The 72,089-nt window shown below is 44.9% G+C and overlaps 1 protein-coding gene across 1 annotated transcript; it reads left to right on the top strand.

Moving 5' to 3' along the window:
* Positions 1-29,043: 29,043 nt before the first annotated feature.
* Positions 29,044-69,250, top strand: SSTR2 (somatostatin receptor 2). The gene is made up of 2 exons (XM_073606901.1): positions 29,044-30,084; positions 61,301-69,250. Exon 2 carries the CDS (start codon positions 61,400-61,402, stop codon positions 62,510-62,512), a length of 1,113 nt encoding a protein of 370 aa, XP_073463002.1. The 5' UTR covers positions 29,044-30,084; positions 61,301-61,399; the 3' UTR covers positions 62,513-69,250.
* The last annotated feature ends 2,839 nt before the right edge of the window (positions 69,251-72,089 follow it).

Raw genomic sequence — 72,089 nt, 5'->3', positions numbered from 1 at the left:
TGTCTCTCCTGCTGCCATCTTCACTACAACTTCTTACTGACCTTTGGCTTGTTCTTTAAATATGCTGCCGCTTGATCCCAACATAGAATTACTTGTTACTGATCTTTGGCTTGTTTTCTGACTACACTTCTGCTTGATACCTACCTGTTATATTTGCTACTGGACCCCGGCTTGCTCACCTCCTGGTGGGGCGATCCTAAAGGACCGCAAGCTGGTACTAACACGCAACAAAACTCCTCCCCACCATCAGGAGCTCTGGTGAACACTGATTAGTGCTTAGACCCCGCACCTCTGGTAAGCCTGCATCATCTGCCAGGGTGACCTGCTTGTATACTTATCCTGTTGATCAGTGGGAGTCTCTATACTGCTATACTGTAGCTACTGGTCTCCCAGCCTGACCCCTGACCATGATAGAAGGACTTTAGTGTTGGCTTAACATGCTGCCTGGGGATAGTGAGGGGGTCCAGAGGTCTTTTGCCTCCCTGTCCTGCTGCCAGGGAAGGTTATATTTCCAGAGAGGTCCAGTTCATGCTGCTCAGTCCTGCTGCAAGAGGAAGGAAGCTTAAGGTGACATTGCTTAGGCAATTGCTGGACCCAGCTTTAGGGTGCACAATTACAAACTGACAGTTTGGGCTCAAAAGTCAACAACTAGCCTTTGGAGGAGACTGAAGATACTTATGGAAATCTGTCGGTCTGCATTACCCTGTGGCAGAGGTTAAAGATACCACAAAATACTACTGAGCCCTTTTTTGTGCATTCTGTACCCCCAACTCTGTGGACCAGTGGTCTCCAAACTGCGGCCCAGGGGCCATATGTGGCCCTTTGTTGGCCTTTATCTGGCCCTTGAGGCACTATTTTCATCCACGGATACAAACAATGGGATATATTTTCCCCACTAACACCAATGAAGGGGTAGAATTCCTCCCAATGACACCAAAGATGGGGCACGATTTCTCCCAATGACTCCAGAGATGAGGCACAATTCCTCCCAATGACACAAACAATGGGGCCCAAGGACACCAATGATGGGGGCACAATGCCTCCCAATGACACCAACAATGGAGCAAAATTCCTCCCAATGACACCAACAAAGTGGGCCCAATGTCACAAATGATAGGGCACAATTAATCCCAATGACACACACTATTGGGCCCAATGACAGCAATGATGGGGGACAATTTCTCCCATAACAATAACAAAGGGACCCAATGACACCAACAATGGGGCACAATTCATCCCACTGACACCAACAATGGGACGCTGTTCCTCCCACTGACACCAAAGATGGGGCATTGTTTAGTCTCACTGACATCAGGACCTTTTCAATTCCCATTAGCCACAATCCAGCCCCCCTTAAGTCTGAAGGACAGTAAACTGGCCCTTCACTTAGAAAGTTTGGAGACCCCTACCCTAGACATTTGATCCAATCAAATAAAATAGTAAAAAAGAATATAGATGGAGTAGAAGTCTGGTTGGCTGTTGCTGTTGGTGGGTTCCATGAGTGTCTGGGTGCAGCTACAGGCCAACTTACCAGTAGAAGTCCTGAGAGGGCCTATAGAATCCAGCAGTTCCTTAGGTAATTATTGCTAAATTTGCAAGCTTATTTGGATAGTTGTGGTCAGCAGTCACGAAATAAAAATATGAACAACCTCTCATCTCTGAATTGCAAAATGAACATTTGCCTCTACCCAGGTGATCTTTGCCCTGTTTACATCATAACATCGCAAAATTACATTTCTGGGATTTTCCAGCAATAGACAGACGACAGTAATGGGCATGAAGTTGGCGTGAATTTTCTGTTGCGTAACTTTCTCCTTCACACACATTGGGATGGTAATTTTCACCTCTGAGTCATGCATGAAGCACATCGCTGCACACTCTGACTGCTACAGCCACTCAGCAAATCCAGAAGTGGGTCAGCGAATGCGGTCATCTGATTAGGTGCCAGACGTAAAAAGCCTTCAATGATGGTCCAGAGGTTGCTATTTTTGCCCTGGAGGAGTCAATAGAAGATGCTCATACTAGCACAGTAGCATTTCTAAAGAGGAACTGCACCCCCCCATTTTGTAACCCCCTTACCTTGTTCTATGGGTTATCCCAGAAACAACATACTCACATACAGTACCTAGCAATTCCAGTGATGTTCTGAGGAGATCTGCTGCTACACTGCTGCTCACCTGGTCCCATGTCATCCCATGTCACCATCTTCTCCTCTGTAAGGGTTGGTCCATTATAATAGATGGTCATTTATAATGGATGGTCCATGATAAGGGATGATTCATTATAAGGGATGGTCCATGAGAAGGGATAGTCTATGATAAGGGATGATTAATTATAAGGGATGGTCCGTAAGAAGGGATGGTCCATTGTAAGTAATAGTCCATGATAAAGGATGGTCCATGATAAGGGACAGTCCATGATATGGTATGGTAAATGATAAGGGATGATTCATTATAAGGAATGGCCCATGAGAAGGGTTGGTCCTTTACAAGGGATGGTTCATGAGAAAGGAATGGTCCATTATAAGTAATAGTCTATGATAAGGGATGGTCCATTAAAAGGGATGGTTCATGAGAAGGGATGGTCCATTGTAAGTAATAGTCTATGATAAAGGAGGGTCCATTCTAAGTAATAGTCTATAATAAAGAATGGCCCATGATAAGGGATGATCATGGACCATAATAAGGGATGGTCCATTACAGGTGATGGTTCATGAGAAGGGATGGTCCATTACAAGGGATGGTTCATGAGAAGGGATAGTCTATTAGAAGTGATATTCCAATATAAGGGATGGGTAATGAGAAGGGATGGTTTATTATAAGGGATGGTCCATGAAAAGGGATAGTCCATGAGAAGGGATGATTTTGCTATAAGTGATGGTCTATAATAAAGGATGGTCCATCAGAAGGGATGGTCCACTATAAGGGATGATCCATTAAAATGGGAAACTCCATGATAAGGGATGGTCTGTAAGTATTAGTCTATTATAAGGGATGATCCATGAAAAGGAATACTCCATGATAAGGGATGGTCCATAAATATTAGTCTATGATAAGGCATGGTGCATGATAAGGGAAGGTCCGTGATAAGGGATGGTCCATGTTCGGGGATGGTCCATTATAAGTAATAGTGTATGATAAGGGATAGTACATGATAAGGGATGGTCCATTAAAGGGGATGTCCCATAAGGGATGGTCTATTATAAGCAATGTTTCATTATAAAGAAATGTCTATGAAAAAGGATGGTCCATGATAAGGGAATGGTCCATTATAAGTAATAGTGTATGATAAGGGATAGTCCATGAAAAGGGGTAGTCCATTATGGGGGATGGTTCATAAGGGATGGTTTATAATAAGGAATGTTTCCTTATATTGAATAATAAAATAAAGGGATGATCCATGATAAGGGATGGTCCAAAATAAGTGATGGTCCATTATAAGGGCTAGACCAGGTACCCAAACCATCCAGTAGTGTTAGATTCTGATAATATTTCAGCCATTGTTAGCTCTGCAGCAGAGCCCCGATTGGCGGCACGTTGGCGTGACAAGTATTAACCTTTAAGACTTTTTTAAACGTTTTCATCTATAGACAAGAGCTGCTCTGATGTTACTTGGACATGACAGGTCCCCTTTGACATGAAGTCGGGTCAGTTTATTATTGTCATCGTACTTTGAAAGTGGCAAATGTCAATAAGTCTTCTTTAATAGAAAGCAGAAAAGCGGCATAACCTTCCCATCTGTATAATCAAAGGAAAACCGAGATAAATTATACTTTTTTTTTTCCAACAAAGACCATTTAGTTGCCATCACAGCAGAGTGAGCTGGCTCCAGGGAGCTGCAGCCTCACCATTTCTGCTCACCATTTCTGCTATTTAGCCACCTCACATCTGCGCCTACTTTTTTTAAATTATAATCAACTTTAATTAAGTTAAAAAAAAAAATACACTTGTTAAAATCTGTTCTTTTTGCTAAATAAAAAGCTTTCTAGATCCGCCAAGACATTATAGGCCCTGGAGAATAAAATGGTGGTAGTTGCTATTTTATGTCACACAATAGGTCAGAGGGGGGACCTCCGACGGGGATAGTCCATTATAAGTGATGGTCCATAATAAGGGATGATCCATGATAGTGGATAGTCCATTATAAGGGATGGTCTATGATAAGGGATAGTCCATTATAAGGGATGGTCCATGATAAGGGATATTCCATGATAAGGGATTGTCAATTATAAGAGATGGTCCATGCTAGTAGATAGTCCATTATAAGGGATATTCCATAATAAGGGATGGTCAATTATAAGGGATGGTCCATGCTAGTAGATAGTCCATTATAAGGGATGGTCCATGATAAGGGATGGTCCATGCTAGTAGATAGTCCATTATAAGGGATGGTCCATCATAAGGGATGGCCCATACAAAGAGATGGTCCATGATAAAGGATTTTCCACTATAAGCGATGGTCTATGAGAAGGGATTGTCCACAATAAGCGATGGTTCATTGTAAGAGATGGTCCAGGCTAAGGGATGGTTAATTATAAGGGATTGTTAATTATAAGGGATGGTCCATGTTAAGGAATGGTCCATAGCAGTGGGTGGTACATGATAAGGGATGGTAAATGATATACAAGGGATGGTCTATGATAAGACATGGTCCATTATAAGGGATGGTCCATGATAAGGGAAGAGATAGTCAATTATAAGGGATGGCCCATGATAAGGGATGGTCCTTGATAAGAGATGGTCTATGATAGTGGATAGTCCATTACAAGGGATGGTCTATGATAAGACATGGTCCATTATAAGGGATGGTCCATTATAAGGGATGGTCCATGATAAGGGATAGTCCATTTTAAGGAATGGTCCATGATAAGGGATGGTCAATTATAAGTGATGGTCCACGATAAGGGATGGTCAACTATAAGGCTTATAATTAAAAGATAAAAATGAATATCCCAATAAGAGAAAACCAGCTTTTGCTGCAATATTCAACTTCAGACCAGATATTTCCCCCACAGTATGTATCCCCTTCCCCTAGATGTCCTCAGTATAAAGGCCAACATTATTTAACCCATGTCTTCTGAGTCCAGGCCATCCCGGACGAGCCCCCAACTTGTGACTGGACAGTGAATAGAGAAGAAGCACAGTGATGATCTCATCTGTCTGAACACTCCTATCAGCAAGCTTGCTGTGAGCACATGAACTCATTGGCTTTTCACACTGCTTCCTCCTCTCACACTCCAGCTCTGCTGTCCCAGAACTGAAACAGGATCAAATACAGGTACTTAAGCATTTAAATTATACATCTAATGATCTATTGCTAGATGGAAAAAGTCCACCCTGTATATATATGGTTATATATAAGGTTATTGGGTTAACATGCACCTGTCCTGCCATCTGTACTACCAATCCTGTACAGCTAAGCTGGCTGAAAAAATCTTGAGAACTGGAATTGTGTGTCATAATCCATGGTCTCCGGCTAAGCACTGTGGTCTCTCCTGCCAGCCCCTATGTCACCAGTGTGAGGGACGAGACCACATCGGGGGGACCAGGTCCCCAACCCAACCAGTACTGTTGGATTCTGAGGATGTTTCAGCTATTCTTAGCTCTGTAGCAGAGCAGAGATCAGCGGAACATTGGCGTGACAAATAAAATATTAACCTTTAAGCCTTTTTTTTCAAACGTTCTCATCTATAGACAAGAGCTGCTCTGATGTTAGTTGGACATGACAGGTCCCCTTTGACATGAAGTTGGGTCAGTTTATTATTGTCATCGTACTTTGAAGGTGACAAATGTCAATAAGTCTTCTTTAATAGAAAAGCAGAAAAGCGGCATAACCTTCCCATCTCTATAACCAGAGGAAAACCGAGATAAATTATACTTCTTTTTTTTTCCCCAACAAAGAGCATTTAATTGCCATTACGGCGGGGTTGGGTGGCTCCACGGAGCTGCAGCCTCACCATTTATGTGCTGTTATTTAACCGCCCCGCATCCAAAGCAATTTTTTTTTTTTTTATTATAACAAAATGGAATTACGTTTCCAAAAAATAAAAAACATACACATGTTAAAATCAGCATTTTTTGCTAGAAAATTACTTAGAACCCCTAAAACATTGTATAGAACCTGGAGAATAAAATTGTGATAGTTGCTATTTTTTATGTTGTTTTTAGGCAGCATATTATCAGAAAAAAACACACTACAATGAATTGTAGTGAAGACAAACACAATATAATATCCCAATTTGGCAAAATATATAAGATGGTGCTGTAATGAGTAAATAGATACCAAAAGATTGCATGTGGCCATGAAATGGTGAAAAACTACAGTGCTTAAAATTTTTCATAGAAGCCTTCACAGGTTAACGGTTTAGAGTTAACCATGAATTATGGCTCTTGATATACTACTCTCACTCCGATTCCCCTGGGGTGTCAGGAGCACAGGACACAGACATGATGTGAGTTGAGCTCTCATGTACAGCGGGGACTCTGATGTGACGGGGGACCTCTGATGTGACGGGAGACCTCTGATGTGATGGAAGGACCTTTGATGTGATGTTGGACCTCTGATGTGATGGGGGAACCTCTGATGAGATGGGGAGGACCTCTGATGTGATAAAGGACCTCTGATGTGATGAAGAGGACCTCTGATGTGATGGATGACCTCTGATGTGATGGGGGGGGGGCGCTGATCTGATGGAGGACCTCTGATGTGATGGGGAACCCCTGATGTGATGGGGGACCTCTGATGTGATCAGGGGACCTGTGATGTGATGGGGGTCTCTAATGTGATGGAGAGGACCTCTGATGTGATGGGGGGACCTCTGATGTGATGGAAGGACCTTTGATGTGATGTTGGACCTCTGATGTGATGGGGGAACCTCTGATGAGATGGGGAGGACCTCTAATGTGATGGGGAGGACCTCTGATGTGATAAAGGACCTCTGATGTGATGAAGAGAACCTCTGATGTGATGGATGACCTCTGATGTGATGGGGGGGGCCGCTGATCTGATGGAGGACCTCTGATGTGATGGGGAACCCCTGATGTGATGGGGGACCTCTGATGTGATAAGGGGACCTGTGATGTGATGGGGGGTCTCTAATGTGATGGAGAGGACCTCTGATGTGATGCGGGGACCTCTGATGTGATAAAGGACCTCTGATGTGATAGAGGACCTCTGATGTGATGGAGAGGACCTCTGATGTGATGGGGGGACCGCTGATCTGATGGAGGACCTCTGATGTGATGGGGAACTCCTGATGTGATGGGAGGACCTCTGATATAATGCGGGACCTCTGATGTGATAAGGGGACCTGTGATGTGATGGGGGGCGTCTGATGTGATGGGAAGGACCTCTGATGTGATGGAGGAACCTCTGATGTGATGGGGGAACCTCTAATGTGATGGGGAGGACCTCTGATGTGATGCGGGGACCTCTGATGTGATAAAGGACCTCTGATGTGATGGAGAGGACCTCTCATGTGATTGAGGACCTCTATGGATGACCTCTGATGTGATGGGGGGACCGCTGATCTGATGGAGGACCTATGATGTGATGGGGAGGACCTCTGATGTGATGGGGGAACCTCTGATGTGATGGGGGGACTTCTGATGTGATTGGGGGACCTCTGATGTAATGGGAGGACCTCTGATAAAATGGGGGGCTTTTGATGTGATGAGGGGACCTCTGATGTGATGAGGGGACCTCTGATATGATGGGGGGACCTCTGATGTGATAAGGGGACCTGTGATGTGACGGGGGGCTCTGATGTGTTGGGAAGGACTTCTGATGTGATGGGGGGAGGGGCACCTCTGATGTGATGGAGGACCTCTGATGTGATGGGGAGGACCTCTGTGATGGAGGACCTTTGATGTGATGGGGGGAACCTCTGATGTGATGGGGAGGACCTCTGATGTGATGGGGAGGACCTCTGATGTGATGGGAAGGACCTCTGATGTCATGGGGAGGACCTCTGATGTCATGGGGAGGACCTCTGATGTAATGGGAGGACCTCTGCTGTGATGAGGGACCTCTGATGTGATGGGGGGGACCTCTGATGTGATAAGGGGACCTTTGATGTGATGGGGGGCTCTGATGTGATGGGGAGGACCTCTGATGTGATGGTTGACCTCTGATGTGATGGGAGACCTCTGATGTGATGGGGGGAACCTCTGATGTGATGGGGAGGACCTCTAATGTGATGGTATGGACCTCTGGTATGATGGGGGACCTCTGATGTGATGGGGGGACCTCTGATGTGATGGGGAGGACCTCTGATGTGATGGGGGACCTCTGCTGTGGAGAGGTGACTGTGTGTTTGGGGGGGGGGGGGGGGCGAGTTCTGCGATCAGGGGAATCCTGAAGTGATGGCGGGCTGTCATGTTTGGGGGGACTCTGACATGAAGGAGGGACCTCTGGCGTGATGGGGACTTTGATGTAAATTTAATTTCTACAGGGCAGTTATGTTCATTGTCCCAGGCTCAGGTTTTTACCTTTTAGATTGGAGTGCCTCAAGTTTTTCATACTTTTAAAGAGTGCTTTGACTGAAAAAGGATTGAGAAATGCTGGATTAGAGAATTCTGACTCAGCAGTGGAGGTGTTGGACGTCTGCAGAGAGACCACTGCTTCCACACGGAGAGCAGCATGCATCCATTAAGTCACCTTCTAATGTCATCATGGCTGAGAGACTGGTGCATATTTAGAAGTAGAGCACTACACCAAATGCATAGCATCCATTAAGCATTTTTTTTTCAATATTGAGTTGGCCCACCCTTTGCAGCTATAACAGCTTCAACTCTTCTGGGAAGGCCGTCCACAAGGTTTAGGAGTGTGTCTATGGGAATGTTTGGCCATTCTTCCAGAAGGGAATTTGTGAGGTCAGGCACTGATGTTGGGTAGGAAGGCCTGGCTCGCAGTCTCCTCTCTAATTTATCCCAAAGGTGTTCTATTGGGTTGAGGTCAGAACTCATCCATGTTTTTATGGACCTTGTAGAGAAGGAAAAGGTCCCTCAAGCTGCAAATCTACTAATAGAGAAGTATGTGGCAGTCTTAGCCTGGGCTCCGGCCCCCAATGTGTTTCCCTCTACCCCCCCTGAGCTCAATCATGGGGATGATTAGGTCAGACATGGCAGGCTCAATTTTCATCAACATGGGAAAAACGGTCGTAGACTCCACTCAAGCCATTGCAATGTTCATGCCGTTTCACGCGTTTCGGCACATTGCATGTTTATTTCAATGGCCTGCCCTACGCACAAGAAAAGCTCAAAAGACATCGCTGGTTTTGAAACTCAAAAGTCCCTCAAAGTCACACATCGCTGCAAATCCACCAGGCCATGCCACCAACGTGTTTCGCTTCGCCCCCCCCCCCCCCCCCCCCCCGGAGCTTTATCATGGGGATGAATAAGTCAGACATGACATACTTAATTTTTATCAACATGGGGAAAATGGCCTTAGGCTCTGCTCGCACCATTGAAGTATTTGTGCAGTTCCACGCGTTTCGGCGCGTTCCGTCTTTATTTCGATGGGCTGCCCTACGCGCAACAAAAGCTCAAAAGACGTCGCTGATTATTTTGAGAAATCACGTGGCACCATGTGTTTTGTTGTGCCCAAAAATGCATGTGTTGGCATTTGCATGGGAGCATCAATGGCACTGCGTGCATGTGCAAAAAGGGCGGCAGGTTTTTGTGCAGTGTGGGAAGAATGTGATTTTTGTGCATTTACCCACAATGCACAAATGTGAACGTAGCCTTCAGGATTAGCAATGGGAGGACAGGCCGCTGTGTGCGTATGACTGTCAGTTCCGATCGGGCCAAGAGAAGTCCGGCGGACATTTTTCCCCGGACTAATACGGCTCTTCCTGCGTGTGCAGCCCACGGCTCGCAGTATAGAGAAGGAAGAGGAAGGAATTCAATTGGGAAAATTCAAAATGTGTCACCGATACAAAATGTGAGATACCCCCCTGTGTTCTAAATGAACCTTTCCTCGGCTCGTGCCTTGACCCCACTTGACTCCTCCGACGCACGCCGCCTGTCAGATATCTGTCAGATAGTGAGATCTCTCCACTCCCCTCTCCGGCTCATTTCCTTCTGTTTCATCTCCTCACCGCTCGCCGGGCCTGACATCGGCTCCATGACTATTCCAACAATTCATTACCAGGCAGTCCGGCCTCCGATAGAGAAGAGGCTGAAATAACAGCAAAGAAATCCCCCCCCCCCCAGTGATCAGACTGTACATTGTAACTTTGTAGAAGGAGGAGGAAGCATTTCCTCAGTCTCCCCTCTCCCAGTGATCAGACTGTACATTGTAACTTTGTAGAAGGAGGAGGAAGCATTTCCTCAGTCTCCCCTCCCCCAGTGATCAGACTGTACATTGTAACTTTGTAGAAGGAGGGGGAAGCATTTCCTCAGTTGTAACTGTACATATATGTGAACAATGATTGCACCACACATCTGAGATATTGCTGTGAACGATGGATTGAGAGCAAATGAAATAACATAAAATAAAATAAATTACAATAAACTAACATAACATAACATAAAAAAATATATACATGTGCAGAATGAAAAAAAGTTTTTGTTTTGATTTGTTATTTACATAAATTAGTTTAGTTAAATTAGTTTTTATTCACTTAATTAGTTTTCAGAACCGTTTTAATTTATTCAAATTCGAATTGATTCAAATTTTTCAAGTTCCACTAGAATGATATTTGAATTCCATTCAAAATCATATTTATTCTATTCGAAATTTCAATTTTGGTACCTGGTTATATTCCTTCTATTCCAATCTATTCTATTGTTTTTTCTATTCTATTCTTTTCTTTTCTATTCTATTTGAGATTTAATTTTTTCTATTCAGATTTTAGAAAATTGTTATATAGTTCTATTCTTTCTATTTTAGTCTATCATTTTATTTTATATTCTATTCTTTTCTATTCTATTCAAATTCATTAAAATGTATTTTATTTGAAAATCGAATAAAGAGAAGACGATTATATTCTTTCTATTTTGTTCTATTCTTTTCTATTTTCTTTGTTATATTCTATTCCTTTATTTTCCATTCTATCTTATTCTGTTCTTTTATTTTCTATTCTATTTTGTTCTGTTTTACTGTATTCTTTTATATTCTATGCTATCCTTTTTTCTCTATTCTATTTTATTCTCTTCGCAAACTATTCAAATTCGATTCGAAAACAATTCAATTTCAAATTTCGTCCGAAATTTGGATTTGTTGTTTTGTATTCATTTAAATTCATTACTATTGTAATTTGGATACAGCTGAAGCTCCGAATAACGAACGAAACGAACCACACTTGTGTAATAAAATAACATAACCTAATATAAAATAAAATAACATAAAATAAAATAAAATAAGATAAAATAAAATAAAATAACATTAAAAAATAACATAAAATAAAATAACATAAGATAAAGCAACATAAAATAAAAAAAAAATCCATAACATAAAATAATATACAATAAAATAAAATAATTAAAAATATAACATAAGATAAAATAACATAAAATTTAAAAAAAATCCATAACATAAAATAATATAAAATAAAATAATTAAAATAAAATAAAATAATTTAACCACTTCACTACCCGGCCATAGACAAATGACGTCCACAGATGGGATCTCCCATCCTGGGTGGACGTCATATGATGGCCCGGGCCTCCCTGCCATCTAGGGGGCGCGCGCGCGCGCCGCGTTGCTCGGGACCCGGTGCGTGTGCCCGGCGGCCGCGATGTCTGCTGGGCACCCGTGATTGCCCGTTAACCGGGCTGGACCGTGGATCTGTGTGTGTAAACACACAGATCCACGTCCTGTCAGTTGAGAGGAGACCGATCTGTGTTCTCAGTACAGAGGAACACCGATCGGTCTCCTCCCCTTGTGAGTCCCCCTCCCCCCTACAGTTATAATCACTCCCCTAGGAAACATTTAACCCCTCGTGTCCCCCTAGTGGTTAACCCCTTCACTGCCTGTCACATTTATACAGTAATCAATGCAATTTTATAGCATTGATCGCTGTATAAATGTGAATGGTCCCAAAAATGTGTCAAAAGTGTCCGATGTGTCCGCCATAATGTTGCAGTCATGAAAAAAAATCGTGATCGCCGCTATTACTAGTAAAAAAAATAAATAAATATTTTTTTTTTAAAATGCCATAAATCTATCCCGTATTTTGTAGACGCTATAACTTTTGCGCAAACCAATCAATTTACGCTTATTGCGATTTTTTTTTACCAAAAATATGTAGAAGAATACGTATCGGCCGAAACTGAGGAAAAAGTTTGTTTTTTTTAAAAAAAATGGGATATTTATTATAGCAAAAAGTAAAAAATATTGTGTTTTTTTTCAAAATTGTCGCTCTTCTTTTGTTTATAGCGCAAAAAATAAAAACCGCAGAGGTGATCAAATACCGCCAAAAGAAAGCTCTATTTGTGGGGAAAAAAGGACGTCAATTTTGTTTGGGTACAACGTCGCACGACCGCGCAATTGTCATTTAAAGTGCGACAGCGCTGAAAAATAAAAATTGGTCTGGGAAGGAAGGGCGTGAAAATGCCCTGTATTGAACCGGTTAAAATAAAATAAATTAAAATTAAAAAATAAGATAAAATAACATAAAATAAAAAAATTCATAACCTAAAATAATATAACATAAAATAAAATAGTTTAAAATATAACATAAGATAAAATAACATAAAAATAAAAAAAAATCCATAACATAAAATAATATAACATAAAATAATTTAAAATGTAACATAAGATAAAATAACATAACATTAAAAAAAAATCATAACATAAAATAATATAAAATAAAATAATTTGAAATAAAATAAAATAATTAAAAATAAATTAAATTAAAATAAAATAACATAATATAAAATAACATAAAATAAAAAAATCCATAACATAAAATAATATAAAAAAACTTAAAATATAACATAAGATAAAATAACATAAAATTAAAAAAAAATCCATAACATAAAATAATATAAAATTAAATAATTTCAAATAAAATAAAATGATTTAAAATAAAATAGAATAAATTAAAATAAAATACCATGAAAATGAAATTGACCAAAAACCATTGTAGGTTTCCCCTTAAAATTATTTGCTTGCAGTATGAATGCTCATTCTATTACAAAGGTTGCAAACTCTTGCGGTCGTTGTTCGCCTATACAGTAAATGCGCTTTCATGAACTTTCTCCTTTGATCTGCTGGGTGCTTTTATCCCCATAACCTCACCATTACACGTCCCTGTAAGAGGCTGTATGGAAAGACAAGTACATGTAGACGCATTTATGTATTCTTGTGCTGTAATTAGAAATGCTACTTCTATAGTCTCCGGGCTTCCATCTCTCTCATTCCACGACTCCACTTGTTTCACAATGGTGCAATCTTTTATTATACTAATTATTTCCCCCCCTTGTGAATGTGAAGTGCTTCAAGCTTCATGGTGGAACAAAATCCAGAAATGGAATGAAACAAAATATAAAACGAATGTATCTTAAGTTCTACTAAAATGGTGTAGCCAACCCAACGATGGAACCTTTTTTTTTTTCAATATTAAAATAATAAAATATTCTCTTACAAGTACATAGGACAAAATGTCATATTAGGGTTACCTCCTGTCCAGGATTCACCTGGACAGTTCGGGTTTGGAATCATGCGTCCGGGTTTCAGACTGCCTGAAACCCGGACACGTTATTCAGACTGGACTATGGCTTCCCAACAGGGTTGCTGGCTGCAATTTTCCAAGCTGAGAGTGTCTGTTACACTCTCTTTCATGCTGCCCAAAGCCAGCACTAACAATCCGCCCCAACACACACACTGACGGGAGAGGAGAGAGGGCTCGATCTGCTCCTCTTCCTCCCGCCCCTCTGTGTCTGCCCGCACTCCAATCCCCAGCGCTGTGCCTCAGAAAAGGAACGTGGGGGCCGGAAATTTGAAGTCCAGCAGCCTCAGATACATCTGGATGAGAGGTGCCGACTGCCAAGGGGTGAGTGAGCTCACCATCCATCCCTGTCTGTCACTGAAGTCTCCCCCCTTCTCTCTACTGCCTCTGAGTGAGCACACTAAGGTAAATTAGGGTTCTCAGAGCACCCCTTACTTCGGAGTTCCCCTTTACACCAGAGGTCACAGTGTTCCCCTTTACATCAGAGTCCTCTCCGTACATCAGAGTTCTCAGTGTTCCCCCTTAGATCAGGGTTCCCAGAGCATCCCTTATGTCAGAGTCCCCAGAGTTCTACCTTACATCAGAGTCCCCAGAGTTCTACCTTACATCAGAGTCCCCAGAGTTCTTCCTTACATCAGAGTCCTCAGAGTCCACCCTTACATCAGTGCCCCCTGCCAGTGGTACACGACAATTGCGCGGTCATACAACACTGTACCCAAAGGATATTTTTATCATTTTTTTTCACACAAACAGAGCTTTCTTTTGGTGGTATTTAATCACCATTGTTTTTTTGTTTTGTTTTGTTTTTTGCCTAATTAAAGTAAAAAAAACTGAAAGTTTTGAAAAAAAAAAAAACAAGTTTTTCTTTGTTTCTGTTATAAAATTTTGCAAATAAATAATCTTGCTTCGTAAATTTAGGCCAAAATGTATTCTGCTTCATATCTTTGGTGAAAATAACCCAAATCAGTGCATATTATTTAGTCTGTAGGAAAGTTATGGAGTCCACAAACTATGGGACACACAGTTGTGCTCATAAGTTTACATACCCTGGCAGAATTTATGATTTCTTGGCCATTTTTCAGAGAATGCGAATAACACAAAAACTTTTCTTTCACTCATGGTTAGTGTTTGGCTGAAGACATTTATTATCAATTAACTGTGTTTACTCTTTTTAAATCATAATGGCAACAGAAACTACCCAAATGACCCTGATCAAAAGTTTACATACCCCAGTTCTTAATACCGTGTATTGCCCCCTTTACCATCAATGACAGCTTGAAGACTTTTGTGGTATTTGTGGATGAGGCCCTTTATGGTGAAGCTTCCCATTCCTCTTGGTAAAAAGCCTCCAGTTCCTGTAAATTCTTGGGCTGTCTTGCATGAACGGCACGTTTGAGATCTCCCCAGAGTGGCTCAATGATATTGAGGTCAGGAGACTGAGATGTCCACTCCAGAACCTTCACTTTATTCTGCTGTAGCCAATGACAGGTGGACTTGGCCTTGTGTTTTGGACCATTGTTTTGTTGGAATGTCCAAGTAGGTCCCATGCGCAGCTTCCTGGCTGATGAACGCCAATGTTCCTCCAGTATTTTCTGACAACATACTGCATTCATCTTGCCATCAAGAAACCAAAAACTATACCGGCATCAGCATGGAGCTCCGGGTGCGCCGCTGGACGGCGTGCATTCCACGGAGGGCGGAAGTGATGTCAGTGGTTTAGGAGGCCGGAAGTGTGTCGACGCGTTTCCCCCCTCCTCCAGGGCGTCATCAAGGAGTTTTGGTTTCTTGTAAGTAGCGCCTAGCCGGGGCAAATTTCCTATTTCCATACAGTACTTCACTATTGGTTCCTTCTTTGTCTTACCACACGAATATGATTGAGCAATTTTGAACATTCATGGAAACTACCACTGTAAGAGGCTCCAGAGAAAACCTTGTGTCTCCTAACCGATCCCATTGATCCCAGCTTTTTTGATCCCCAGACTGCAAAGCTGTGGGTCCGTGCCATTTGGTGAGAGGGGTCACAACAGGGGAGTGTGGCACGTGGCACTGTTCCTAATTGTGGAGCACCAGCAATAATATTGGAGCCCTAATTATTATTATTATTATTTGTACAATTATTGATATTTTGCTTTGAATTTTGCATAATGCCCTGTACACGCGGTCGGATTTTCCGACGGAAAATGCGTGATAGGACCTTGTTGTCAGAAATTCCGACCGTGTGTGGGCTCCATCACACATTTTCCATCGGAATTTCCGACACACAAAGTTTGAGAGCAGGATATAAAATTTTCCCACAACAAAATCCGTTGTCGGAAATTTCCGATCGTGTGTACACAAATCCGACGCACAAAGTGCCACGCATGCTCAGGATAAATTAAGAGACGAAAGCTATTGGCTACTGCCCCATTTATAGTCCCGACGTACGTGTTTTACGTCACCGCGTTCAGAACGATCGGATTTTCTGACAACTTTGTGCGACCGTGTGTATGCAAGACAAGTTTGAGCCAACATCCGTCGGAAAAAAATCTATGGATTTTGTTGTCGGAATGTCCGATCAATGTCCGACCGTGTGTACGGGGCATTAGAGCTGGATTATTTGTGGTGGTCCCAAAGTATCCCCTGAGGAAGCCATCATTGGCGAAACATGTTGGGACTTAACATCTATCTGTGACCGCCTTCCTTTCTTGGGACACCAGCGACCCATTACATGTATTATGTATATGCTCTATATTTGTTTTAATTGAAATATCTCTTCATCTTTATATCAATAAAGAAATGATATTTTTTTATTTAACTCTTTATGCATTATTCATTACAAGCACCGCAATCATCCCAATCCTCCTCTTTTTTGATCTTCACTAAACGGGATGAGGTGCATAATATTCTAGAGCCACTCAGATTATCTCCTATTGTCTACATTGGAGCACTAATGCACTTTCCTAGCACTTTATTATTTGTATAATGTTTACTGTGGTCAATTAGTTGTATTTATTCACTTTAGCTTGCACACGCTGTTTTCATTGATTTCCATTGAGGGACACCTATTAGCAAAAAGTATGCAGGCCTAGGACAACCCCCCCTGCCACGACTCTTTAACCACTTCCCGCCTGGCCTATAGCAGAATGACGGCGGGGCGGTGGTTCAGTTATCCGGACTGGGTATCATATGATGTCCTGCAGGATAACAGCCGCCGTGCGTCCGTGGGGGGGGGCATGCATCGCGGCAATCGGTGGTGCGGTGTGTCAGTCTGATACACTGCTACACCGATCTCAGTAAGGAGTCTCCGGTGGAGGCTCTTTACCACGTGATCAGCCGCGTCCAATCGCAGCTGATCACAATGTAAACAGGAAAAGCCGGTAAACGGCTTTTACTCACTCGCGTCTGACAGAGACGAGTAGAGGAGAGCCAATCGGCGACTCTTCTGACGGTGGGGTCTGTGCTGATTGTTTATCAGCGCAGACCCCCCTTGGATCCCGCCCAGGACCACCATCATGCCGCCCAGGATGGCCATGCACACTGGACCACCAGGTATGCCCCCCTAGACCACCAGGGAAACGCAAATCTGTGCCAAGGCAGCTGCCAATCAATGCCCAGGCAGATGCCAATCAGTGCCCACTCACAATGCCTACCAGTGCCAATGCCACCAGGGATGCCTATCAGTGCCGCGTATTAGTGCCCATCAGTGCCACGTAACAATGCCTATCAGTGCCGCCTATCACTGCCTAGCAGTGCCACCTATCAGTGCCACCCGTAAGTAGCCATCTTTGCAGCCTTTCAGTGTCCATCAGTGCCCACCTGTGCCACCCATGAGTGCCCATCAGTGCCGCCTATCAATGCCCATCAGTGCTGCATATCAGTGCCACCCATCAGTGCCGCCTACCAGTGCACATCAGTGCTGCATATCAGTGGCCAACGTTGGTGCCTGTCAGTGCCCGCTCATTGGTGCCACCTCATCGGTGCCGCCTTATCAGTGCCCATCAGTGAAGGAGAAAGCTTACTTATTACATTTTATAACAGAAACAAAAGCAAAACTTTTATTTTTTTATTTGTTTAGCAAAAAATAAAACTCGCAGAGGTGATCAAATACCACCAAAAGAAAGCTCTATTCGTGGGAACAAAATGATAAAAATTCTGTTTGCGTAGCATGACCGCGCAATTGTCATTTAAACAGCGACAGCGCACAAAGCTGAAAATTGGCCTGGGCAGGAAGGTGTATAAGTGCCCTGTATTGAAGTACTTAACCAATTGCACGGTCATGCAGCACTGTACAAGCAGAATTTTTTTATTGTTTTTTTACAGAGCTGGTTTGCTTGTCCCAGCACCCAACCCTCCTCTTTTTGCAGCACGGGCTTGGGACCGGCCAAGGTGGGTTTTTTTTAAGCTTTTTTTTTTTTTTAAATTGCTGCTCCTGGCCAAATTAAATTAAAAAAAAAAAGGCTTTATCCCTAAGGCAGTGCCTGCTTATTTTTAACAACCCCCTTGCCTATTAGTTCAGAAAATGGGCAATTATGATTTTACCGATTCCGGTTCTTATTGATTTCGATGGGGTTTGGCGTAGCAGATTCTTTGAAGTTACCCGACTTGAACCCAGGACAGTTCGGCTCATCAATAATGGAAAGCAGGTGAAACGGAAATGCCGTTTTCCTGTAATTTCGGGATGACGCATTGTCGGGTGTCGGAGTCGGAGGACATCCCCTGTACATGACAGCGACATTTAGAAGACGCCGAAGCTGTAGAAAAGGAAACGCCCGTCAATGTTAATTTCGGCTGACGGGTGAATTTGTTCCCTCTGTGTTCGAAGCCGATCCATTCTCAGATCCTGATGGTTGTGAGACACAAGCATTAGTCTGTGGTGACAGCGGTGACGGTGATTATTGTGAGGGTGATATAGACAGCGTGAATAATTTAGGATCTGGATGGTGTTACAGGGACCCAGGAGAATTCTCCTTTCTTGTGCCGGTTGCCTTGGCTGGCGTAAATTTTACATGAGTCTGCCATGGTCCGGGGGTTCAGATAAATGGCTCTGGTGCCTTTTAACTAAAATTATTATTTCGCCCTGAGGGCCGCTTCACAGCATGCAGGGTGCTTTTTTTGCCCGTTCCCGTGCAGTCCGTTCATTTCAATGGGCTGCCCAATGTAATGGGAGCATGCAAAACGTACAAAACAGGCGCACCTCCCAACTTTCTGAGATGGGAACCAGGGACACCTATTAACAAAAATATGTAGGCATTGGGCGCTCCCCCCTGCCACGCCCCTTTAACCACTTGCCTACCGGGCACTTTCACCCCCTTCCTGCCCAGGCCAATTTTCAGCTTTCAGCGCTGTCACACTTTGAATGACAATTGCGCGATAATGCAACCCTGTTCAGGCAGGATTAGGACACCCCCATATAATTCAAGGAATGTGGGCATTATTGTTTCACTTTCAGATTTTTTAAAATGTTTTTTACAGGGCTGGTTTGCTGTCCCAGCACTTAACCCTCCTCTTTTCACAGCACGGGCTTGGGACCGGCCAAGGCGGAGTTACTTAATGCATTTTTAAAAAAAATTGCTGCTCCTGACCAAATGGAATGAAAAAAAAAAGACTTTTTCCCCAAGGCAGTGCCCCCCCCCCCGCCCCCCTGCTTTTTTTAACAACTCCTTGCCTATTAGTCCAGAAAATGGGCAATTACACAGCTCCCAACTGTCTGAGCATTATGTGTCAAAAAAATCCCCCGACAAAAACACTGAGCAATAATCTGCATGCTTACCCCCTATGCATAAATTCCCCCTCCTCCCAGTACAAATCTGCCCTCTTGCTGCAATCCCCCCTCTCAGCACAAATCTTTGCTCCCCATCCCCCAAATCCCCCCAGCTCAAATGTCCTCCCCCCCAGAAAAAAATCCACCCCTCCTAGCACAATTCCTCTAATCCTAAAATTTCCCCTCTCCACTCCCCCCACTTCAAATCCCCCATCCCAGCACAAATCCCCCCCCCAGCATGAATATTACTCCCTCCATCCCCTCTCCCAACACAAATCCCCCTAAATCACCACTCTTAGCACCCCCCTCCCCCACAAATGTCCCCTCCTAGAGCAATACTTACTCCCTGCCGCCCTCAAATCCCCCCCTTCCAACACAAACCCCCTCCCCTCCAATCTCCTTATGGCGTCCCCCCAACTTATAGTGCCCTGGGCAGCCGCCCCCTTCTGCCCAGCCCTTGTCGCGGCCCTGCATGCATCCCAGGAGTCTTCAGGAGGGGAGAAGGGTTTTTTTTTCCAGCTAAGCACACCCTTCTGTCTGCATGCCTGAGCTAAGGGCAGACAGATTCCAGGAAATAAATGCCCCATGAATCATCTGCTCTTACTCCAAATGGCCGCATCCAGAAATGCTGGGGGGGGGGTGTTTTTCAAAGTGATTTCCCAACAAAATAAAGCATAGAGACATGGATGGATGGAGACATGGATGGATGGGGGGAGTTTGTTTTGAATATTAAAAATGAATTAAATAGTGTGTGGTTTGTGGTGCTCAGATGCCGTTCAGTCTTGCACTGGAAAGTAAAATGAGAAATACAACAACAATTTTCATAAAGAAGCTTATTATATTATATTATAAAGAACAATGTTTATCAGAGATCATTAACCTCCTTGGATGGGCTACCAATCCATGCCATGAGTTCTCTATATTACCCATCCGATGGTCGAAGGTCGGTGAATGTGTAGCCAATAGCACTACCAGTCTGCAGGGAATGTCTGATCTGCAGATCAGGAAGATATGAATTATGAATAAAGTCCTCTGGAGACAAACATTGGAAAGTCAGGCCAATCCGTAAATCCCGCTAAATGTCAATGGAGGACAAAACTGTAATAACTCAAATAAATAAAAGTTTTAATCTAATGGACGGAATAACAGCCCAGGAAAGACGTGACCAAACAATGGCAATCGCAGAATGTCAATGTTTACCCTTTTTTTTTTTCTTGTTAGTTCCAGAAATGAGGTTTGCAGTCTCTGCGTAGCTGAGACAGCGTTATATTGCAGGCACTAGGGTTAGGGTAGGTGAGTTTAGGAGTTTAGAAGGCCTAATAGGTGTTTATTATATGTAGGTGTGTTTCAGGAATTAAAGTGGTTGCAAATCTTTCCATAGAATGTGGTCGGGGGAGGGATTAGTGGCAGAGGGATGTGGTTGGGGTAGGGTGGTGGGGTAATAGTTGCTGAGGGATGTGGGTGGGGTAGGGTGGTGGTGGGGGGTATTATTGGCAGAGGGATGTGGATGGGGTAAGGTGGTGGGGTAGAGGGGGGTATTCTTGTCAGAGAGATATGGTTGGGGTAGGGTGGGGGGTATTATTGGCAGAGGGATGTGGTTGAGGTAGAGTGGTGGGGTTGGGGGTATTAGTTGCAGAGCGATATGGTTGGGGTAGGGTGGAGGGGTATTAGTGGCAAAGGGATGTGGTTGAGGTAGGGTGGTGGGGGGGTTGGGGGGTATTAGTTGCTGAGGGATGTGGTCGGGGTAGGGTGGTGGCGGGGGTTATTATTGGCAGTGGGATGTGGTTGGGGTAGAGTGGTGGGGTTGGGGGTATTAGTTGCAGAGCGATATGGTTGGGGTAGGGTGGAGGGGTATTAGTGGCAAAGGGATGTGGTTGAGGTAGGGTGGTGGGGGGTTTGGGGGGTATTAATGGCAGAGGGATGTGGTCGGGGTAGGGTGATGGGGTAGAGGGGGGTATTACTGGCAGAGAGATATGGTCAGAGTAAGGTGGGCTGGTATTAGTGGCAGAGGGATGAGGTTGGGGTAGGGTGGTGGGGGGTATTAATGGCAGAGGGATATGGTGAGGGCAGGGTGGTGGGCATTAGTGGCAGAGGGACGTAGTCGGGTAAGGGTGGTGGGGTGGGGGGGTATTAGTAACAGAGGGATGTGGTCGGGGTAGGGTGGTGGTGGTGGGGTATTAGTAGCAGGGGAATGTGGTTGGGGAAGGGTGGTGGGGGAGGGGTATTAGTGGCAGAGGGATATGGTTGGGGTAGGGTGGGGTGGTATTAGTGGCAGAGGGATATGGTTGGGGTAGGGTGGGGTGGTATTAGTGGCAGAGGGATGAGGTCAGGTCAGGGTGGTGGCTATTAGTGGCAGAGGCACATGGTTGGGTAAGGGTGTTGGGGTATTAATGGCAGAGGGACATGGTTGGGTAAGGGTGGTGGGGTATTAGTGGCAGAGGGATATGGTTGGGGTAGGGTGGTGGTGATGGGGTATTAGTGGCAGAGGAATGTGGTCGTGGTCAGGGTAGGGCGGTGGGGAGGGGTGTTAGTGGCAGAGGGACGTGGTCAGGGTAGGGTAGTGGTGGGGGGTATCAGTGGCAGAGGGATGAGGTCGGAGTAGGGGGATGGGGGAGTATTAGTGGCAGAGGTATGTGGTCAGGTCAGGGTGGTGGCTATTAGTGGCAGAGGGACATGGTCGGGTAAGGGTGACGGGGTATTAGTGGCAGAGGCATGTGGTTGGGGTAGGGTGGTGGTGGTGTATTAGTGGCAGAGGAATGTGGTCGTGGTTAGGGTAGGGCGGTGGGGGAGGGGTATTAGTGGCAGAGGGATGTGGTCGGGGTAGGGTAGTGGTGGGGGGGATTAGTGGCAGAGGGATGTGGTCGGAGTAGGAGGATGGGGGGTATTAGTGGCAGAGGGATATGGTCAGGGCAGAGTAGTGGATATTAGTGGCAGAGGGACGTGGTCGGGTAAGGGTGGTGAGGTGGGGGGTATTAGTGGCAGAGGGATGTGGTCAGGGTAGGGTTTCGGGGGGTATTAGTGGCAGAGGGATGAGGTTGGGGTAGGGTGGTGGGGGTGTATTAGTGGCAGAGGGACGTGGTTGGGTGGTATTAGTGGCAGAGGGACGTGGTCGGGGTAGGGTGGTAGGGGGTATTAGTGGCAGAGGGATGTGATCAGGGTAGGGTGGTGGGGGGGTATTAGTAGCAGAGGGATGTGGTCGGGGTAGGGTTTCGGGGGTATTAGTGGCAGAGGGTCGTGGTCAGGGTAGGGTGGTGGGGGTAATAGTGGGAGAGGGACGTGGTCGGGGGTAGGGTGGTGGTGGGGTATTAGTGGCAGAGGGACGTGTTCGGGGTAAGGTGGTGGGGGGTATTTGTGGCAGAGGGACATGGTCGGGGTAGGGTGGTGGGGGTATTAGTGGCAGAGGGACGTGGTCAGGGTAAGGTGGTGGGGGTATTAGTGGCAGAGGGACGTGGTCAGGGTAGGGTGGTGGGGGTATTAGTGGCAGAGGGACGTGGTCAGGGTAGGGTGGTGGGGGTATTTGTGGCAGAGGGACGTGGTCAGGGTAAGGTGGTGGGGGTATTAGTGGCAGAGGGACGTGGTGGGGGTAGGGTGGTGGGGGGGTATTTGTGGCAGAGGAACGTGGTCGGGGTAGGGTGGTGGGGGAATTTGTGGCAGAGGGACATGGTCGGGGTAGGGTGGTGGGGGTATTAGTGGCAGGGGGACGTGGTTGGGTGGTATTAGTGGCAGAGGGATGTGGTCAGGGTAGGGTGGTAGGGGGGTATTAGTGGCAGGGGGACGTGGTCGGGGTAGGGTGGTGGTGGGGTATTTGTGGCAGAGGAACGTGGTCGGTGTAGGGTGGTGGGGGAATTTGTGGCAAAGGGACATGGTCGGGGTAGGGTGGTGGGGGGTATTAGTGGCAGAGGGACATGGTCGGTGTAGGGTGGTGGGGGGTATTAGTGGCAGAGGGATGTGGTCGGGGTAGGATGGTGGGGGGTATTAGTGGCAGAGGGACATGGTCGGTGTAGGGTGGTGGGGGGTATTAGTGGCAGAGGGACGTGGTCGGTGTAGAGTGGTGGGGGGTATTAGTGGCAGAGGGACATGGTCGGTGTAGGGTGGTGGGGGGTATTAGTGGCAGAGGGACGTGGTTGGTGTAGGGTGGTGGGGGGTATTAGTGGCAGAGGGACGTGGTCGGTGTAGGGTGGTGGGGGGTATTAGTGGCAGAGGGACGTGGTCGGTGTAGGGTGGTGGGGGGTATTAGTGGCAGAGGGACATGGTCGGTGTAGGGTGGTGGGGGGTATTAGTGGCAGAGGGACGTGGTCGGTGTAGAGTGGTGGGGTGTATTGGTGGCAGAGGGACGTGGTTGGTGTAGGGTGGTGGGGGGTATTAGTGGCAGAGGGACGTGGTCGGTGTAGAGTGGTGGGGGGTATTAGTGGCAGAGGGACGTGGTCGGTGTAGAGTGGTGGAGGGTATTAGTGGCAGAGGGACGTGGTCGGTGTAGAGTGGTGGGGGGTATTAGTGGCAGAGGGACGTGGTCGGTGTAAGGTGGTGGTGGGTATTAGTGGCAGAGGGACGTGGTCGGTGTAGAGTGGTGGGGGGTATTGGTGGCAGAGGGACGTGGTTGGTGTAGGGTGGTGGGGGTATTAGTGGCAGAGGGACGTGGTCGGTGTAGAGTGGTGGGGGTATTAGTGGCAGAGGGACGTGGTCGGTGTAGAGTGGTGGAGGGTATTAGTGGCAGAGGGACGTGGTCGGTGTAGAGTGGTGGGGGGTATTAGTGGCAGAGGGACGTGGTTGGTGTAGGGTGGTGGGGGGTATTAGTATTAGAGGGACGTGGTCGGTGTAAGGTGGTGGTGGGTATTAGTGGCAGAGGGACGTGGTTGGTGTAGGGTGGTGGGGGTATTAGTGGCAGAGGGACGTGGTCGGTGTAGGGTGGTGGGGGGTATTAGTGGCAGAGGGACGTGGTCGGTGTAGGGTGGTGGGGGGTATTAGTGGCAGAGGGACGTGGTCGGTGTAGGGTGGTGGGGGGTATTAGTGGCAGAGGGACATGGTTGGTGTAGGGTGGTGGGGGGTATTAGTGGCAGAGGGACGTGGTCGGTGTAGGGTGGTGGGGGGTATTAGTGGCAGAGGGACGTGGTCAGGGTAGGGTGGTGGATTGGTGGTGGGGGGGATATCAGTCCACAGACTTTAGTTCTGTACATAGACATACTCAGCTCTATTTAGTATTATAATTCCCCTTTTTATACAGAATCTTCACAAACATTGAATATATGAAGTTGTATAATTCCTCTCCCCTCCGGGTCTCTTCCAGGAAGATACAATTTACAGCAAAGCCGGAGTTTCTCTTTAATTGAATATTTCTGTTTGAAATCCATAGAAGAGTAAGCGCGGCTCCAGCCCTTCAGGAGACGTTATCTATGAGTGGCAACAATGTTTGGAAATATTTAATCAGCAACAAAATGTACACAATATGTATAGAGAGAGAGATACATAGATAAGAGGAGTGACTGAAAAGTGTCAGCAGTCATGGGGGAGGGGGGAGGCAATTATCTTTGGCAATGCTAAAATGTTTTTGGCCCTACCAATAAAGCTTATTTGAATTGAAAGGGAGAGAGAAATATAAAAAGAGAGAAGAGAGAGAAGACTTGCAAGGACTCACCCTCTACTCCCTTTTATATTATCCATTACCCCCCAAATTTGCCCTAGAGCTCTTCACATGATTCCCAACCAACCCATACACAGAGCAGGAAATTATAACATGTTTATTTTAGTTGAATCAAATTGAATTGACTTAAGAGAAAAAGAAAGAAAGAAAGAAAGAAAGAAAGAAAGAAAGAAAGAAAGAAAGAAAGAAAGAAAGAAAGAAAGAAAGAAAGAAGGAAAGAAAAGGAAAAAGGGGTTTAGAAAGGGAGCAAAGAAAAAGAGACGGAGACAGAAGGTAAAGAGAAAAGAGAGTTGAAATCTAAAAAAAAGGAAAGAGGGAAATGTTCCACATTTTGTCATGTTACAACCAAAAACGTAAATGTATTTTATTGGGATTTTATGTGATATACCAACACAAAGTGGCACATAATTGTGAAGTGGAAGGAAAATGATAAATGATTTTCAAAACTTTTTACAAATAAATATGTGAAAAGTGTGGGGTACATTTGTATGGCGCCCCCCGGAGTCAATACTTTGTAGAACCGCCTTTCTCTGCAATTACAGCTGCCAGTCTTTTTGGGGATGTCTCTACCAGCTTTGCACATCTAGAGAGGGACATTTTTGCCCATTCTTCTTCTTTGTAAAATATCTCAAGCTCTGTCAGATTGGATGGAGAGCGTCTGTGAACAGCAATTTTCATGTCTTGCCACAGATTCTCAATGTGATTTAGGTCTGGACTGTGACTGGGCCATTCTAACACAAGAATATACTTTGATCTAAACCATTCCATTGTAGCTCTGGCTGTATGTTTTGGGTCGTTGTCCTGCTGGAAGGTGAACCTCCGCCCAGTCTCAAGTCTTTTGCAGACTCTAAGAGCCCTTTCACACTGAGGCGGTTTGCAGGAGTTATTACGCTAAAAATAGCGCCTGCAAACCGACCTAAAACTGCCTCCACTGTTTCTTCAGTGTGAAAGCCTGAGGGCTTTCACACTGAAGCGGTGAAGCGGTGCGCTGGCAAAAAAACTCCTTCAAACCGCATCTTTGGAGCGGTGAAGGAGCGGTGTATTCACCGCTCCTTCACCGCTCCTGCCCATTGAAATCAATGGGGCAGCGCGGCTATACCGCGGCAATACCGCGGCTATAGCCGCGCTATGCGAGCGGTTTTAACCCTTTTTCGGCCGCCAGCGGGGGTTAAAGCTGCACCGCTAGCGGCCGAATACCGCAAAAACGACGGTAAAGCAGCGTTAAAAATAGCACTGTTTTACCGCCCAGTGTGAAAGCAGCCTGACAGGTTTTCTTCTAAGATTGCCCTGTATTTGGCTCCATCCATCTTCCCATCAACTCTGACCAGCTTCCCTGTCCCTGCTGAAGAAAAGCATCCCCACAACATAATGCTGCCACCACCATGTTTCACGGTGGGGATGGTGTGTTCAGGGTGATATGCAGTGTTAGTTTTCCACCACACATAGCGTTTTGCTTTTAGGCCAAAAAGTTCAGTTTTGGTCTCATCTGACCAGATCACCTTCTTCCACATGTTTGCTGTGTCCTCCACATGGCTTCTCACAAACTACAAACAGGACTTCTTATGACTTTCTTTCACCAATGTCTTTCTTCTTGTCACTCTTCCATAAAGGTCAGATTTGTGGAGAACACGACTAATAGTTGTCCTGTGGACAGATTCTCCCACCTGAGCTGTGGATCTCTGCAGCTCCTCCAGAGTTACCATGGACCTCTTGGCTCTTCTCTGATGAATGTTCTCCTTGCCCGGCCGGTCAGTTTAGGTGGACGGCCATGTCTTGGTAGGTTTGCAGTTGTGCCATACTCTTTCCATTTTCCGATGATGGATTGAACAGAGCTCCATGAGATGTTCAAAGCTTGGGAGATTTTTTTTTTTTATAACTTAACCCTGCTTTATACTTCTCCACAAGTTTATCCCGGACCTGTCTGGTGTGTTCCTTGGTCTTCATGATGCTGTTTGTTCACTAAGGTTCTCTAACAAACCTTTAAAGGCTTCACAGAACATCTGTATTTATACTGGGATTAAATTCCATTCCACACAGGTGGACTCTATTTACTAATCAGGTGACTTCTGAAGGCAATTGGTTCCATTAGATTTTAGTTGGGGGTATCAGAGTAAAGGGGGCTGAATACAAATGCCCCCCACCCTTTTCACATATTTATTTGTAAAACCATTTATAATTTTCCTTCCACTTCACAATTATGTGCCACTTTGTGTTGGTCTATCACATAAAATCCCAATAAAATACATTTACGTTTTTGGTTGTAACATGACAAAATGTGGAAAATTTCAAGGGGTATGAATACTTTTTCAAGGCACTGTAATGTCCCGTACACACCATAGGATTTTCCGACAACAAAATCCATTTTTTTTTCACGGATGTTGGCTCAAACTTGTCTTGCATACACACGGTCACACAAATGTTGTCGGAAATTGTGAACGTCAAGAACGCGGTGATGTACAACACGTACGACGAGCCGAGAAGTTCACTAGCCAGTGCGGCTCCTTCTGCTTGATTCCGAGCATTGTGCGTCGGAATTGTCTACACACGATCGCAATTTACGACAACGGATTTTGTTGTCGGGAAATTTGAGATCCAGATCTCAAATTTTGTGTGACGGAAATTCCGATGGAAAATGTCCGATGGAGCCTACACACACTGTCGGAATTTACAACAAGCTCTCGTCGAACATTTTCCGTTTGAAAATCCGACCGTGTGTACGGGGCACTAGGATGATAATCAGTGAGGAGGGAGATAAAGAAGGGAGAGAGAAGTGCAGTGGCGGTGCGTCCATAGAGGGCACAGGAGCGCCGCCCCCTCTCTCCTGCACCTATCAATCTCCAATAGATAGATTCATGCATTGCATGAATCTGTCTATTGTCGCCGCTTCCGCCCTCTATTCAGGTGTCCGGCCCCTTGTCGGGCGCCGGGCATTTGAATTACAGTGGCAGGGGTGTTTTGGAAGTGCCTGATTAGAGCCATCGGCTCTAATAGGCGTCCTGATTAGAGCCGTGGGCTCTAATAGGCTTCCAAATGAGTAAACAGCGGGCACACTGCTGTGCGTTCGCTGCTTACGTAGTGCTGTGTTAGGGAATCAAATAAATCGCTTCCCTAACACTGACCAGCCTCTCAGCCAATCAGGTGCACCGGGTCTGGTTAGGCAGGCACTGTGATTGGACGCCAGGCATCCAATCATAGCAGAAGAGGACGGGAGGAGACATCGAGGACTCGGAGGGAGCATGGAGGACAGCGCTGACCTGTGACAGGTAAGTGCCAGGCGGGGGGGGGCACACTGGCAGCAATTGATGGGGCAAACTGGCGGCAATTGATGAGGCAAAGTGGCGGCAATTGATGGGGCACACTGGCAGCAATTGATGGTTACAGTAGTTGCGTTTGATGGCACAGTGGTGGCAATTTATGCGTACAGTTGCTGCATTTGATGGCACAGTGGCTGCGCTTGATTGCACAGTGGCAGCGTTTAAGAGGCACAGTGGTGGCAATTTATGGGTACAGTGGCTTCGTTTGATGGCACAGTGTCTGCGTTTGATGGCACAGTGTCTGCGCTTGATGGGCACAGTGGCTGCGCTTGATGGGCACAGTGGCTGCGCTTGATGGGCACAGTGTCTGCGCTTGATGGGCACAGTGGCTGCGCTTGATGGGCACAGTGTCTGCGTTTGATGGCACAGTGTCTGCGCTTGATTGCACAGTGGTGGCAATTTATGGGTACAGTGGCTTCGTTTGATGGCACAGTGGCTTCATTTGATGGCACAGTGGCTGCGTTTGATGGCACAGTGGCTTCATTTGATGGCACAGTGGCTGCGTTTGATGGCACAGTGGCAGCGTTTAATAGGCACAGTGGTGGCAATTTATGGGTACAGTGGCTTTGTTTGATGGCACAGTGTCTGCGCTTGATGGGCAGAGTGGCTGCGCTTGATGGGCACAGTGTCTGTGTTTGATGGCACAGTGTCTGCGCTTGAAGGGCACAGTGGCTGCGCTTGATTGCACAGTGGTGGCAATTTATGGGTACAGTGGCTTCATTTGATGGCACAGTGGCTTTGTTTGATGGCACAGTGGCTGCGTTTGATGGCACAGTGGTGGCAATTGATGGGCACAGTAGCTGCGTTTGATGGGCAGAGTAGCAGCGTTTGATGGGCACATTAGCTGCATTTGATAAGCACAGTAGCTGCGTTTGATGGGCAGAGTAGCTGCGTTTGATGGGCAGAGTAGCTGCGTTTGATGGGCACAGTGAGGCTGCAATTGATGTTTTTTTTTTTTCAGTTTGTTTGCACCCCCTTAAAAAATTTTGAGCACCAGCCGCCACTGGAGAGGTGATAGATGGATGGTGATAGAGAGAATAAATAGGGGAGAGGGAGAAAAACAGAGACACAGACTAGAGAGAGAGCAGAGAGGGAGGCATGACATGAAAAGAGCGAGGCATATAAAGAGGAAATTAGATATTAGGGAGGAAAAAAAAAAAAGGAGAGAGAAAGAGACAACAGAGAAGGAAAGATGGGGAGTACAGAGGAGAAGAAAAAAAAAAAAAAAAGCAAAAGGAAGGGAAGAGGTGAAAAAAAAATAAGAAATGAGAGGGAAAGAAAGAGAGATAGAAACAGATGGTGAGATGAAGAAGAAAGAGTGAATTAAGAGACTTAAGTGATGCTGTCTCCATCTTTGCAGAGCTCTAGTTGGAGAAGAGCGCCCCCTGTGGGCGAGCAGGAGGAACTGAGCTTGTACTCCTCTCTGGTTGCTGCACACCAGCTCAGATGGAAGAGGAGCTTCAGCCTGAGCAGACACAGCTCAGAGGTGAGCAGCTGAGGACCAGCTGAGGAGGAAGTCCCTGTACAAACACAGACAAGGACCGCTCTCTATCACATCACCCCACTCTTCCCCCAATATTCTCCGACACCCATGCTGCAAATTCCATTGCATCCCGAGCGGATTTCCTGCAGGTGAAAAACTTAGCCATGCTGGACGTTTCGACTTCCAGGGTTGGAGAGACCGTCTCCTCTTAAAACTTCAGCTCCCTGTGTCCAGGTAAGTGCACCTGTTTTGGTTCCCCTACAAACTACCATCCTTCCCTAATTACATAAAATGCAAAAAAAACAAAAAACACATTTATTGCAGCTGCTGCGTTTTTTTTTTTGTTTTTGTTTTTTTACGCATGCAGCATTTAGATGGCCAAAATTTTCGTTAGTTGCGGCCGCAGATTCTCATGTTGTCATTAAAGCGCACGGCGGTGACACCGACGACATCAATTTTCTGCTTTCCCGAAGACCGTTTTTAAAAAAAATTTAATTACACATGCATTTGACCGCGGCTTTCTGGATCCTCGCAAAAATTTTATCACTTCTAAATGGTAAGTGTTGCGGTCGGTAATGAAAATGCTCAAACCCAAAAAACTGCATCATGTAAATTGAGTCATAAATTTTCCAGCTTTGGGGGCTTTCCAAACACATTACTATAGGAGCTCAATATGGAAAGCTGAGCCCGTCCTTGCTGGATGCCATCAATCTGGGCAGTTTGCCTCAAAAAAGCTTATTTGTTCAAAGTAAATTGCGACTTGAAGTCATCTTATCGGTGACTTTAATGACTGGTAGCAGGAAAAGGAGCTTTTTTTTTTTTGGCAGCCAGTGTTGTGGAATCATTAGATGTGAAAGGCTGCCTGGGAGACCTTAAAACGCGGGTAGCAGAGGTCGCCGGTTATGGCCGGAGGATGTGTTGGGGGGGAAAGCAGGGGGACCGGTGCAATATGTTTGGGATGCAGAAAACAACATGTCAACAGATGCTCATCATTAAAAAAAATATGATTTGGTAAAATGCTTAAGGCGACACTCTCGTGAAGCTAAATGATATATCTCCATCAAAAGTCGTAAATCCGTGGTGACTTTTTTCCTGCCACGCTGAGCTCTGACACATGCTTGGGGAAAGAATCCTTCCACTTCTCCATAGAGAAAAGGGAATGGTTGCATCTTGACTGCAGACACTTTTTGCGAGTGCTCATTAGGTGTCCCTACGCTAACCGATTATCAGTGCTCAAATGTATTCTGTCGATTGCAAAAGGCTGTCTGGTGGCCGTAGACAACTGGGTTGGCTTGGCTCCTACCATAGGGATAATCGAGTAATCTGGGAAATCATTTGCAGGCAACCTCAGAATTGGCCAGTGGCCACCAAGTTGGTGCTACTCATGTAACTTTGGAAGAAGTGGGAGACATTGGCTGTGGTGGTGCACAAAGATTTAGCCAGGAGTATTATTAGGTGGGGGGTAAAAGGGTCTAGACCAGTGATGGCGAACCTTGGCACCCCAGATGTTTTGGAACTACATTTCCTACGATGCTCAAGTACACTGCAGAGTGCATGAGCATCATGGAAAATGTAGTTCCAAAACATCTGAGGTGCCAAGGTTCGTCAACACTGGTCTAGACCTTGAGGGCAGCTTTCCCATACTTGCAAGTGCTCATTGAGCATCCCTATACTAATCGATTATCAATGCTCATATTCGATCTATCATTTGCTAAAATTGTCTGAGTTGTGCTTTGGATGTGATGCTTCCAGTTTTCAACAGGTGATCAGTCAAAGATATCTTCTAATATTCTGGAAAGTCATTTTCAACCTACCTTGCGTTGGAAGTAGACACAGAGTTGGTGTTACACATATACCATTGAAAGAAGATGGATGCTTTGGCTGTGGTGGTGGACAAAGATTATTTTAGCTAGGGATGGTAATAGGGGAGGGCAACGAGGATTGGACCCTAAGGGGTCCACAAGTACTCATTGGGCATCCCTGTCATTTGAAGCCAACCTTATATTGGAATTGGATACTAAGTTGTATGATTTGAATTATTCCTTGATACTTGGCACCATCCACTGTCAAGCCAAGTTGTTTTTTTGGATGTGATACTTCCAGTTTTCAGGTGATCAGTCAAAGATGTCTTCTAATATTCAGAAAAATCATTTGCAACCTACCTTGTGTTGGAAGTGGGCACCAAGTTGGTGTTACACATGTACCATTGAAAGAAGTTGGAGACCTTGGCTGTGGTGGTGCTCAAAGATTATTTTAGCGAGGGGTATTAATAGGAGGGGGTAAGAGGGACAAAACCTTAAAGGCATCTTTCCCGTACTTGAGAGTGCTCATTGAGCTTCCCTACACTACCTTATTATCAATGCTCATATTCATTCTATCACTTGCTAAAATTGTCTGAGTTGTGCTTTGGATATGATGCTTCTAGTTTTCAACAGGTGGCCAATTCACCTACTGCTCTGAAAAATCATTTGCAACTAACCTTATATTGTAGCATTGAAATAAGTTAGAGACATTGGCTGTGGTGGTGCACAAAGATCATTTTAGCTAGGGCTGTTAATATGGGAGGGCAACCGGGGACTGGACCCTGAGGGGTCCACAAGTGCTCACTGGGGATCCCTATACTGCCCAAATGTCAACTCTCAAATTCATTCCGTCACTTGCAAAAACTGTCTTGTGGCCATGGACAATTGGGTGACTTGAATTGTTACTTGATACTTGGCACATCCATAGTGGAGCCAAATTGTTATGTTTTGGATGTATTATTCTTGGTTCTCCACAGAAGACCAGTCAAAGGGATTTTGTTTAATGTTGTGGAATATCTTTTGAAGCCAACTTTATATTGGAAGTAAACCAATATAAATGCTACCCATGTACTGTTAAAAGAAGTTGGAGACTTGTCTGTGGTGATGCAAAAAGATTATTTTAGCTAGGGTTGTAGTTAATGGGGGGGATTCCTTAGGGCATCTTTCACATTCTGACAATTGGCCATGGTACTTGGCTAAGGGTGTCCTGATTATCAACACTCATATTAATTATGTCACTCGCAAAACTGTTTTTTGGTCATGGACAAGTTGCATCACTTGAATCGTTCCTTGATACTGGGCACCATACATTATCAAACCACGTTGTGTTTTGGATGTGTTGCTCCTGATTTTCAACAGGTGGTCAGTCAAAGGTACCTTCTAACTTTCTGGAAAATCCTTTGCAGCAGATCTTTTTTTTTTTTTTTTTTGGAAGTGGACACCAAGTTGGTGGTACACATGTGTCTTTGAAAGAGGTTGGTGACATTGGCTGTGGCAGTGCACAAATTTTTTTTTAGCTAGGACTGTTAATAGGGAAGGGTAACAGGAACTGGACCCTAACGGGGTCCACAAGTGCTCATTGGGCGTCCCTACACTACCCAATGCTCAAATGAATACTGTCACTTGCAAAAACTGTCTTGTGGCCAAGACATGTGGTGGTCTTGAATCTTTCCTAGAAATTGGAGACATTGGCTGTGGTGGTGCACAAAGACTATTTTAGCTATGGGAGTGAATGTGTGTGTGTGTGTGTGTGTGTGTGTGTGTGTGTGTGTGTGTGTGTGTGGGGGGGTTAACAGAGACTGGATCCTGAGGGCATCTTTCTCATTCTCACAATTGCTTATTGTGATTGGCTAAGGGCGTCCTGATTATCAATGCTCAAATTAATTTGATTTGATTCATTTTCACTTGCAAAAACTGTTTTGGGGCCGTGGACAAGTGACTTGAATCGTTTCTTGATACCATCCACAGTCAAGCCAAGTTATGCTTTGGATGTGATGTTCCCGGTTTTCAACAGGTGGTCAGCTAAAGGTATTTTGTAATATTCTGGAAAATCTTATGTAGTCAGCCTTTTATTGGAAATGGACACCAAGTTGGCGCTACACATGTAGCATTGAAATAAGTAGGAGACATTGGCTGTGGTGGTGCACAAAAAATAAGTGCTCATTGGTCATCCCTACACTACCCGAATGCTCAAATTCTATCCGTCACTTGTAAAAAACGGTCTTGTGGACATGGACAATAGGGTGACTTGAATTGTTACTTGACACTTGGCACTATCCACAAGTCAAGTTGTGTTTTGGATGTGATATTCTTGGTTGTCCACAGATGGCCAGTCAAAGGGATTTTGTCTAATGTTATGGAATATCTTTTGAAGCCAACTTTATGTTGGAAGTGGACACCAAGTTGGTGCTTCACATGTACCGCTGAAAGAAGTTGGGGACATTGGCTGTGGTGGTGCTCAGGAAGTTGGAGACTATAGCTGTGGTGGCACACAAAGATTATTTTAGCTAGGAATAAGTAATTGGAGGGGGTTACGGGAGCTAGACCTGGAGGGTATCTTTCCCATACTCGCAAGTGCCCATTGGGCATCCATACACTCTCCGGTTATGAATGGTCATGTTCATTCTTTCACTTGTTAAAGTTGTCTTGTGGCCATGGACAACTGGGTGAGTTGAATTGTCACTTGTTACTCAGATTGGCACCATTGTAACCAAGTTGTGTTTTGGATGTGATGCTTCCAGTTTTCAACTGGTGGCAGGTTGAAGGGATGTGACCCCCCCCCCAGAGTTCCACAACAATTGCCCAACGATTGTTGTGACGATTGGGGCGATTGTTGTGGAACTCTTAGGGGGGGGAGTCGCTCTCTCCTGTCCTCCCCCTAATCTCTTACCAATCCTCCACCACATAACCGGCTCACCGGCTGCCGCTGCCCCAGGAGACATGGGCTTGTAACCGAGGAAGGTGAATCCGGGTGCACGCGTGGTTCCTCCATCATGGCGCCAAGATTCCCTTGTTCTGTGGTCCAGTACTATACCTGCTTTTAGTGATTTTTGGATGAGAAAATGTGCTTGGCTTGAAAAAAAAAGAAAACTAATGCTGCCACCACATCTGAGGACAGCCATACCATCTGAATTCAATGGTTGCAAAAGTTTATTTTATCTGTATTTTACACCAGGTGCTGGTTTTCTTTTTCCTGTATACTGTCGTCATCTCAATGAGGGAGAGACCTTGTGGAGCACCTTGGAGCTTGTGATACCGAGAGTCTGGCAGCTGCTTAGAGGAACCTTGTGATTGCATATGTGTTTACTATGACCGCTCCTAACCAGAGGGTCATGGTTTTCTGGTAAGCTGCTCTGGAGCTATTGTGCGCACGTGCTGGAGGTGTACAGTGGTTCTCTTTCCTGGGTTACATGTCTTTTTCAACTTTACCTGGACACTTTGTTTTTATATGTTGGAACACTATTTATGCATCTGATGAACGGAAAGCACTTTATCTATGAACCATTACTTTATATTTTTGTGTACTATGTTAAAATATTTTGTAAGAGCATATATCACTATCATTTAAGGCAGGGGTCTCCAAACTTTCTAAACAAAGTGTCCCATCATTGGAGCCAGTGGGAGGAATAGGGCCCCATCTTTGGTGCCAGTGGGAGATATAGTGCCCCATCTTTGGTGGCAGTGGGAGATATAGTGCCCCATCTTTGGTGGCAGTGGGAAACATAGTGTTCCATCATTAGTGCCAGTGGGAGGAATAGTGCCCCATCATTGGTGCCGGTGGTGCCCCTTTGTTGGTGCCAGTTGGAGATATATAACCCGTCATTGGTACCAGTGAGAGATACAGTGCCCCATCGTTGGTGCCAGTGAGAAATATAGTGTTCCATCATCAGTGCCAGTGGGAGGAATAGTGCCCCATCATTGGTGCCAGTGGGAGAAATAGTGCCCCATCATTGGTGCCAGTGGGAGGAATAGTGCCCCAATGTCGGTGCCAGTAGGAAATATAGTGCCCCATCATTGGTGCCAGTGGAAGATATAGTGCCCCATCATTGGTTCCAGTGGGGGGAATAGTGCCGCATAATTGGTGCTGGTGGCGCCCCTTTGTTGGTGCCAGTGGGAGATATAGTACCCCGTCATTGGTACCAGTGAGAGATATAGTGCCCCATCGTTGGTGCCAGTGAGAAATATAGTGTTCCATCATTAGTGCCAGTGGGGGGGAATAGTGCCCCATCATTGGTGCCAGTGGGAGAAATAGTGCCCCATCGTTGGTGCCAGTAGGAAATATAGTACCCCACCGTTGGTGCCAGTGGGAGATATAGTGCCCCATCATTGGTGCCAGTGGGAGGAATAGTGACCCATTGTTTGTGCCAGTTGGAGGAATAGTGCCCCATTGTCGGTGCCAGTGTGAGGAATATTGCCTCATCATTGGTGCCAAGCATAAGAATATTGCCTCATTGTTGGTGCCAGTGGAAGATATAGTGCTCCATTGTTGGTGTCAGTGGGAATAACAATGCCACATTGTTGATGTCAGTGGGAGAAGTAGTGCCCCAAAGGCGGGATAAAGATAAGCAAAGGGCCACATCTGGCCCCCGGGCTGCAGTTTGGAGACCACTGATTTAAGGTATTGATGGATTTGTTTTCACATTAGATCGGGATATAGCACTGCCTTTCCAAGTTTGTGTTTATTACACATGTAGCATTGAAAGAAGTTGGAGAGATTGGCTGTGGGCGGTGCACAAAGTTCATTTTAAGGAGGGGTGTGAATAGAAACGGGTAACAGGGACTTGATCCTGAAGACATCTTTCTGATGCTCCATACACTACCCAATTCTCAAAGTTCAGATTCATTCCGTCGCCTGCTAAAACCGTTTTTGTGACCATGGACAAGTGGGTGACTTGACTTGTCACTTGATACTCAGAATGGCCCATAGTGACAACCAAATTGTGTTTGATATGTAATATTACCAGTTTTTATACGTGGCCAGTTAAAGGGATTTTCTAATATTCTCCAAAAAGTGTCTTGTGGCCATGGACAAGTGTTCTTGAGGACATCTTTTTGATTCTCATTGTGACTGGCTATGGAAGTCGAAGAGATTTTCCAATATTCTGGAAAATCTTTTGCAGCAAACCTTTTATTGGAATTAGACACCAAGTTGGAGCTACACGCGTGTATCTTTAAAAAAAATGTGGCTGTGGCCATGCACAGTGATTATTTTAGCTATGGGTGTGAATAGGGGAGGGTAACTAGACCTTCAGGACATCTTCCCATGCTCCCAAGTGCTCATTATGACTCGATAAGGATTCCCCTAGGCTACCCTACCCATTCATCAATGAAAGATTTAATTCCATTGTTTGCAAAATGTGTCTGGTGGCCGTGGACAAGTTGGTGACCTGAACTGTTACTTTACAGTTGGCACCATCCACAGTTATAATCAAGTTCTGCTTGATACTCAGATTGGCAACATCCATAGTCATAGCTGAGTTGAGGTTTGTATGTGATGCTTCCAGTTTTCAACAGGTGACCAGTTCAAGGGAATTTTCCAATATTCTAGAAAATCTTTTTGCAGCCAACCTTCTGTTTGAAGTGGACACCAAGTTAGTGTTAAGCAGACCATACACCATGGGTTGAAGGAAAGAAATTTGCATTATTCCCCCATCTTTTTTTTTTTGAAAGCCCACGGCGTGTGAAACACACTCAAAAACTTTACCTGGTGCCAAACTCATAAAGAGTGAAACACAAAAACATGCAACAGGTGTACACAAGCACTCTAAAATCAGAGGGCCTTTCCCTGACGTTAGGCTCCAGACGGGGACTGGGGTACTTTACACTTGGTCCATCTGACCGAAAACCAGGCGGACCCCTTTCTCTGCAGGGGTCTGCCGAAACAGACCCACCCAAGTACTTGGTGGGGCTCCCCCGAAGGGAGACCCCATGAGAGTAGGCGAACCAAGCCAGAAGGCCATGTCCAACCCCTCCTAAGACTTTTAGGGCAGGCCCGAGGACCTACACCCTACCAGTCACATGTGCAAAAACCGTGTACAAACATAAAAATACAACAAGTGACAAACATAGGGGCTTAAATAAAAGAAAGTGGGGAGAAGAAAGTGGAGAGGAGAGTGAAAAGTGGTCATTGTGTGGAATAATGACCATGCCTCATATCTGAGCTGAGGTTTGTATGTGATGCTTTCAGTTTGGTGACCAGTTCAAGGGAATTTTCCAATATTCTAGAAAATCTTTTTTTGCAGCCAACCTTCTGTTTGAAGTGGACACCAAGTTAGTGTTAAGCAGACCATACACCATGGGTTGAAGGAAAGAAATTAGCATTATTCCCCCATCAACTCAGACAGGGGAATTCTTCCTGTCGAGCAATTGTCTACTCCCCGTGGGTTGGGGAAGCCATCCCTGCTGGGAGAAGAAGTTGGAGACATCGGCAGTGGGGGGGTGCACAAAGACTATTTTGGCTAGGGCTGTGGGGGTCCACAAACGCTCATTGGGCGTCCCTATCTTTTGAAGTCAACAGGTGTCTAGTCAAGGGAATTTTCGAACATTCTGGAAAATCTGTTGGCAGCCAACCCTATGCTTGAAGTGGACAACCAGTTAGTGCTACACATTTAGCATCGAAAGGAGTTGGAGACATTGGCTATGGCTGTGTACAGACATTATTTTAGCTAGGGGTGTGAATAGGAGGGAGTAACAGGGACTAGACCCTGAGGGCACCTTTCTCATGGTCACAAGTGTTCATTGTGACTGGATAAGGGTGTCCCTACGCTACCCGATTATCAATGCTCAACTTCATTCCATCGCTTTCAAAAATTGTCTTGTGGCCATGGACAGGAGGGCTGGTTGAATCGTTACTTGGTACTTGGCACCACCAATAATGATAACCAAGTTGTGATGCTTCCAGATTTCAACAGGTGGCCAGTAGAAGGAATTTTATAATGTTCTGGAAACTCTTTTGTAGCCAACCTTTGATGGGAATTGGACACCAAGTTTCTGCTAAACATGTACTGCATTTCCATAGAGAAAAGGGAATGGTTGCATCTTGACTGCAGACACTTTGTGGTTAGAGACATTGGTTGTGGTGGTGCACAAAAATGATTTTAGCTAGGGCTGTTAATAGGGAAGGGTAACCAGGACTGGATCTTGAGGATTCCACAAGTGCTCATTGGATGTCCCTTCATTACCGGATCAATTCTCAAATTTATTCTGGTAATTGCAAAGACTGGCTTGTGGCCATGGACAACTGGGTGACTGGACTCCATCTATAGAGATAACCAAATAATCTGGGAAATCATTTGCAGCCAACCTTTCATCGCAAGTGGCCACCAAGTTGGTGCTACTCATGTACATTTGGAAGAGGTTGGAGACATTGGCTGTGGCGGTGCACAAAGATTATTTTAACTATGGCTGTAAATAGGGGAGGGTAACCGGGGCTAGACCCTGAGGCCATTCTTTACTTGACACTTAGATTGGCCCCCATCCCTAGTGATGACCAGGTTGTGTTTTGCTCCCAGTTTCATAGGTGGCCAGTCGAAGGGATTTTCTTACATTCTGGACAATATTTTGCAGTCAAACTTTTATTGTAAGTGGACATTAAGTTGGTGCTACTGTACATGTGTGGCTTTGAAAGAGGTTGGAGACATTAGCTGCGGTGGTGCACAAGGATCGTTTTAGCTAGGGCTTTTAATAGGGAAGGATAATAGTGACTGGATTATTCCTCCCACTGACACCAATGATGGGGCACTATTCCTCCCACTGATAGTAATGATGGGGCACTTTTCCTCTCACTAAAAATGGGGCACTATTCTCCCACTGACACCATTGATGGGGCACTATCCCTTCCACTGACACCAATGATGGGGCGCTATTCCTCCCACTGATACAAATGATGGGGCACTGTTCTTCCCACTGACACTAACAATGGGGTTCTATTCCTCCCACTAACAATGGGAAACTATTCTCCCACTGACACCATTGATGGGGCACTATCCCTTCCACTGACACCAATGACGAGGCACTATTCCTCCCACTGATACCAATGATGGGGCACTATTTCTCCCACTGACACCAATGATAGGGCACTATTCCTTCCACTAACACTAACAATGGGGCACTATTCCTCCCACTGACGCCAATGATGGGGAACTATTCGTCCCACTGACGCCAATGATGGGGCACTATTCCTCCCACTGACACCAATGATGTGGCACTATTCCTCCCACTGACACCAATGATGGGGCACTATTCCTCCCACTGACACCAGTGATGGGGCACTATTCCTCCCACTGACACCAATGATGGAACACTATTCCTCCCACTGACACCAGTGATGGGGCACTATTCCTCCCACTGACACCAATGATGGAACACTATTCCTCCCACTGACCCCAATGATGGGACACTATTCCTCCTACTGACACCAGTGATGGGGCACTATTCCTCCCACTGATGCCAATGATGGGGCACTATTCCTCCTACTGACACCAGTGGTGGGGCACTATTCCCCCATTGACACCAATGATGGGGCACTATTCCTCTCACTGACACCAATGATGGGGCACTATTCCTCCCACTAACACCAACACCAAGGTGGGGGCAGAAACAAGGGGGTTGCTGCAGCTGCAGGAGAGGTGTGAGGGCCACATAAAATGGTCTGGAGGGCCAGATTCTGTGTTTGACATATGCTGTAGATGATCAGAACATGTAAAACGTAATTTCTGAGTGGAAGTTGTTATTTTTTTTTTTATATAAAGGGACTAGGCAGCCTTATGTGTTCTTTACTTAGGTCACCTTTCCTGGACTGGCCGGGACAGTCCCGCATCTTGGCCCTCTGTGCTGCCAATGATGTGTCCCGGGCTCTGTCCTGGAATCACAGCATCAACCTTATTTGAGTAACGCTGCACATGCACTCGTTGCAGCAATTGGGGTCACGGATTGGTGGTCCTTGCTCATTCAGAAGTGGGGACTGGGTGGGGCCAACCTGCAAAGTTGACGTGATTTTGGGTGTGCCCACCGCTGATGAAACGCGTACCGTTTGCGGGGGTGGGGGTTAACAATGTCTCAGAATCCGGGTGGCCATAAGTGTTGGTCAGTATGCAGGTTCTGTTTCCTCCTGCTTAGGAGTTAGTTCACAAATGTGTTGATTGCACTGTCTACATACAGATAACCACCAGGTGGCGCCCCTACGGTGAAGGAAATGTGTCGCAGCAAGCAAAGCAAATGAGATTTAAAAAAAATGATTTTCCGGTAACTTTTTTAATTGTTTGAAATCTGCATCATTGAAATAATCCCCGGTGATCCCGCCGTAAGGGTTTTGTTCAGACACCTCCGCCTATAGGGTGACAACGCCCTGTCCCTCTCTCCCAATCGTGCTCCTGTGTTGTCACCTGTCACATATGCCCCCTGGTGGAGACTACAAGTAGGCAATTTTTTTTTTTTTTTTACCAATGACCCAACAAACTGTAATGGAAATATTGAACCCAATGGGCACGTGTCGTTATATCAATGACCCCTTTGGAACTACAAAGCCCAGCCGACCAACCTGAGGCTCTAATCGGATTTTCACACTGGATGTAGCTGGGTGATGTGGTGAGCGGGTGTGAGATGAGCGAGGAGCACCGTCTGCTTCTATAGATGGTAAACAGAGCTTCATCCTCGCATCATCCTCCTTCCCATTGACAGGCCTGACAAATACATTTCAGGAAAGACAAATGGTTTTGGCGAAAGCCAGATGACATCTACTTGGAACGTTCGGCTGCTCTGCTTCTAATGAAATGATACAGCTATAAACAGACAGCAGTGTGCGCAATTCTTCCAGTTAGTGGTCTGACACCAGCCTGGGCAGGAAAGGGTAGGGGGGGGGGCTGGAGAGAGACCCCATTGGACGGATCTGGGTTGGATCGGCGTTGTGGGTCATTACCTTCATCCGGATCTGTGGAGGAGAACTGATGCTGGAGGATTTCAAATTAGTTTTTTTGTTTCAACCATTTCCTCTCTGGAGCATTTTTTCATTTTTTGCACACATGTTAAAATGAATCTGCACTATTGGCTATAAAACTGCTTAGAATCCCCAGAACATTATATGTGTAGAAGTCCCCCATTATATCAGGGTCCCCATCAGACTCCCCCTTTACATCAGGGTCCCCATCAGAGTCCCCCTTTACATCAGGGTCCCCATCAGAGTCCCCCTTTACATCAGGGTCCCCATCAGAGTCCCCCTTTACATCAGGGTCACCATCAGAGTCTCCCTTTATATCAGGGTCACCATCAGAGTCCAAATTTATATCAGGGTCACCAACAAAGTACCCCCTTACATCAGGGTTCCCATCAGAGCTCCCCTTTATATCAGGGTCACCAACAAAGTTCCCCTTTATATCAGTGTCCCCATCAGGGTCCCCATTTACATCAGGGTCCCCATCAGAGTCCACATTTACATCAGAGTCCCCATCAGAGTCCCCCTTTACAACAGGGTCACCATAATAGTCCCCCTTTACATCAGGGTCCCCATCAGAGTTCCCCTTTATATCAGGGTCACCAACAAAGTCCCCCTTTACATCAGGGTCCCCATCAGAGTCCCACTTTACATCAGGGTCCCTATCAGAGTCCCCCTTTACATCAGGGTCACCATTAGAGTTCCCCTTTACATCAGGGTCCCCATCAGAGTTCCCCTTTATATCAGGGTCACCAACAAAGTCCCCCTTTACATCAGGGTCCCCATCAGAGTCCCCATTTACATCAGGGTCCCCATCAGAGTTCCCATTTACACCAGGGTCCACATCAGAGTCCCCCTTTACAACAGGGTCACCGTCAGAGTCCCCCTTTACATCAGGGTCCCCATCAGAGTTCCCCTTTATATCAGGGTCCCCATCAGAGTTCCCCTTTATATCAGGGGCACCAACAAAGACCCCCTTTACATCAGGGTTCCCATCAGCGTTCCCCTTTACATCGGGATCCCCATCAGAGTTCCCCTTTATATCAGGGTCACCAACAAAGTCCCCCTTTACATCAGGGTTCACATCAGAGTCCCCCTTTATATCAGGGTCAAAAACAAAGTCCCTCTTTACATCAGTGTTCCCATCAGAGTCCCCCTTTACATCGGGGTCCCCATCAGAGTCCTCCTTTACATCAGGGTCCCCATCAGATTTCCCCTTTACATCAGGGTCACCATCAGAGTACTTTTTAACATGATGGTCCCCATTAGAGCCCCCCTTACATCATGGTCCTTATCAAAGTCTCCCTTTACATCAGGGTCACCATCAAAGTTCCCCTTTACGGAGGGGAGATTTAAGGGGTAGAGGATTTGTGCTAGGGGAGGGGAAATTTAAGGGGTTACATTTGTGCTAGGAGGGGGGATTTGGAGTGTGAGGGAGAGAATGTGTACAGGAGGGGAAACTTGAGGGGTAGAGGATTTGTGCTGGGGGGGGGGTGGATTTAGGGAGCAGATTTGTGCTAGGAGGGGGATTTGGAGTGTGGGGTAGAGGATGTATACCAGAGGGGAAATTTGAAAAGTATTTTCATATATCTGCATATACACATGGCATAAACGTAATAGATACATATATGTCAACTAGGCAGCACATAAGAGATAGTAAATATTAATAAAGTATAATAAGGTATTTCCTATTAACAGGCATTGGTAACCCATATGCAAAAGAGCTGCCATAAGATAGATGCTCATACACATGAGAGGTTACATACTACTACTCAACAAATTTTAAATGTATAAAAGATATGTATATGGGCCAGTGAATAGGTAGTGAGCCAGGCTTGACTGAGCACCCCATGGAAACTCGACGCGTTTCATGGCTATCTGCCATTCATCAGGAGATGGGTACAGAAGTAAAAGGTCCGCTAAAACACTGTACTTGGCTGGCAGCGAGGAAGATGGGACCCCAAATGGTTGTCTGTTCCTGGAGCTGAGGCAAGGGACCCCACCCCAGCCAGGAAAACACCCACATTGCATACCCGACTGCCACTGCACATTCCGCATGTGTGGGGAGGATTGCAAGTATGGTGTTCTTACATGTGTGTGTATCCAGTGAATGGGCTGTGTGTGTTGCCTCCCTGGTGTCAAACACAGTGAAAATTTTTTTTGACAAGTACAGTGTTTTAAATAATGTTTACCAACCACTCTACCTCCACAAGTCAATTGTCTCATTTAAAATCCCACATTCCCTTTTCTGTTTACGTACTCGTACCCAGGATGGAAGTACATATAATGTGCCTCATTTAAAGTCCCAAACTCCCCCCCCCTTGATTAGAGGGGAAATTTGAGGGGTAGAGGATTTGTGCTGGGGGAGGGGGGCGATTTAGGGGGTGAATTTGTGCTAAGAAGGAGAATTTGGAGTGTGGTGCAGAGGATGTGTACTTGGAGGGGAAATTTAGGGTGTGGATTTGTGCTAGGAGGGGGGATTTGGAATGTGGGGGAGAGGATGTGTACTTAGAGGAAATATTTGAGGGGTAAAGGATTTGTGCTGGGGGGTGGGGGCGATTTAGGTGGTGGATTTGTGCTAGGAGGGGGGATTTGGAGTGTGGTGGAGAGGATGTGTACTCAGAGGGGAAATTTAGGGTATGGATTTGTGCTAGGAGGGGGGATTTGGAGTGTTGGGGAGAGGATGTGTACTCAGAGGGGATATTTGAGAGGTAGAGGATTTGTGCTGGGGGAGGGGAGCGATTTAGAGGGTGGATTTGTGCTAGGAAGGAGAATTTGGAATGTGACGGAGAGGATGTGTACTTGGAGGGGAAATTTAGGATGTGGATTTGTGCTAGGAGGGGGGATTTGGAGTGTGGGTGAGAGGATGTATACTCAGAGGGGAAATTTGAGGGGTAGAGGATTTGTGCTGGGCCATTTAGGGGTGGATTTGTGCTAGGAAGGAGAATTTGGAGTGTGGTGCAGAGGATGTGTACTTGGAGGGGAAATTTGAGGGGTAGAGGATTTGTGCTAGGTGGGTATATTTAGGCGGTGGATTTGTGCTAGAAGGGGGGATTTGGAGTGTGGCAGAGAGGATGTATACTCGGAGGGGAAATTTGAAGGGTAGAGGATTTGTGCTGGGGAGGGCGATTTAGGCGGTGGATTTGTGCTAGAAGGGGGGATTTGGAGTGTGGGGGAGAGGATGTGTACTCGGAGGGGATATTTGAGGGGTAGAGGATTTATGCTGGGGGGGGGATTTAGAGGATGTGGGGAAAAGACTTGTGCTGGGAGGGGGGATGTCAGCAATGGGGTGAATTTGTACTGGGGGGAAATTAATGCTTAGCTGGTAAGAATACAGATTAGTTCTCAATTTTTTTGGGGGGGGGGTTGCTGACACATAATGGTCATACATCTTGTGGGGGGGGGGGGTCGCAGTTTGCCATGTTCACCCTGGGCTCATCCCGGCACTGCACCTGCCCATACCCATGTGGGAAAACATGGCCCTCGCATGGATGTGCGGTTGACCTGTGTGAACGAGGAACGAGGCCTTACCGACATTCAATGCGGATTTGGAAATTTGCGCTCAAAACGGATTTTTTGTTAAACTCATCTCCAGCTGGGAAGAGCCGTTCCCTCCAGGAGCGGGAGACGTTCCCCCATCATTTATATTGCTTCATTAAACTCCTTGTCCAGAGATCGCCCCTCGTTATTAATGAGCCAATCTACGTTTTCACCCGCCAGGAAATTGTCCGTACGAAGCAGAGAATAATAACACGAAGAGGAGGATTAATCCTGCAACTGCAGAGAGAATCAGACGCCTTCCCAGTGCAAAGCATGAAGCGAGGATTAAATAAAATTGTGCTGCGCTTCTGTGATAACACAACAAAAAATCATCCAAATGTGTAACACTATCTCAAAACACAGTGACATTTACAAATAAATGAAATTGTGCTGTGCTTATGTGATAATGCAACATTAAATAAAATCATCCAAATGTGTAACAATTTAACAAATGCAGTATCTCACAAAAGTGAGTACACCCCTCACATTTCTGTAAATATTTTCTTCTATCTTTTCATGTGACAACACTGAAGAAATGACACTTTGCTACAATGTAAAGTAGTGAGTGTACAGCTTGTATAACAGTGTAAATTTGCTGTCCCCTCAAAATAACTCAACACACAGCCATTAATGTCTAAACCGCTGGGAACAAAAGTCAGTACACCCCTAAGTGAAAATGTCCAAATTGGGCCCAATTAGCCATTTTCCCTCCCCGGTGTCATGTGACTCGTTAGTGTTACAGGGTCTTAAGTGTGAGTGGGGAGCAGGTGTGTTAAATTTGGAGTTATCGCTCTCACTCTCTCATACTGGTCACTGGAAGTTTAGCATGGCACCTCATAGTAAAGAACTCTCTGAGGATCTGAAAAAAAGAATTGTTGCTCTACATAAAGATGGCCTAGGCCAGTGATGGCGAACCTTGGCACCCCAGATGTTTTGGAACTACATTCCCATGATACTCAACTACACTGCAGAGTGCATGAGCATCATGGGAAATGTAGTTCCAAAACATCTGGAGTGCCGAGGTTCACCATCACTGACCTAGGCTATAAGAAGATTGCCAAGACCCTGAAACTGAGCTGCAGCACGGTGGCCAAGACCATACAGCATACCTCCCAACTGTCCCTGATTTCGAGGGACTGTCCCTGATTTGGAGCAATGTCCCTCTGTCCCTCATTCCTTCTCATTTGTCCCTCATTTTGGTCTGATCTATATAGTTGTATATAAAATGCACTTTTTATCTATCAAAAAGTGTTTCCCAGTGCTAAACCTTTCATCTGATTTCTAAATGGCTGCATTTGTAGATTCCAAAAGCCAATATAAAGGAATAGTTGTAGTAAAAAAACACTTGTGGGTTTAACCAATCTTATTTTTTTTGTACAATTCTCTTTTAAGGGGGTGTGGCAAGGGGTGTGTCCTATGCCTGCATACTTTTACTGATAGGTGTCCCTCATTCCCATCTCAGAAAGTTGGGAGGTATGATACAGCAGTTTAACAGGACAGGTTCCACTCAGAACAGGCCTCGCCATGGTCGACCAAGGAAGTTGAGTGCGCATGCTCAGCATCATATCCAGAGGTTGTCTTTGGGAAATAGACGTATGAGTGCTGCCAGCATTGCAGCAGAGAGGTTGAAGGGGTTGGGGGGTCAGCCTGTCAGTGCTCAGACCATACGCCGCACACTGCATCAAAGGTGAGAACAAAGCTCTCACCTTCCACGCCCTCCAGAAAGCTTCGCACTTGTCCTGGTTGACCTTTGAACCTGATGCCTCTGCATACTGCCTTATCACTGAGACCACCTCCTGCTCCTCCCCAGTCCCAGAGATAAAAACAGAAACATCATCAGCATAGGCCACAACCTTCAAAGGAGGCTCACCAGCGATGCCCAAAGGTACCCCACACAATGGTCCACTCTCTAGCCTTCTAATGAAGGGGTCGATTGCAAATACATATAGCAGAGGACTCAATGGACACCCCTGATGCACACCCAAGCCGACCACAAAGGGCTGCCCGACGCAACCATTAACCAGAGCAAAGCTTTCAGCCCCTTTGTACAAAATCTTGAGCCAATCAATGAAACCCCCCTCCAGGCCATATTTGTCAAGAAGGAGCCACAAGTACTCATGATTAACTCCGATCAAAGGCCTTAGCCTGATCCAATGTCAGCAAAAATTTACCCCAACCAGCAGCCCTACAATGCTCCAAGGCCTCCCAGACAGCTAACACCGCTGAGAAAGTGTTTCTACCCTGGATCGAGCAGTGCTGGTGGTGGGATAACAAACTGCCTGCCACCGGTGATAATCGCCAGAAAAAAATCTTTGCCAGTATCTTTCCATCGACATTAAGAAGGCTAATGGAGCGCCAATTCCCAATCATCGAAGGATCTTTACCCTTTGACAGAAGGATCACTACAGATTGCCTCATGGAGTGAGGGAGAGAGAGAACCCTCATACAAACAGCCATTAAAAACCTCTGCAAGGTAGGGAGCCAGGATCATCTTAAAACATTTATAAAATTCGGCTATCAAACCATCTGGCCCTGGCGTTTTCTTGATGGCTAGTTTATCAATAACCTGGATTACCTCATCTGAAGTGATTTCATCTGTCAAATTCATCAAAGGAACATTACTTTCCAGACCTGGTGTAGAGTCCAAAAAACCCAACATCCTTGTCCAATCAAGGTTCCTTCCTCCCAGGAGATCGGCATAGTATGACCTGACAACCTCCAGGATCCCTGACCTAGACTTCGTCAGAGAGCCCGTACTCTCCTTCAGGCCACTGACTGTCTTAACTGCTACGCTCTGTTTACAGTTCTGGTAAGGGTCAGGCGAATGGTATTTCCCATAATCCCTCTCCTGAATCAAAGAGGCATGCCGGTCATATTGATGTCTCCTAAGGAGGAGACCTCAGAGATCGCCCCAGAATCTCCTCCATTCGAAACAAGGCGGTCAAGTTTCCTCCGCAAATGCTGGTAGGTGATATACTTATCTTGCTGCTTCTTTCTTCCTATGGCCTTGAAAAGCCCAACAGTCTGCTGTTTTACAAGCTCCCACCATTCTGACTTGCTGCTGCAAAAGTCTAGGATCCTTACCTGTGCTTGAAAAAAAATCCTCAAACTATTGTCTTACTCTCTTGTCTTCCAGGAGGGCCTTCCAAGAGGGCCGAATTCAAAATCCAGATACCCCTCCCCCTAGGTGGCATGTCTGGGGCATTCAGAGTCACAGATAGAATACAGTGATCGGAAAACTCCACTGCCCGACACACAGGTGCCGAAAAAGCAGAGTATCCCTAAATATCTACTCTAACTACTACCTCGCTGAAAAGTGAACCCCGTGTTGTCTGGGCAGCGCTTAATGTGCGCATCTACCAGACCTACTTCCCTAACTATTGCATTGAGAAAAAGGGTGTCATAGCCCAGCTTATCTCTGAAACCTCTCCTGTCTATAGACCTAGTAATGGTGTTGAAATCACCTCCAAAGGTAACCTGCTGGGCCGTAAAAAGAAAAAGCTTAATCTTTGTAAAGAGGCATTTCCTGTCCCACTTCGTCTGGGGACCATAGATGTTAATCAGGCGCAGGTCCTGCCCCCTCACGGAGACGTCTAAGACCATGCATCTCCCTATCTCTACCTCAAATACCAGAAAAAAGGACCACGACTCCGCTGTAAGGCTCGGCCGCAAGAGACCAAAATGAGGGACCACGTCTCCACTCCTTCTTTGCCAGATGCATATCGGCCAGACTACTCAGATGGGTTTCTTGAAAAAATAAAATGTCAGCATCAAACTCACTGAGCAAAAATAAGGCCATATGATGAGCACTGTTCTTAAGCTGGCAACATTAATGGTTGCCACTTTTAAAGGAGTGGGAACTGCCATTAGGGTAGTTGAGGCAGCCGTTTCTTAGCCTGACTACTCCCTCTCCCTGGAGAACCAGCGCGCTTCGTTGCACCCTGGCACTCATCATCCATAGAGGACGCTGAACTGAACGAGTCCCATTCATCATCTGACAGGACCCCAAACTTATTTTCCAAAGGCAAAACCTTTTAGGATTTAAAGTAACTGAACCCTTTTTTTTCCTTCTTTTGCCCCTCCTCCTTCTAGCCTCCAACCACTCCATATCATCCTTAGACAAACCAGAATCAACAGCTTCCCCACACCTATCCTCCCCTTCACCCCCCTCCCCCCCACTCTCCCTTCCCTTATCTACCACCAGCCTCTTCACCAATTTCCCCACTCCTCTGCACCCCATGATCCTCAGAAGAAACCCTGCAGCATCGGGGGAGGGGGACTGGCACCACACCTGACTCAGCACCTCTTGCCGCCTCTGCAATTTTGGAAAACACAGACACAGAAGGATTGGACACATTCTCGGCAACTAATACCTTACCTACAGACTGGGAAGACACTGACACACTAGGTAAACGCACAGACTGGGAAGAGACAGACATACTGGGTATTGGCACAGACACGGACATATTGGGTGTTGGCACAGACTCAGATGGACTCACAGGCACCCCAGCTGCTGAGCTCTGAGCATCCTCCATGTCCAGGTGGAAGAACTCTCTCATGAGCTCAGGATTGTTGTGCATTGCCTCAGGACACTGACTATAAGGATGTCCCACCGCATTACACAGATTGCACCTTATGATATCACAGTCCTTTGCCAAATGTCCTATACCTTGACACAGAGAGCACTTCATCACTGGACAGGAGGATGCAAGATGCCCTTTATCTCCACACTTGTTGCAGAGCTTTGGCTGGCCCGGATAGAAGATGGTCAGCCTGTCCCTCCCCAGGAAAGCTGAGGATGGCAGATGCTGGACAACATTGTCAACGACCTATAATTTTAGCTGCAGACCACCCCACCCCCCGTCCATATTCTCTGATCGTCCAAAATCTGTTTTAGCGGGCTCAGGATGTCTCCATACCTCCTCAACCAAACAGATAAATCCCCTTGTGGTATGGACTCATTGCTGACAAGAATTGTCACCATTTTAATGAGGGGCTGGCGTGATACAAGCTTGGAGATGAGCCCTTTCCAGTCTGACAGGCCTCTACACACGTGCTCATATTTCTCCCAAAATATGTGCAAAGACTCCGGACGGATAAAGGACAAATCGTACTCATAGGAACCTGCCGGACTGATCAGGGATAAGATATCTGCAGGCCTAAACCCCATCTGCAGAATCTTATCCACCACTGCCCTCCTATGTGGGGAAATTCCACCGCCCTCCCATTTTAATTGAACGACATTCCTCCTTTTAAACAGGGAGGAAGATACAACATTTCCATATTTCTTCCCTGCTTGCTTCCCCTTCCCAGACCCTGTGGCAGCAACACCAGCATAAGTTTTTCTTACACCAGCAGCATTTGCAGTCTTGTCCTTAGACACATTCAAACCTGCTGGCAGAGAGTCTGAATCAGCTGGGATAGCAGTCTTCTGATTAGCAGAGGCAGGACCCGCCCTCTCCCCCTGCTCTGAACACTCAGCTTCTTTTCTGGGATCAATCACAGTCTTGGCTGCTGCAGACTCTTGGAGAGTTGCAGCACTACTGCACCCAGCATCTCTTCCACCATTCACAGGAACAGCCGCTGTGTCTGGTCCAGGCAAAGTCTCTGTATTGTCCATGGACCTCTCTGCAGACTGAAGCTGACAGTTATTATCAGATGTTATTTTATGTTGGACATTGTCTATGGGTCTGGGCTGACTGCCTGTAGCACTACGACCCGTAAGCCCATTGTCATTAAAGTTCACACCATCCTGCACACACACACTGTACCTGCACCTGCTTGCTGTGCTGTCACCTCTGCGATGTTATTGCTGATGGTGGGGTCAGATTTCTTCCCAGTTGCTGCAGACTTAATGGTGGATCTTGCTCTCTCCACAGGTCTTTCTTCCACCGAGCTAGGAATAGTGTCCATCTTCTCATCATCATCCCGGGAAGCCGCATCCGGAGGGGATTCCAGCTTATTGATGAAATCCAGCATGCCAGAACTTTCCCCAACCTCCTGCTCAGATGTTCCATATTGCTGGGGAGGGAAGGGGACAAAGGCCTCCGCCATTGAGGGCTCAGCAGATGTTTGAGGTGTTGAAGAGCTGGTCTCATCCTCCAGGCCCACTTTTTCACTCTCTGCTGAGTCTGTACCTGCATCTCCTCACTGGTTGGGTCACCCTCCATGCAGGAAGCGGCTCCTTTTCTCATTTGGCTAAACCGTTCTTCATTTTTATACTTTTCTTTAAAAGCTCCACTACTCTCCTTCAGAGAACTCACCAGTTCTTTCTGCTTCCGCAGAGCTTGTTCCAAGTCTTTCAACTCAGGCCTCAGAGACGGTCTTTTCTTACTGAACACCTTGGCACAAATCTGTTTTTTCTTTTTAAATTCAGCTTTCAAAGCTAACAATTTCTCTTTTTCCTTCTCAAACCGGTTCAGCGTTTCAACAATACTCCGTCTAAAGGCAGACGGGGACTCATCTCTCCTTGGGCCAGGCCCAGAATCTTCCACAGGCTGAGGTCCAGTCACAAGCCTATCCAGGGGGCCCCCACCAGGGTCCCCCCCAGGATCCAGCATCCCTCCTGGGGCAGAGAAGCAACTCTAGCCCCTGGTCTCTGGAAGCACAGGAGCAAAGGAACCAGCAACCTCACACCTCGCTGTCAAGGAGCAGAATGGCAGTTTCCCACCATCCCTGTGCTGAGTTCCTGGGTCTGTACACCTGCTGTGCCCATTATAATGGGTTCCCGCCATCTCTGTGCTGAGTTCCCAGGTCTGTACACCTGCTGTGCCCATTATGAGTGGTTCCCACCATCCTTGTGCTGAGTTCCTGGGTCTGTACAACAGTTGTGCCCATTATGAGGGGTTCCCACCATGCCTGTGCTGAGTTCCAGGGTCTGTACACCTACTGTGCCCATTATGAGGGGTTCTCACCATCCCTGTGCTGAGTTCCCGGGTCTGTACACCTGCTGTGCCCATTATAATGGGTTCCCACCATCCCTGTGCTGAGTTCCAGGGTCTGTACACCTACTGTGCCCATTATGAGGGGTTCTCACCATCCCTGTGCTGAGTTCCCGGGTCTGTACACCTGCTGTGCCCATTATAATGGGTTCCCATCATCCCTGTGCTGAGTTCCTGGGTCTGTACAACAGTTGTGCCCATTATGAGGGGTCCCACCATGCCTGTGCTGAGTTCCAGGGACTGTACACCAACAATTGTGCTCATTATGAGGGGTTCCCACCATCCCTGTGCTGAGTTCCCGGGTCTGTACACCTGCTGTGCCCATTATAATGGGTTCCCACCATCCCTGTGCTGAGTTCCAGGGTCTGTACACCTACTGTGCCCATTATGAGGGGTTCCCATCATCCCTGTGCTGAGTTCCTGGGTCTGTACAGCAGTTGTGCCCATTATGAGGGGTCCCACCATGCCTGTGCTGAGTTCCTGGGTCTGTACACCTGTGCTCCCATTTTTGGGGTTTATTACTACTTTGTTAAATGAAAACACAAGAAAAATGATGCAAAAAAGAATATTTATAGAAGAAGATATTAAAAAAATTAACAGACAATAAGGCAACAGTAAAATATTATAAATGTTAATAAAAATGAAATGTACATAATGAGGTTTAGCCTAGTCCGTGGTTCCAGCAGAGCCCTGTTCAGAGCAGTATAGGTCTGATCTGATGTATCAGAGTCACTGGCCCTCAGAGATGAGTCCTAAACATTTGTGCAGAGTTTTGTTAGAAAATTGAGAGCTCCAGTTGCCATTTCCAGCAGCTTTTTGTTGACCCTGTGAGCCATATTTGGGCAGTGATGTCACTTCTCTCCCCGCCTTTTTGCTTATGTAATGGGGATTCGCGGTGACATCGGGAATTGCAAGGGATGCAGTGGCTGGAAGCAGCTTTGACTTCCTTAGTTATTATTTTATATATACTGTGATTCTGTATTTGCCAAATATGCTGCAGAAATTTCCCTCCACTGAGGCTGGCTGCAGCCATTTTAACTGTGGGCAGCTGAAGCTGCTGCCTGTTCACTTCCTGGATTTACACAGACATACACCTCCAGCTCTGCAGCTCTCATTGGCCCTCTTTAGACTCACCCCTCCCCCCTCTCTTTCTGGCAAACTCTCACAAGGGTGAGAGAGAGAGCTGTGCATGATGTCATAAGCCTCGGCTTTTTACCAGACAAGAAACAGGAAGTGGGCTGTAAGGTATTTACTGGCAAAAAAAAAAAGTGTTTTACTATCCAAAGTTAAGAAGATTATAGGAATTGATCTATTAGAAAACATATGGTGATGTTTTGTTCACCTTGCGTGAGTGTTTTGAAAATGGACCGCCATCGTATCACACGTTGACGCACGTTGTAGTACTGTGCGTTACCGCAACACCCAAGAGTGATGCTGGATGGCGGCTGGTGCTCCATCTTTTTGGGGGACGGCGGCAAACAAACCACCCTACCCCCCACCCCCGGTTCGTTAAGCGAACAAACCCCCCCATCCGTCCGCCCACCAGCACCTCACCTACCTCATCCAGGTTGCGAGCAGCTTCAGCGGCTTCCCCCTGTATCTCCTCATTGGCAGCTTCCTCCCTGCTTCTGCTCCCGGCCAATACGGTCACTTCTCCTCTAGGCCAATCAGGTCTAAAGACCCGCTTTCTGATTGGCTGGGAAGAGAAGCAGGACGATAATAGTGAATATTAATTTGCTATTGTCACACAACTGGGTGGGCTCAGGGCGCAGTGCTCTGTGCCCCAAGCCCACCCTTTTTTGAAGCCAATGAGAGCCTCAGTGCTTAACCACTTGCCGACCAGCCGCCGTCATTATACTGCGGCAGGTCGGCACGATCCTGCAAACCGTCGTAGCTATACGGCTGCTCGCGGCATCGGGATAGCAGGCGCGCGCAGGATGCCGGAGGCCCAGCGCCCGCTGCACAGCGGGGGTGCCGATGCTCGTGGCTGCTGGTCGAGATGCCAGCTGCCCACGAGCAATCGCAGGCACGAGAGGCAGAACAGAGACGTGTGTGTGTGTAAACACACAAATCACTGTTCTGTGAGGAGTGACAGATCGTGAGTTCCTAATAGCTAGGAAGCACGATCTGTAATTTCCTCTAGGTCAGTCCTCTCCCCCTACAGTTAGAAACACACACAGGGAACACACTTAACCCCTTGATCGCCCCCTAGTGTTAACCCCTTCCCTGCCAGTGACATTTTTACAGTAATCAGTGCATTTTTATAGCATGATCACTGTATATTTAACAGTGGTCCCAAAAATGTGTCAAAATTGTCCGATCTGTCCGCCATAATGTCGCAGTCCCAAAAAAATCGCAGATCGCCGCCATTACTGGTAAAAAAAAAAAAAAAAATAATAATAATGCTATAATTCTATCCCCTATTTTGTAGACGCTATAACTTTTGCGCAAACCAATCAATTTTTCGCTTATTGCGATTTTTTTTTTTTTTTTACCATAAATATGTAGAAGAATACATATCGGCCTAAACTGAGAAAAAAATGTGTTTTTTTTTTTTTTTTTTAAATGGGGATATTTATTATAGCAAAAAAGTACAAAATATTGTGTTTTTTTTTTTTTCAAAATTTTCGCTCTTTTTTTGTTTATAGCACAAAAAATAAAAAACGCGATTGGCGATCTAATACCACCAAAAGAAATCTCTATTTGTAGACGTCAATTTTGTTTGGGTACAGCGTCGCACGACTGCGCAATTGTCAGTTAAAACGACGCAGTGCCGAATCGCAAAAAATGGCCCGGTCATTCAGCAGCCAAATCTTCCGGGGCTGAAGTGGTTAAAAAAAAAAAAAAAACCCCTATTGAAATCCAATGCGTCCGGCACCCCGCATGTAGATTAGGGGGCCGGGCGCATGGATTAGGATGGCGGCGCCCCTAATGGAGTGGTAGCCACTGGATGCTGCCATTATTGCATCGGCTGGAGGTCAAATGTTCCTGACATTTATTCGGGACTCGCAGCTCTGCAATCGCTGGGAAGAGGAATTTCACGAACGCTCCGCAACCCGTTCTCTCATCTCCACCTACTTAGTTCTTAAAAGGAAATTTAACAAAAATGAGAGCTTTTAGCAGCTCAGTGAACTACATTAGAATGCAAGCTTTTAGCGCACTCCCCCCCCCCCCACCTGCTGCCAGACCTATTATCACATTGTATTTATTCCTCGCTAACATACTCCATTGCTTTTATTGCTTCTGATCTACAAGCTTTTGTAAAAAGCGCATTAAAGTATGCCCACCATAAGTACTGTGCCCGGTATTTCATATAACGCTGCGCCTTAAATAATCGGATTTTATGTTAGGAACCTTACCAGTTCTCTTTCCTTCTTCTTGTAGTGGGCATCCTCGTATAACTCTGGTCTTCTGGATCTTACAACCTACATTACAATCGTTATTGAGGAGCCGCGTGCAATTCTTCAGAAGCAGCGAGGAGAGGAGCATTACTCTTCCACATTATAGGCCGTACATTAGCCGCTCGCCAGTTTTAGTATATTTCATGGAGACAACGCCGACTCCTAATGAGCCGATTCTCATTTCTCGCTACGGAGGTCGGCTAGACAGCTGCCTACGGAGCTAAAAATGACCAGAATATTGATTTTGTGTCAGACTCTGGCTCTATTAGGAAATATTTTGGATGTTTCAGAATACCATGCAAAGTGCAAGGGGAATATACTGTGTATATATACACTATATTGCCAAAAGTATTGGGACGCCTGCCTTTACACGCACATGAACTTTAATGGCATCCCAGTCTTAGTCCGTAGGGTTCAATATTGAGTTGGCCCGCCCTTTGCAGCTATAACAGCTTCAACTCTTCTGGGAAGGCCGTCCACAAGGTTTAGGAGTGTGTCTATGGGATTTGTGAGGTCAGGCAGTGATGTTGGATCAGAAGGCCTGGCTCACAGTCTCCAATCTAATTCATCCCAAAGGTGTTCTATTGGGTTGAGGTCAGACATGTTGAAACAGGAAGGGACCATCCCCAAACTGTTCCTACTAAGTTGGGAGAATGAAATTGTCCAAGATGTCTTGGTGTGCTGACACCTTAAGAGATCCCTTCACTGGAACTAAGGGGCCAAGCCCAACTCCTGAAAAACAACCCCCCCACCATAATCCCCCCCTCCACCAAATGGTTTGGACCAGTACACAAAGCAAGGTCCATAAAGACATGGAGGCAGGCCAGTGAAGTTCCTCCACCCCAAACTCGCTCATCCATGTCTTTATGGACCTTGCTTTGTGCACTGGTGCGCAGTCATGTTGGAACAGGAAGGGACCGTCCCCAAACTGTTCCCACAAAGTTGGGAGCATGAAATTGTCCAAGATGTCTTGGTATGCTGACACCTTTAGAGTTCCCTTCCCTGGAACTAAGGGGCCAAGCCCAACCCCTGAAAAACAATCCCCGCACCATAATCCCCCCTCCACCAAATGATTTGGACCAGTGCACAAAGCAAGGTCCATAAAGACATGGATGAGCAAGTTTGGGGTCGAGGAACTTGACTGGCCTGCACATCCTTACATCAACCCAATAGAACACCTTTGGGATGAATTAAAGCGTAGACTGCGAGCCAGGCCTTCTCGTCCAACATCATTGCCTGACCTCACAAATGCGCTTTTTTGGTAAATACACCCCTATGTGTCTGGGTAAAAGCTATGAAATTCAGCTCAACGCATATCTAAGCTGTATCTTAATTAGTTCTGTGGAAATTAAGCAAAATCAAAGGTTCTCAGGCTTTATTCTCTGTGGACTGAATGTGTGAATGGGGAAAATTCTATACTATGGCCACTAGATGGTGCTGAGTGTCCAAGCAAATAAGTATGCTCCTCCTTGCCAGTATTTTTCATAGGGAAAAGTTCCACAATGCGTTCACTAGATGGCACTGAGTATCATAGGAAACAAGTATGCTCCTCAGGTCCATCTTGTGGCCATAATGTATTACTGTCCCCATTCACACATTCGATCTGCAGAGAATATAGCCTGAGAGCATTCTATTTTGCCCCTTTCGCACAGAGCGCAGTTTCGATGGATAAACACTAATGCAAATGTTTTGTAAATACACCCCTATGCATCTGGTTAAGAGCTATGAAATGCAGCTCAAGGCATATGTAATCTCTAATTAAATTTGTTCTGTGGGAAATAAGCAAAATTGAATGTTCTCACGCGGATTAAATGTGTGAATGGGGAAAATTCCATATTTTGGCCACTAGATGGTGCTGAGTTTCCTAGCAAATAAGTATACTCCTCTGCGCCATCTAGTGGCCATAATGCAGTATTTACACTACTCACACAGTTGTTCTGCATAGAATATAGACAGCGAATATTCGATTTTGCTTTTGTTTCGGTTGAGTAACGGCTGTGAAAATTTTTGGCAAACTCCCAAGACTATCTCATAGACTGCTTCCATTTGACAGCCGGTAGATTCACTAATACTCCTGGAGACTGCATTCCCTATGCTGTTTGCCTTAGTGATTGGCTCACATGTTGCGGCTGCAGTTTATGACTCCATGTATTCATTCACCTAGCTTGTCCCTATTCACCACAGGTGAAAAGATAATGTTCCAGGTTACACAGCATCCAGTCCAGTGGCGGCTGGTGGTATATTTTTTTGTGGGGGGGGTAGACAGTGAACCCACAGCCAGCTCAGTCAGGTCACCGGCACCAACGCCCCCCCCCCCCCCAGATGGTCGGTCAGACAGTCACCAGCCCCACACTTACCCCGTCTCCTCGGAATCATGGTGGCTTCCGGCACGCGTCTCCTCCCTCCTCCTCCTAGGCGCCCAATGGGATCGCTTCTCCTCTCAGGACCCGCTTCCTGATTGGCCGGGTCATGAATCGGGAAGACAATGGCGAATATTATTTCGCTATTGTCACACAACTGGGTGAGCAGAGCACTGTGCCCCGAGCCCACCCTTTTTTAATGCCAATTAGAGCCTCAGGCTTTAATCATGTGCTTCTAAAAAAAAAAAAAAAGAAAAACCCCATTGGAATCCACGCGTCCAGTGCCCTGGCATGTAGATTAGGGGGCCAGGCGCATGGATTAGGGGGGGCGCTCCCCTGCGCCCCATGCGGACGGTCCGCCACTGATCCAGTCCATTCCTCGCATCCAAATGTGGGAGTGCCAATGTGATGAAGACTGCATGGCGGTCTCTCTGTTAATTGCCTGTTTGTGTCTGTGTCAGATCTACTTACTGTGTAGCCCTCACCTGCAGAGCACTAGCCTGAGAGACGCAGGGATTGAAGGATAGGTAGTTTCTTCACAGGAAGTGTCAGTTCTTAGACTACAGACATATGTCATGCACTGACCTGTACAGTGCCATACTGCATGCCTCATATTTAAACACCAACAGAAACTTCTGACCCTGGAAGGTGAAGATTTACAGTACTGTAGTCTATTGCCCCGTACACACGGTCGTTTTTTCTGACGGAAAATGTTCGATGGGAGCCTCTTGTCGGAAATTCCGACCGTGTGTGGGCTCCATCAGACATTTTCCATCGGAATTTCCGTCGCACAAAATTTGATCTCAAATTTTCCGACAACAAAATCCGTACGCATAAATTCCGATCGTGTGTACACAATTCCGACGCACAAAGTTCCACGCATGCTCAGAATCAAGCAGAAGAGCCGCACCGGCTATTGAACTTAATTTTTCTCGGCTCATCGTACGAGTTGTTCGCCAACCGCATTCTTGACGTTCGCAATTTCCGGCCAACTTTGTGTGACCGTGTGTATGCAAGACAAGTTTGAGCCAACATCCATCAGAAAAAAAATCCATGGAATTGTGTACACATGATTGGAATTTATGACAACGGATTATGTTGTCGGAAAATTTGAGATCCAGATCTCAAACTTTCTGTGACGGAAATTCCGATGGAAAATGTCCGATGGAGCCTACACACACGGTCGGAATTTCCGACAACAAGCTCCAATCAAACATTTTCCGTCGGAAAATCCGACCGTGTGTACAGGGCATAAGGGTGTAAATTTTGATTTCACTACCTCACTACCTATCACAATTTCGGAGGCCATAAAATACCAAGATAGCACAACCCCCCCCCCCCCCCGTCATGAACCCTGGGCATACCACTAACTGCCCTAACGCTGTTTAGTGTCACAAGTGAGGACGTTTGTCCATTGGTCAGAACCGATCAGCAGGTCCGGGCCTGGACCTGTTGAGTGATCGGTTCTGAACCGAATCAGATTGCCGCATTGACGGAGGGGGCACGCGTGCCCGATCCGCGGGCGCAAGCCACGTACCTGTACGTGACTTTGCGCAGCCGGGTCGCCCCGCTGCAGTATATGTACGTGGGGGCGGTCAGGAAATGGTTAAAGAGGAACGGCCACCTCTCTCCGCATCAGATCTTTTTCAATTTAACTCCTCCTGATGTTTAAAGTGGTATTAAACCCAAAAGCAAACATTTCTTATATTGCAGCTGCACTGTGTGTGTCTATGGAGTGCGGCTCCGTAGACACACACGGCACGGGAGCGAGCATGCACCGTGTGCCCCATAGAAAGCAGCTTTCTATGGTGGAACACAGAGAAGCGGAGGAGCAGGTCAGTATATCATGTTTGTTATTTAAATTAATTGCGGATGAAAACTACAAGGTGCAGGTAGAAGGGTTTATAATGCCCTTAAAGTGTATGTATAGCCAAAACTCTTTTTTTTGGGGGGGGGGGGGGGTAGAATAGGCCATTTCTTGCTGTTTCTACCCCATTGGGATGATTTGCTCTCAACTTGGGTCCTGAAGAAAGCGAGAGGTCATCTTCCCAATGTGAGGGACCATACATCTTAGACAGTTCTCACCAGGGCCAGATCTCGCCTATCTGATCTGGGGGTGCATTAAGGGGGCACACTGTGTGTAAGTCACTGACAGTCTGTCACACTGTGTCATGACCTGGAAAACACTAGCCCATATTAGGCTGTCATTAGATTGGGGTGATTAAACAGAACCTGTGACCCCTTGAATCAGGTGCCCCCATCAGAGTCCCCCTTTACATCAGGTGTTCCTATAAGAGTGTCCCCTTATGTCTCCATTAGAGTTCCCCAGTACATCAGATGTTCCTCATCTGAGTGCCTTCCTACATTAGATGCCCCCCTCAGAATCCCCCCTTACACCAGTTGTCCCCATCAGAGTGCCCTTTTACATCAGGTGTCCCATCAGAGTGCCCCCTTACATCAGGTGTCCCATCAGAGTGCCCCCTTACAACAGGTGTCCCCATCAGAGTGCCCCCTTACATCAGCTGTCCCCATCAGAGTGCCCCCCTTACATCAGGTGTCTCATCATAGTGCCCCCTTACATCAGGTGTCCCATCAGAGTGCCCCCCTACATCAGGTGTCCCCATCAGAGTGCCCCCTTACATCAGGTGTCCCCATCAGAGTGCCCCCTTACATCAAGTGTCTCATCGGAGTGCCCCCTTACATCAAGTGTCCCCATCAGAGTGCCCCTTACATCAACTGTCTCATCAAAATGCCCCCTTACATCAGCTGTCCCCATCAGTGCCCCCCCCCCCTTACATCAGCTGTCCCCATCAGTGCCCCCCACCCTTACATCAGCTGTCCCCAACAGAGTGCCCCCTTACACCAGATGTCCTCATTGGAGTCCACCCTTATATCAGTTGTCCCCATCAGAGTGCCCCCTTACATATGATCAGTTACCCCATCAGAGTACCCCTTTTCAGGTATGTCCCATGATATTGTCCCCTTACAGGGATTGTTCCAATCAGAATACCCCTTTACATCAATTGCCCCCATCAGGCTGGCTCATGGATCAGTGGATGTATGCTCAAAGACCTGGAGGGGGGTACAACTAAAATCTGAGAAGGGGTGCACAGCCCATTCCAGCACCCCTCTAAATCTAGCCCTGATTGTCACCAAAACATTTGCCCCATTGGATGATTTTCACCTCACCTTTTTATGTTGGTAACAAGTATAACATTTTGGATTTCCCCTCACTTTCTGTCTGGCCAGCAGGAGAATTAGAGGGAGTGAATCTCACCAGCAGGGACACAGATCGTTCGTTGACAGACGGTCTCATCCTCCCCACATCTAAAACTAAAAATAAGAGTTTAGCCTTTACTTATACCTTAAATTCCCAAATAAAGTCAAATAAGTGCAGTAAAGTATATCAAGTAAAACAGTCAACCAAATCTTGTTGATGATGGTTTGGCTTTCTTACAATCTCTGTGTTCTGTTTCAGGGGTGCATCTAACCAAGTTGTGAAGACAGCTGAGGAGAAGCGATGAACGCCGTGTAAAAACTTTTTTTTTTTTTTGTGCGCTCACTCCACGACAGCAAGATGGATCAGGATTACTCAGACTTGCCAAACATCACGGAGCTGTACTTTTCGCCAGTGTCACAGGGTGACATCATAGAGACCACAACTAACATGTCCACGAACATGACCTCTCAATACTATGACATTACTAGCAATGCCATCCTCACCTTCATTTACTTTGTGGTGTGCGTCGTGGGACTCTGTGGAAACACACTGGTCATCTACGTCATACTCCGATATGCCAAGATGAAGACAATCACCAACATCTACATACTCAACTTGGCCATTGCCGATGAACTCTTCATGCTTGGCTTGCCCTTCCTAGCAATGCAGGTAGCCTTGGTCCATTGGCCTTTTGGCAAAGTCATCTGCAGGATTGTCATGACGGTGGATGGTATAAACCAGTTCACCAGCATCTTCTGCCTTACTGTCATGAGCATCGACCGATACCTGGCAGTGGTTCACCCCATCAAGTCAGCCAAATGGAGAAGACCAAGGACTGCCAAAATGGTCAATGCCGCAGTGTGGACCATTTCACTCCTGGTGATCATGCCGATTATGAGTTATGCCGGAGTTCAGTTCTATCGTGGGAGAGGTAGCTGCACCATAATCTGGCCTGGGAACTCTGGGACGTGGTACACTGGTTTTATAATTTATGCCTTTATCCTAGGGTTCTTAGTCCCGCTAAGTATTATCTGCCTCTGCTATCTCTTCATCATCATCAAAGTCAAGTCATCAGGAATAAGAGTGGGTTCCTCCAAGAGGAAACGGTCGGAAAAAAAAGTCACCAGGATGGTGTCCATCGTGGTTGCAGTTTTCATCTTTTGCTGGCTCCCGTTCTATATCTTCAACGTCTCATCCGTGTCCCTCTTGATTGTGCCAACTCCAGGCCTGAAGGCCATGTGGGACTTTGTGGTGGTTCTGAGTTATGCCAACAGCTGTGCCAACCCTATCTTGTATGCCTTTCTTTCCGACAACTTTAAAAAGAGCTTTCAGAATGTCCTGTGCTTGTCCAGGGTGAGTGGCATGGATGACGGTGACAGAAGCGATAGCAAACAAGACAAGTCCAGGCTGAATGAAACTACAGAGACGCAACGCACATTGCTTAATGGAGATCTTCAGACTAGCATCTAAGCAAGCCCAGTTGGAAATATAGCTGCATATCTGAATAATTCCACCTGCAACCATCTAACTTGGTTATGTAATTAGTAGGAGAGAGAATTTGGAAGGGTGAACAAAATGACACATATTTTAAGGTCTTATGAAAGTCGTTTCTACAAAAATGCCTGGACCTCAAGTGGTCCTTCAACTACTGCTATCATTATAAACCATTTCTATTAGTAAAAGACTACAATGATTTCTGTGCTCTGAAGGTTTTCTTTTGGGGCACCTGCTCTCTGGGGCCTCTGTAACTAGTCACTGCCAGACCAATTCTTTAGCTCCTCCAACAAAGTGGAGATGTTGCCAGCTCTTCTGATTTCTTCTAAATTCTCCTAAATTCTGCGAGATGGTCTCTGGGTTCAAACGTATTTCTAGACTCCTTCTCTTTTTGCTATCCAGAAAAAAAAAGAAACTCATTATTGAAAGGATTTGTATTGAAGGAGTGTTTCCTCACCAAAAAAAGGTATCAAGCAAATCTGGAACTATATCAACACCAAGGGCCTATGAAGGCGCCTTTTATGTGGCATCTTTAACTGCCATTACAGGCTTTCTGCTACATCGTACCATATCCATTATTAAGTCTTGGATGCATTTGTAAAAGTTTGACAAGGAAATTCATATTTTTTTATTCTTTTTGTTGCCTAAGCCACCCAACTTATCAAACTTATATTATCCGTTACACAGCATTACAAAACACTCCAGATTACAAATTGGCCGCCCTAACGTTTTCTTAGCAATATCTGATACAATTATTGAAGACAATGATGCACTGAGGAACTGAATTTACAACTTTTTGTAAATTTAATGGGCAACCTTTCTCATGATGTGCATTTTTATCTAAAGTCACATTGCACTTTAAGGTCCTTGGGTAAGAGCAACCTTTTGGTGGTGGATCATACTAGATGTAACCTGCAAAGGGGCAACTGTAACAATTATTGAAGCATTCTAACTCATAAAGTAGGATTGTAACTCATAAAGTACAAAATTATTTACAGAATGATAAAGGAAGCTTTAAGGAAGTAGAACCGTGGGTCACGGGTAGGATCAATCTTTGGTGGTGGATCATACTAGATAGAACCTGCAAGGGGCAACTGTAACCCAAGGATCAACAGGAATGTTAAAGATAAAGATGAAGTTATCTTTTATATACCTGTAAACAACACTTATTGAAGGATTCTAATTTATAAAGTAAAAAATTATTTACAAAATGTTAAAGAAAGCTTTAAGGAAGTAGAACCATGAGTCATGGGTAGGTCCAACCCTTTTGGTGGTGGATCATACTAGATGTAAAATTCAAGGGCCAACTACAACCCGATGATGAACAGGAAACAACAATTATTTAAGGACTCAAATTCATAAAGTAAAACATTGTTTACAAAATGATAAAGGAAGCTTTAAGGTAATAGAACCCTGGGTCATGGGTAGGACCAACCTTTGGTGGTGGATCATACTAGATGTAACCTGCAAAGGGGCAATTGTAACCCAAGGATCAACAGGAAACAACAATTATTGAAGTATTCTTACTCATAAAGTAAAAAAAGTATTTACAAAATGATAAAGGAAGTTTAAGGAAGTAGAACCCTGGGTCATGGGTAGGACCAAGATTTTGTGGTGGATCATACTAGATGTAACCTGCAAAGGGGCAACTGTAACCCAAGAATCAGTAGGCGTGTTAAAGCTGAAGTTATTTTTTGTATACAAGAAAACAACAATAATTGAAGGATTCTAATTCATAAAGTAAAAAATTATTTACAAAATGATAAAGGAAGCTTTAAGGAAGCAGAACCTTGGGTGATGGGTAGGTCCAACCTTTTGGTGGTGGATCATACCAAATGTAAAATACAAGGGCCAACTCTAAACCAATGATCAGCAAGAAAGAACAATTATTGAAGGATCCTAATTCGTAAAGTAAAAATGATTTACAAAATGATGAAGGAAGCTTTAAAGTATAACTTTAGGCAAAACTTTCTTTTCATTTTTGTCTAGAGTGCAGAGGGATTAGAAAGCTTGTCAGTTTTTATTGCTGTCTGTGCCCCTGTTAAGAACATTCCCCATCTCTATTTGTCCTATTTACCATTATCATTGAAAGTGAAAGTAAAAAAAATGCAAAAATTTTGGGTTGTCCCCAGAAAGGAAATAGAGAGGAAACCTTCCAATGGGGACACTAATTCTGGTGTCCCCCAAAAAATTCCCTTAATTTGCAGGGATTTCCTCTCACTTCCTGTTTGGCTATGGGACAGGAAGTGAAGGGAAATCTCTCAGATGTCCAAAAAAAATCTGACAGGGGTCATAACCCTCCCTTGCTCTATTCAAAATGAAAAAAAAATAAAAGGTTTTGCTTATAGTTCTACTTTAAGGAAGTAAAACTAAAGATTTTTTTTTTTTATGAGCTTTATGCAGATTGTTCTACATACAGTACCTTTTGATGGTGGATCATACTAGATGTAAAATTTAAGGGGCAACTGTAACCCAATGATCAACAGGAATGTTAAAACTTAAGTCATTTTTTGGATACCAGAAAACAATAAATGATTGAAGTACTGTAATTCATAAGGTACATTTTTTTTCAAAAATTATAAAGGAAGCTTTAAGGAACTAGAACATGGGTCATCGATAGGCCCAACCTCTGGTGGTGGATCATGCTGGATGTAACCTGCAAGGGGCAACTGTAACCCAAGGATCAACAAGAAACAGCAAATATTGAAGGATTCTAACTCATGAAGTAAAAAAAAATAATTAAAAAAACGATAAAGGATTCTTCGAGGAAGTAGAACTGTGGGTCATGGGTAGGTCCAACCTTTTGGAGGTGGCTCACACTAGATGTAAAATCCAAGAGGCAACTGTAACCCAAGGATCAACAAGAATGTTAAAGCTGGAGTTATCTTTTGTATACCAGAAAACAACAATTATTTAAGGATTCTAATGCATAAAGTTAAAAAAATATTTTTAAAAATGTTAAAGAAAGCTTTAAGGAAATTGAACTGAAGATTTTTTTTTTTTTTTTAATGAGCTTGATGCCAACTGTTCTACATAGAAAACCCTGAATGCATTCAAAGAGATATTGACTATCAAGATCCCAAAAATTAGAGAAAAAATATCATTATGTTATCAGTAGTTTTGTTTCTCAAAATGAACAGTTTTACAGAAAGGAAAAACAAGAATAGTTGGCAATGGCAACTACACCGGGAGCCTCCCGCTGCTGGTACCTGGCCTTCGTATATGGTGGACAATGCAATTCAATATAGGAGTGGACGTGGCTACAAAGCGGCCTCAGCGGATGGAAGATGATTTTAAACCTTCAGTCCTGAGATGTGGAGCTAGTGTCGTACAACAACTATCGAGTGCACATTGCCTATATTTCACTACATCTTTGCGGTTTGTGGATATAATCAAAATCTTGTTTTTTTATTATAGTTTTTTTTATTTGTGAAATAGACCACAAAACACTGTTTCCATGCTCCAAGATTAAAGCGTTATCTTGCGCATTGGAAATAAGTCACCTAATGTGTGCCTTTGCCTGTACGTAGGTTCGGGAAGCCATTTTGTTTCTGTTGTAGCAATATTTAGGAAATTGGCGTGACTAGTGATATCACTTCCCGCCTCAGTTGTGACTGAGAAAGTGATGTGCAAGAGTGCCACCTAAATTGAATCTCTAGCTAAATTTTTTCTTTTTTTTTGGTGGGGTATAGTAGTAACCCTACTACACCCCCATCAAGTTTTTTTTTTCTTTCTGTTTCAGGAAAGTGGGAAAATACCAGTGGACCTATCAGGTTATCTTTATAGGTATTTCTCTCCTAAAATATTGATGCTGACGGAGGTGATCTGGTTCCTGGGAATGCGGGATCAACACCCCAAAGGAGCTCCATGGTCTCCTTTGCTTGTAGTAACATGCTGCTAAGAGGTCCAGATACAACTTTATTTTGATAAAAGTCAGGGGAGCGATCCGAAATGTATCCAACGCGTTTCGTCAGTCCAAAAAAATGCCCTTTGTTAGGGCTTGATTAAGAACAATATGAATGGATTAGAAGTGAAGTAGACCTATAATGGTATCTCTTCTGGTGTGATTACAAGCACAGGTCTTGTTTGCAGTTGGTTTAGCAGAAATATTATTTTTCTGTCTGGAACTCCACTTGGGAGATTTTTTTTTTGGGAAGCATGGGCAAATTTCTATAAGGGACACAATGATTTAAAAGAAACCCTATTGATTAGTAGGGTTGGGGGGGTACCTAGAACATCTGTTAGATATTTTTTTTTTTCTTTTGGTGTCCCATTCGGAAATGTCCCCTTTTCCTCCCCTACCTCCCCCTGACAACGTTGTCACCTCAACAGAAATTTAAAAAACAAGAGTCACAGAAAGCAAAACCCAACAGAAAGGGGAGGGAAAAGGGTAGGAAAAGGGGTAATTTCCAATGGGGACCCTAACAGAAAAGGGAGGGAAAAGGGGAGGGAAAGGGGAAATTTCCAATGGGGACCCCAACAGAAAGGGGAGGGAAAAGGGGAAATTTCCAGTGGGGACCCTAACAGAAAAGGGAGGGAAAAGGGGAGGGAAAGGGGAAATTTCCAATGGGGACCCCAACAGAAAAGGGAGCGAAAAGGGGAGGGAAAGGGGAAATTTCCAATGGGGGCCCCAACAGAAAGGGGAGGGAAAAGGGGAAGGAAAGGGGAAATTTCCAATATAGATCCCAACAGAAAGGGGAGAAAAATGGGGAGGGAAAAGGGGAAATTTCCAATGGGGACCCCAACAGAAAGGGGAGGGAAATAGGGAAGGAAAGGGGACATTTCCAATGGGGAACCCAACAGCAAAAAATATGTTCTAGATACCCCCAACCCTACTAAGCAATAGGGTTTCTTTTAAATCATCGTGTCCCTTATAGAAATAATAAAAAATAAAAAAACAGACCCACAACCATTATCATTTCTCTTTCAAGGGGTTCTAAAAAATATGATTTTATACTTTTCTTTTTTATTTGCAATAAATATTAAAGACAAATGTATAACTCCATTTATTTTTTTTTTAATGAAAATAAATAAATAAATAAATAAATAAATAAATGACTAATTGTTTTACTCATTTTTTTTATTCTATGAATTACAAAAAATGTAAAAAAAAAAGATTAATTAAAGCGAAGAGAGGGAGGGGAGTTGTGTCCCTTCACCAATCATCAGGTTTGGATAGGAAACAAAGGAAAGAGAAGTGATGGAGGCTCCAATATAAATATGATGTTTACATGTTATGCTTTTTTATATTAATATTAAAGAAAAATGTATTACTCAATTAAAAAAAAAAATAAAAAAAAAATAAAAAAAAAGTTTTTATTGGAGCCTCTATCACTTTTCTTAATCTGATTTCTATCCAATAGCACATCAGGATAAAGCCAGTTTTATTTCTCAAAAAAAAAAAAAAAAAAAAGCAACTCTGGCCAATAATGATCAATAATGCCAGTGAATGTGCTTAATAATGGTAGTAGATAAATTATTCAGATAGATACACAACCCCCTCCTTCCATCTTGGTGTAAAGGTAAAACTAACCTAATGATTAGCGAAGGGACACAACCCACCTCCCTCTCTTCTATTAAAAACAGAGATTTTTTTATTTAAACATTATTTTAAATGTATTTCATTTTTTTAAAATTTACTTATTTCTTTTTTTTTTTTTTAATTGAGTAATACATTTGTCTTTAATATTTATTGTAAAAAAAAATATATATATAAAATGTAAAAAGCATATTTTTTATTGGAGCCCCCATCACTTTTCTTAATCTGATTTCCATCCAAATAGCATGGCAGGAAGAAGCCTCTATTTTTCTGACAACCAAATTCTGACAACCAAATCTGGCCAATGATCACCAATAATGTCAGCGAATGTGCTCTATAGCTGAAGACAAATGATTCAGATAGGTACACAAACCCTTCCCGCCATCTTAACTTAAGCTAAAACAAACCTAATGATCAGCGGAAGTGCACAACTCTCCCCCCTCCCTCTTCTGTTAAAAACAGAAATGTTTTAATTAGTCTTTTTTTTTTATTTCATAAAAACAATATTTTTAATTTTTATGAAATAAAAACTAAAATAATATTTTTTTGTAATTGAGTAATACATTTGTAAAAAAAAAAATATAAAATTTAAAAAACATATTTTTATTGGAACCCCCATCACTTTTCTTAAACTTTCTCTCCAAATAAGCACATCAGGATGAAGCCACTGTTATTTCTGACAACCAACGCTGGCCAATATCAGTCAATACATCCCAGCATGCTTTGCAAATACATGCATTTGCTGGTCGAATGTATAACGTTAGACGAATGATTCGCCGATGAATGTACCGCGACTCCTGGGCGAATCTTTGGTAGAGTTGACGTTCCACGTTCCTGATTTTCAATCCGGAGACTGAGAAGGTGGTTGCAGTTTGCTTCATCTGTGGGCGTGGCTTTGAGAATCTGGGTGGGGTTTTGATTTCCGTTGGAGGTGGGGCTTGACAGCATTATGTAGATACAATCGGCAGGAGGATCGATACACGCTCAGAACACAAAATGGCATCCGGGTTCTGTCTATAGTCAAGGGCGCACTTTACCAGATATGTGCCATGTGACTAGTAAAAATGTATTCTATTTGTTATATTTATTTTTTCAGTTTTTTTTTTTTTTTTGTTATATATTTTCAAAAGTGCTTAAATTATATATTAAAAAATTGCTTGTGGCAACATTACAAACAGATGTTCTATCTTATTTCACAGCAAAATTTGTGTTTGTGTTGTCTAGCTCCACCTAGCTTCTTTCCTTCACAGCATTATGTTGATGACCTAGGGTTGCCACCTTCTGCTGCATGGAAATCCAATCAGAAGAGGAAAAGAGGTATTGCATCAAAGGGTGTGGCTTATCCAAAGTGGGCATGGCCCAATAGGCCAAGTTAAACCAAGGTGGTTCATTCAAAATTGATCATGTGACCATTGTAAACCAGCCCTGGGTTTCCATTACCATTATGGTAAGTTTTTTGTTTTTTTTTCTTATGTCTGGGAACTAAATTAGCTTATAACTCCCCAGTCCCCCCTTTCAAAATCGTTAATTTTATTGTAACTTTTTTTTTTAACAAAGCTAAAATTACATACTTATTGGTGCAAAACATGGAAAAGTTTTTGACAAATCAAGTAGAGGTTATTTTTTATGATTATATTTTTTTAATGCAAAACAAAAAAATTACATACAAATGGTAAAATTAGAAAATATATATTTTTTTTTTGCATTTTACCATTTGCATGTAAGTTTTGCTATATACAATAACCAAAAATATATATATAAATAATTGTGTGTGTGCCAGTTTATAGACTCTGATGAAGGATCACCATAATGTGTTGGATCTTTAACTGAAAGCTACAAGGAAAAAAAAAACATGAGAGAGAGAGAAAGAGAAAGAGAAAGAGAAAGAGAAAGAGAAAGAGAGAGAGAGAGAGAGAGAGAGAGAGAGAGAGAGAGAGAGAGAGAGAGAGAGAGAGAGAGAATATATACTCTATATATAGAGTATATATAAAGTATATATTTATAGTTTCACTTATTAATTTATTATTTAGCTCTTTTACCAATTAGCCCCTCAATTTTGTTGCATTTTTTTTAAAGTTTTGTTATACACAATAAACAAAATAATGGTTAAATAAATACAGTAAATAATAATTGGTAAAGTATGAAAAAACGAAAAAAGATATTAGATATATTTTTTCATTTATATATATATTTATATATATATATATATATATATATATATATATGCAGTTCAGAGGGTGAGGTGCACATCGGTCATGATAACATGTGCAAAAGCAGTCAAGCCATCCCAAGGGCTTATATCATAGAAAAAAAAATCAAGAGGGTTTGCTGCACAAAAAAGTGTGTTAATGAAAAAATTAAAACATTCAAAATATACAGACAGTCATATATATGCCCATTCTCCTCTGACCTCCGACACCAACAAGGCATTTTCCTCCACACAACTGCCCGCTCACTGGATATTTTCTCTTTTTCCCACCATTCTCTGCAAATCCGAGAGATGGTTGTGTGTGAAAATCCCAGAAATACTCACCAGCAATCATGCCACGTTCAAAGTCACTTAAATCCATTTTTTTCCCCATTCTGATGCTCGGTTTTAACTTCAGCAAGTCGTCTTCACCACGTCTAGATGCCTGAATGCATTGACATTGAGTTGATGCCATGTGATTGGCTGGTTAGCAATTTGTGTTTCCTGATCAATTGAACAGGTGCACCTAATAAAGTGGCCGGTGAATGTGTATATATATATTTATATATCTATATATATATATATATCTATAGATATATATATATATATCTATAGATATATATATATATATATATCTATAGATATAGATATATATATCTATATCTATATATATATATATATATATATATATATACTGTATATATATTAAGCTTTCTTTAAAAGTGCTAACACATTATGGAGGTCCTTCATCGGGGTCTATAAATGCCTTCTGCCAGGAGGGGGAGCAATGGGGGAGGAGCAGGAAGTTAATAAGTTAAATTGGTTGTATACACGCACAAAAAACAAAAAAAAAACTTGTAGGGCAAAGGCATAATGAGCTAGTATGCACCGCATACTAGCTCATTATAAAATACTTACCTTCGATCGAGGCGTTGGCATCGGATCCTGGTCACCGCCGATGGAGCTGACATTTTCCCCTCGGTGTGTCTTCCGGGTTCGCGGGTCCGGTGCTGTGAGTGGCTGAGGCCGCGATGACGTCACTCCCGCCCATGCATGCGGGAATCCTCTTTCTTGCAAGGCCCGGCAGCATCCTTGAGCAGGACCTTCAGAGCGCATGCGCCGCTGACGTCAGCGGCTGCATACAAGGTGAATATCTTCTAAACCGTACAGGTTTAGAAGATATTCATTTTACCTACAGGTAAGTCTTATTATAGGCTTATCTGTAGGTAAAAATTGAAAAAAGTGGTATACAACCACTTTAATAAGAGCTAATTAGGCTTAAAGTGTTAATAAACCCACACCAGTAAAATCCGTGTGTATATGCAGTAAAGCATGGAGGTTATACTCACTGTGGAACCTAAGGGGTTATCCTCGGCAGTGTGTAAAAAGGCTGTTTGATCCTGTCTTCTCTGATCCTCCCCTTCTTCCACTATCCCAATCCATCTCCTAACAAGACAGAGCCTTTGGAGTCACTCTGCACATGCTCAGTTTGGTGTGTATTGCTAAAGAGTTTTTTTTTTCTTTTTGGGAGTGTGATCAGCACAGGGCCAATCGGCACTGTCCAGACAGAGGGTAAGGGGTCCTGCAGCCTCATGAGACAGTCAAAGGAAAATGAAAACTACTCCTACAAGCTTTAACCAGACACTGATAGAAGTCACAAGACTGCTGTATACTGCTGATGAGAAAAGGTATTATATTTACTAAAATAATTGCATTTCGAAGTTCTGTGTACTGTGGGAGAGCAGATATAGTGACTGCAGGCTCCTGGGGAGACCAGATATAGTGAATGCAGGCTCCTGGGGAGAGCAGATATAGTGAATGCGGAG

This window comes from Aquarana catesbeiana, linkage group LG12 (genome assembly GCF_042186555.1).
Source record: "Aquarana catesbeiana isolate 2022-GZ linkage group LG12, ASM4218655v1, whole genome shotgun sequence".
Taxonomy (NCBI): domain Eukaryota; kingdom Metazoa; phylum Chordata; class Amphibia; order Anura; family Ranidae; genus Aquarana; species Aquarana catesbeiana.
This window is presented reverse-complemented; position numbering and strand designations above follow the sequence as displayed.

Bases quoted from the DNA above. Each gene is read 5' to 3' on its own strand.
- SSTR2 (XM_073606901.1), top strand. From the start codon at position 61,400: ATGGATCAGGATTACTCAGACTTGCCAAACATCACGGAGCTGTACTTT.